Source organism: Chelon labrosus (genome assembly GCF_963514085.1).
Source record: "Chelon labrosus genome assembly, chromosome: 19".
NCBI classification, from domain to species: domain Eukaryota; kingdom Metazoa; phylum Chordata; class Actinopteri; order Mugiliformes; family Mugilidae; genus Chelon; species Chelon labrosus.
The window spans coordinates 6,007,126-6,078,022 of record NC_140352.1 but is presented as its reverse complement, the minus strand read 5'-3'; the positions used below and the strand labels follow the sequence as shown (position 1 = coordinate 6,078,022).

The 70,897-nt window shown below is 43.8% G+C and overlaps 5 protein-coding genes and 1 pseudogene across 8 annotated transcripts; 4 read left to right on the top strand and 2 right to left on the bottom strand.

Annotated features, from left to right (window-relative positions):
* Nucleotides 1–25,555: 25,555 nt before the first annotated feature.
* Nucleotides 25,556–26,967, top strand: crygmxl2 (crystallin, gamma MX, like 2; the record flags this gene model as incomplete). The annotated part of the gene is made up of 3 exons (XM_084567284.1): nucleotides 25,556–25,564; nucleotides 26,018–26,260; nucleotides 26,692–26,967. 3 exons carry the CDS (start codon nucleotides 25,556–25,558, stop codon nucleotides 26,965–26,967), a joined length of 528 nt encoding a protein of 175 aa, XP_084423410.1.
* Nucleotides 26,968–27,477: 510 nt separating this feature from the next.
* crygmx (crystallin, gamma MX) lies at nucleotides 27,478–28,811 on the top strand (the record flags this gene model as incomplete). The annotated part of the gene is made up of 3 exons (XM_084567283.1): nucleotides 27,478–27,486; nucleotides 28,114–28,356; nucleotides 28,536–28,811. The coding sequence occupies 3 exons, from the start codon at nucleotides 27,478–27,480 to the stop codon at nucleotides 28,809–28,811; spliced, it is 528 nt and encodes a 175-aa protein (XP_084423409.1).
* A 3,074-nt stretch (nucleotides 28,812–31,885) lies between these two features.
* aldh18a1 (aldehyde dehydrogenase 18 family, member A1) lies at nucleotides 31,886–41,531 on the bottom strand. 3 transcript variants are annotated; one of them, XM_084568239.1, is made up of 18 exons: nucleotides 41,459–41,531; nucleotides 41,221–41,330; nucleotides 39,870–40,021; nucleotides 39,299–39,448; nucleotides 38,898–39,002; nucleotides 38,620–38,778; nucleotides 37,889–37,979; nucleotides 37,416–37,540; nucleotides 36,860–37,004; nucleotides 36,672–36,745; nucleotides 36,439–36,538; nucleotides 35,435–35,655; nucleotides 35,215–35,352; nucleotides 34,879–35,074; nucleotides 34,607–34,728; nucleotides 34,243–34,429; nucleotides 33,103–33,198; nucleotides 31,886–32,990 (listed from the first exon to the last, which is right to left on the bottom strand). In XM_084568239.1, the coding sequence occupies exons 2-18, from the start codon at nucleotides 41,309–41,311 to the stop codon at nucleotides 32,794–32,796; spliced, it is 2,349 nt and encodes a 782-aa protein (XP_084424365.1). In that variant the 5' UTR covers nucleotides 41,312–41,330; nucleotides 41,459–41,531; the 3' UTR covers nucleotides 31,886–32,793. The 3 variants fall into 3 exon arrangements, with proteins under 3 accessions (XP_084424365.1, XP_084424364.1, XP_084424366.1); XM_084568238.1 differs by having other exon boundaries at nucleotides 41,454–41,525; XM_084568240.1 differs by having other exon boundaries at nucleotides 38,626–38,778; nucleotides 41,454–41,525.
* Nucleotides 41,532–47,822: 6,291 nt separating this feature from the next.
* pnmt (phenylethanolamine N-methyltransferase) lies at nucleotides 47,823–49,988 on the top strand (the record flags this gene model as incomplete). Its single annotated transcript, XM_084566919.1, is given in 4 exon segments — nucleotides 47,823–47,867; nucleotides 47,871–48,063; nucleotides 48,407–48,617; nucleotides 49,550–49,988. Coding segments are annotated over 4 exon segments (888 nt in total).
* Nucleotides 49,989–51,855: 1,867 nt separating this feature from the next.
* Nucleotides 51,856–62,329, bottom strand: LOC311504857 (protein phosphatase 1 regulatory subunit 1B-like). The gene is made up of 5 exons (XM_084568190.1): nucleotides 62,073–62,329; nucleotides 54,918–55,001; nucleotides 54,001–54,076; nucleotides 52,236–52,349; nucleotides 51,856–52,155 (listed from the first exon to the last, which is right to left on the bottom strand). The coding sequence occupies exons 1-5, from the start codon at nucleotides 62,202–62,204 to the stop codon at nucleotides 52,034–52,036; spliced, it is 528 nt and encodes a 175-aa protein (XP_084424316.1). The 5' UTR covers nucleotides 62,205–62,329; the 3' UTR covers nucleotides 51,856–52,033.
* Nucleotides 62,330–67,298: 4,969 nt separating this feature from the next.
* On the top strand, nucleotides 67,299–70,377 carry LOC311504073 (neurogenic differentiation factor 2-like; annotated as a pseudogene). Its single transcript has 2 exons — nucleotides 67,299–67,596; nucleotides 69,279–70,377. The product of its transcript is annotated as a neurogenic differentiation factor 2-like (transcript).
* The last annotated feature ends 520 nt before the right edge of the window (nucleotides 70,378–70,897 follow it).

Below are 70,897 nucleotides of genomic sequence, written 5' to 3'. Positions count from 1 at the left end.
TGTTTTATGAGGAGGGGGGGGGCTCCTTGTTTTGTTGTGTTGCTACTTGTGTGATGCAAATCAGGGTTTGCAGGTATGGTGTCACAGTTCTCGGCTAAGAATATCACATGTGCTATTTGTCCACGGGCCTGATCAGGATTTTGGTTTGGGGGCCACACACAGCCCAGAGAACACTAACGTCAGGTATATTTCACCCGATAAAAAATACTTCTCATCAAAATATATTGAAAAGCAACAATACATAGTAAATTGAAGTACTTTTCTTTTACTTTAAACTGTAAAACGTCTCATAAAACAACAAAAGCTATCACACAGGGCCCGTATTACAAGTCTCTAAAATTTGCGAAAAATTATTGAATTTTTAACGAACAGCTCCTTAAAAAACAATAAATAAATAATGGAGCTACGAACTTGAGATTCGGTCCACCCGTCCCTGGGACATGTACGACTTCCAGTCCAGTGGAGGCACAGTGTTCCTGCATCGCTGACAACCGTGGGAGAGAAAATGTCACTTTCTGAGTGGGTTAAAAAATGACGAGCTGACTATGAAAATGTTTTTGTCCAAATGAATTCCATTGGAAGTCACCACTACGTGATATTTATTCATAAGCATTACAGGATATAAGAATTACATGCAAATTCTAGGATCGCTTAGCTAGCTCCAGTATCAAAGAATAAATATGCGTAGCTAGCTATTGCTAAAGTGAAACTAGCTTTAGTTATGTTTTAGTCCAAGCCTGTGACAGGATGATAGCTGGAGACGACGGTATGTTGCCATAAAACTTGTCTGATTTAATACAGAAACACTGAAAAATCACCCAAACACGTGTCTGCAGAAAAAAAACTGGGATTGGAGCGGTACCCAAGGACTCACTCAAACCAGACAGCAGCAACACAACGAAAATCACCCAACGTCAGTGTTCTAGAGTTGAGCGGGCCGGACCAGTAAGATAAGTTTTTTTTCCATTTGTGTTAGTGCAAAGGAGAACAAGTAAATTAGGACAATGTTCACATTTAATAAGTGCAATTTGGGCACAGTGCCGTCTGCTGTTTAGTCCTGGGTCTCAGTGTTGTGTTCTGTGGATTACAAATTAGGCATAACAGTTGTTTTCAATGAAAAGTTGCAGTCTTCTATGTAATTTTCGCACCTTGCAAATTGTGGGCCAGATTAGACCCTCTGGTGGGCCGCTTTTGGCCCTCAGGCCGTATGTTTGACACCTGTGGGCTAGATAAAGACCAAACAGAGACTAGTAGTTTTCAGCTAAGGCGTTCTAATAATCCCTGTACTTACGCTGACATGGACCCGAGCGGAACAATGAGGACAGTTTTCAAGGATCCTACCCAGAATCCTCTGCAGTAATATTCTTCTTACAGTAGGACGCAGCCTCGATCCCTGACTGCTTGAGAACAAATGTCTAGAACAGGTGAACTGTCGCGATTGTTGATATTCGATGGCCGCAGTTCCCTTGAGCAGACCGGAAAAAAAAAAAAAAAACACTCGGATGATGCAATGAAACTGGAACAATCAAGCCAATGACAGCGGCAGATTTATTTTTTCCTACTTTGAGGACACAACTTTGGTCTTTGGAGTCCTAACTGAAACGGCGCGGAGAGAGACTTTGATGTGACAATCATTCCCAAGTTAATTTGTCTTCAGTCACAAGTGCTCAGGGCATCAGTCAGTAGACGGACAAAAGGAGCACAGAATAAAAAGAAAAAGAATGTTTTCTGAGTAATGTTCACACTTTGATACGCTGCTTGATCGGTGCCTTTGCTAAAGGCTTGACTGCAAATTCAGATCCATAAAGATGATGCATCCACCAGAGACTCTTATTATTATTATTATTATGCAATATGTGCACAATCATCTCATTCAACACTTATTCCTGGATGCACACAGATAAATGATTTAAGTTGCATCCTAAAAGGAACAGACAACATTTTGTCTTAAAAAGCCTTAAAGATGTGTCAGTGTCATCTCATTTGTCTTTCATGCAGCATGTGCACATCTTTTTATTTCTTTTCATTAATCATGGAGATCATTAAGATTCGTGTCGGTTCATTTTTGGCCTTAGGTGTGCATGTGAGTGTGAATGGTTGTCAGACTTTCGACCTGTCCAGGGTGGACCCCACTTCTCGCCCGATGAAAGCTGGAATAGGCTCCAGCCCACCCTTCACAGGACAAGCAGTTACAGAAGATGAAGATACCTATTGGAAAATTGAAGCTACACCCAAAGAAATGTAGCTCTAGTTTTAAAAGAAAAACTACAATCTAATGTCTTATGTTCAGGAATTTGTAAAATACAATTACTGCTGAGCTCTATATAAACAAAAATAAATCAAAATGCAGTTACCGGTTAAAAAGTCTCTTTAAAAAACAAAAGGCATATTCACTTTCATCCGTTCCTACATCTGCGAGCCAGTATTTGCGTCCACATGGTGTCGTTATGCTTTTCACCTTAACGCCCTCAATTATCCAGACGTGCTTAAGCTTCATATCTGGATGAGATTGAGTCTTGTAAATAAAGTGTTTCATCATCCCGAGGCCCTCGGCACTTTCACTTGACTCGTCCGCCTCACATTCGAGTTCACTGTTGCAACTCAACGTTCCCCTTTTCGCACAAAAGGCCGCCTTTAATATGAATAAAGGGCTTGTCTGTTAATGCCCTTTGCATGTGCACGGCTGCAGCCATGTGATCATAAACCCTATCTGCAACGTTCAGTGTAACTTTAACAATCATTTCCAGGGCTGCTGGGGTAGTTTTTTTTTTGCAGGAAGAATAGCCTCTCTCTGTCTCTGTGCCGTCTCTGGTGAGTAAAAGCTGAGCCGATTTCAAAGAGCGCCGTGTTCCTTGTGCTCTTCTGCCACCCGGTGGCAGCTGGGGAGAAGTGAGACTGATCTCCTAAGAGTTTTCTTTCTTTTCTTTTTTTTTTTCTTTTTTTTATGCCTGGAGAGGTTGATCATCCTGAATCAAAACATCATGATTGCATCTTAGGAGATTCTTTGCCATCAGCCTGGAAGGCAAAAATAAACCCCTCTCAACTATCTTTTCTTCACATCCCTCTGTCTTCCCTCCCTCTTTATGTCTTTGTCAGTGGCGTGACAGCTGATACCTCTTTAATGACTAACACAATTAACTTTCCTGCGGGTGCAAAATAAGCAGTAAGAGGTTTACTGTGGGGGTGGGGGGGTGGGATGAGGCTCTTAAAGACAGAAAAGGAAGCTATGTCTGTTTACCCACGTCATCATTAAAGTGACGACCAACACTAGCCCAACGGGCTCATCTGCATAATTGAATAGAGTTAAGAGCCGCACCAAAGCCCATGATTTCAGTTCAGTGTGGGGACTCTGGAGACTCAGTTTCTTCCTCTCGGTACAAACGTCATCATTAGACCTCCTTAGCCCAGTGCATAACAAAGAGTTAGCTCATTACTGACAAAAATATCTTTGCTAATGTCCCCCTCGCTTGGCCCGAATCTCTTCTAATCTGTCTTGGCACGAACGGCTTCAATTTCATGATGATAACATAGAGGAAAAAGAGAAAAAAAGAGAGAGAGAGAGAAGAAAAGAAACGTGCACAGAGGAACCGGGAGAGAAAAAGACTCGGTGACATGGCCACACTGTGTACAGAGATAGGCATGCCAAAATACAGAGAGAATAAAAAGAAATGAAAGAGCTTTCTTCCTGGCAATATTCCTGCCAACATCTGTCACAGGCGATGCTTTGCCGCGCGAAGGTGTGCTATACAGTATGTGCCATCCATCCATGCGTGCATGTGTGCGTGCGGCTGTGCGCTCGCCTCCCTAATGTGAAGGAATACATATTCATGCCGTGCGAGGAGCGTGTGCATCCGTGTACAAATCCAGCAAATGTGTGTTTACGTGAATCCACTTGAATGTCTTGCATTCACACGTGCGAGTACTTGTGTTTTTTTTTTTTTTTATGTGTACATCCAAAGCCTCCTCTCCTCATTTCCTGCGTATTTTGTGCGTGTGCGAGAGAGGATGCAGTTTCATGCAAGCGTGTGCCAACCCATACATCCAAAGCTTCCTCATCTACCCCATATTTGTAGGTGTGTGTAGGTTTTTGTGCATGTGCATGTGTGCATGCGTGCAAGTGTGCGAGCTCCAGCGGGCCATTAAGACGAGCAATGACAGCTGTAGCCTCTTCACCCTGCAGCCCTCCTTTCTGCTTCTGGAAATGCGCCTCCTGCCTGCTCATGGAGGATCTTGGCCTCTCGCTAGCACCTCACATCAGACCGGTGAACGGAGGTGGAAGGAGCGCAGAAATGTTTTACTCGAGTACAATCGCTGCAACTTCAGTGAGTGCCCCCTTTTTGAGCGGTGTCGCGAGGCTGCCGACTTCAGTGAGGGCTGAATGAAACGGTGGGAAAACACTTTGGAAATGACACGAGTGATGGGTACGTGAAGGTTGTCAGGGAAAGAAATAAAAATGCTGCGGAATGTCTTAACAACATGAGATTAAGAACTAGTTAATATATTTTGTTGAATGTTTCTACCAGACACTGGAAAGAAGAGGGGAAGGCTGTCCCTGCAGAGTATGTGCCCGTAAAGAAAGTCTGTAAAAGAAAAGCAGTGACAGATCTGAGGAAAGACAAAACGTAAAAAGATATAGTGTGTTTGTGTCTTGTCAGTTTGCAGCACGTGCACCTGAAAAGAGATTTAGAGGTCAATTAAAAGAGGCGTGCAAAGGCCATTTACTCCAAAATGAGTAAATAACGAACAAATTCCTGCAGTCAGGACAGGGAGGAATTGGGATAAGGAGTAATGCTGTAAATTTTAAGGGAAGCGAATTCCAAGGTTCAATCTGTGTTTTTTCTATCAGTGATACGAGCAGTGCCTCGAAAAGCATCAGAACAGAAGTCAACCAGAGTGACAACATGCTGCCTTATGAGCTCTGAACTGACTCTGAATGAATGCACGTTATCGCCGATACTGGTCACTCGAGTGTCGACGGTTGAGATTCATTCTAACGATTTGACGCGGCTATGATTGCATGTGAGTATTTTGCCTATTTTTGCGTGAGGGATCGATATTAAATGATGCTGACCTGCAGCTCTTATTGATTATCGGGTCAATTTTCAGAAACAATCAACAGAAAAAGTATAAAAAAATGATAATTTGGTCGACTGTTTAAAAACCCGAGCTCCATCTTTTCCCTCGATGAAAGCAGTTTTTTAATTTTTTTTATTTTGACCCCTTTCCATGACCTACACCGGCGTCACCCGACCCAGAGCCCTACAGCTCCAGCCGACGTCTCCGTCCTCTCAGCCTCCTCTAGTAGACGGCTGAGATCCAGCTCCTCTTCTAAAAGTCCGTCTAAAAAGAGGAGCGGACGTGGTGGCGCTCTGGTCTCCTCTCTCCACACATCTCCTCTGTTCCGGTGAAGCTCCGTGCTTCTGCTGGGCTGATTGGCCCGGGCTCAGTGCAAGGACCAGATAGGATCTTTCTATTTGCCCAGCGGCGGGGCTGCCTCTCTATCAGCGCTACCTCTGGAGGGGTTTATCTGGCCTGCTGATAACAATGTTTTCCCCTGCCTTCCTCTCCTCCCTGACAGTTTGGTACACTAGTAAATGGGAGTCAAGGCTGGGGCTGAGCTGCAGCAGCAGCAGTCTGCAGTCCTACGCTACTCCTTGTAAACAAGATTGGCTCAGTTTGCTTTTACGACTCAGCGGTGTGTGCGTGACACAGAGAAGTTGAAAAGAGAAACTGGGGGAAAAAGAGCTTTTACACAATCACTTCTTCAACACCAGCGCAGATTAGTCAAAACTGTGTGTTTATGAACATACTTATAATGCATTCAGCTTCAATTTATTTATTTATTTTTGCTCTCCTCTGCAGTCCAGTTTTTACTGTGCTGCTGCCAGTACATCTGTCACTGGAGAGTCGCCAGCTTGACAAATCTGCGCAGAACAATGTGCACTGGAGTCCATGGAAGCAGCACTAAATAGCGTCTGTGTCAGACGAAACCTTGGCCGGCGCGGCGCTCGGCGAAGTGCACCCGAGTATAAGTTGTAGATCACTTTCCGGGCTTGGCTGGGGCGAAAACCTTCAACATGCTTTTTCATTCATGCCGTGGTGGGAAATGACTCGCGTTCTCTGCATGGCCGAAACATCTGTAAGCTGTTGCAGAAACAGAGCCCAGAGGAAAACATTTACCTAACAGAATACTAATTCTTTCAGGCCCCGGTGTCAACACTTCGTAAATAAGCTTGCACATATGGTATTGTTTTTTTAAAGGTGGGTCTGGGAGAACCATTCAGGCTGTTGTAATCTGCCACATCAGCCCATGGGTTTTTTTTTTTTTCGAATGTTGCAAGGATTTTAACTTCTGCACAGGCTTGTTCTTCCCTCACTGCCAACACCTGCCTGTTCCTTTCCTCCATCCTTCGCAATTTCTTCATGGATTCATCTTGCTAAGACACATGTGTGCACGTGTACCTGTATGAAATAACGAAATCCTTCAGTCTATACCCCTAACCTAATGCTGCAAGTTCCTGACACTACGAATTTGCGCGTCCAGATGTTTGACTTTTATTAAAAAAAAGGCTTTTAGTGCAAAAAAAAAAACATTTTTCAAACATGTGCGGCGCAGAAGAACCCTTCACACGCTACAAGAATGGCATCCAGCTAATGGCCTACCATCTCCATCTCCCTTGTAGCACAGTTAAAAACTCCTCTTTTCATGTCCCTGCAATGAGCATGTGCATTCCTCTTTGGGATGACTGTCCTAGATTTAAAGGCTTGTCAGACACCACTAGCCCTTTATTTTTCCATAAACTCGTGCTTTTTCTTTTTTTTCTCTCTCTCTTTCTTTTTCTTTTTCTAATCTTTTGCATTTTACACTGGGGAATTCTTGCTGCAGGAATGGTGTTGCAACGGATTATACGAAAAATGTCCACAACTGGGAGTTGAAATAGAAGCCTCCTTCATCTTTGCCTTGCAGCGTTTTTTTGTTGTTGTTGTTGTTGTGATTCGCGCGTGTTGCAGCACTGGAGCGCAAAAGTATTAAAATACACAAGAATTATAGACTTGCAGGTTTTAATTTTCAGGTACTGTGATGTGATTAATTGCTTTATTGAAGGGATGCGCGTGCAAGCTGATAGCACCAGCAGTTAATAACCTCTCAGTTAATGTCATTCTAATTGGCATTAGCCGAACATCTGCAAGCCTTTGCAGCCAATCAGTGCTCCGCGGTTTCCAACGAAGTCACTGTTTGAGACAGGAAATGGAGATATTCAGCGCTGACAAGTAATTCTGTGATTGTGTCAGCCGCTAAGATACATAATTCAGTGCTTTTAAACTGGACCTGTCTGGTGAAGCGAGTGGTGCTTGTGTTGTTTCTTTAGTACATCTGTCTCCTCGTCACTTCTGGAGTCTGACATCTCTCTCAGCGCCGTGGCACAACGGAGGAAAGAGCACTTCCATGGCACAGGTAAACCCGCCAAGAGATAGAAGGCCCCCCTCATGAATAAATGATCGTGACACGCAGCAATAATTTGCATCCGTGTAAAAGTGACGCATCAGCGCTTTTGTCTGCCAAAGAAGTCTAGAGGTGTGTTTTTATTTTATTATTTAATGGAAAATGGCTTTCATTAACAGCGGCAAACCAAAAGGTGTTGACAGCGATGCACCGACTTGTCAAGCCGATCACAGCCTGTTTTTCAAGCCGATCACAGCCTCTGCCTTTTTTTCTCTAATTAGGCATATGCTGGAGGCATCATAACAAACGCTGAAACAGGTTTGTCCTTGCCTAATCCGGGGGAACTAATTTTTAAGGTTATTATGCAAATCGATACTGTTTACAAACATGAAAGCCGGCGTCCCATTTTTGATCTGCCACATCGGTTTTCGATAGCTTAAAGCCCGGCTCGGCAGGTGTCATGTCAATAACAAGCAGCGATCGATCAGTGCCAGTCTGAGGGGGATTGGGACAGCGGGGCCTTGAGGTGCAGGGGGTTGGGAGGGGGGGTTTCATCAGCTAAAGACCAAGGAACAGTCACAAATCCTTTCTGCATGGACACATACAGTAGACGGCAGCGAGGCCATTGTTATACTGAATCAGGACAGATGTTTGAGGCCTTCCAGGGACTTTCTCATCTCAGATGATTGAGACCTAAACAGCAACACGCATTTTATTTTAAGATCACACAGCTGTGCGCGAGCGTGCCATCAATATCATCCTAAAGCCCCCTCCATATTGCTCACATGTACAATAAGAAGATCTAGTTCCAAGTCTCAGGAGGATTTCGAGTTGCACGGGTTCCTGTGCAACAAAATATAAATAAAATAAAATCACGCTCACAAAGATAATAGAAGACTTTGCATTTAAAACGGCAAATATGGATATAGATACACTTGTGCTCAGGTAGATGCAAGGTATGTCGTTCCAAACATCTTGGAGAATGTCACATCTTATTCATGTCAGTGCTTTTCCACCCATATTACTGCACCTTATCATTTATCACTATATGTATGTAGTGTATATTTATTTCAATTTGTATTTCTTGTAGATTTGTACATACTTTTAATTTAATTTAATTTAATTTACATTATTTTATTTTATTTATTATTTTTATTTAACTATTTTATACCTATTCTTCTTTTTACTAGTGGTTTTCAAGAGTGTTTTTTTTATTATTATTATTATTTTTAGTTTTTTTTATGTGCTACTGTGACCAGGTAATGTCCCTTGTGGATCAATAGAGTCTATCTAAATCTAATCTAAGTCTAATTAGCCACAGTTTTGGATTTAGTCTCTCTCTCTCAGTTGTTTCATGACTCTTCGTGTCGTCACAGACTGACACAAAGGACATAAGCCACTATGCAGAAAATTAAGACTGGTTAAAAATTGCGTGCCAATACGTGGAAATCCCACATCTTGGCTACTGCAGCACATCTTGTGGTTCAACTTGCCATGGAAGCTGTATAACGGAAACAAAAACCTAGGATCAAGACGACTGTACAATGATCAGTAAAAAAAATAGTTTATATTTCCTTTGCTGTATCTTTGTTTGAGTGTCTCATCCAGTAAATGTGCAGACATGCATGCTCGAAAAGCGAAAGAAATCCCTGGAATGATAGTCTTATTTATACTACAAGAACATTTAATAAATAAAAAAACCTACATCCTGGGCTTTATTTTTAGATCTGAATGTATCACAGAGGAAGAAGGGCAGGATTGAGATGCAGGTTTTAAACTTCGCACTCGCTGACCCAACAAGCAGCAAAATAAATAAAAAGACATTTAAAGACAGTGAATGTCTGTGAATCATATAAAATAAGATACAGCACTTTTGAAATTACTCCCCGTATGGTAATTGTTGGGCCAGGAGAGCAGAGCACCTGGCAGTTTGCCACTAACGTTCGCTCCATTCACAAACATTATTCTTGGCATTTAGATCAGGGACGGGGCTCAAGCTGTGCAGAATTTACACAAGAACGTAAGAACGAGCTTGGTATGTGCTCGAATTCTCGGACTTTACTCGGACGCGCCGCCGACCGTCACTCGTGGACGGCAAACCGCGCCCGTGGACATTTCCAGAAGAAGAACAGCTCTTTTGATTTTTTGGCGCACCTGCCTGTCGCGTGGACGGATCAAAAACACAAACCCATGATCAACACACGCGGCAAGCTGTGTCGGCCAAAGCTCAGCCTCCACTTCTGTGCATCATGCTGCACGTAGCAACCTTTAGCTTTCAGAACTTCAAAGCCCCGGAGGCTAAAGAGAACTGGGTTTCTTACTACTTTCCCCGGCTCTGATATGTCTCAGTAGGCCTCCCGTAACTGAGGTCAGATATTCTGCAGGTGCTGTAGATCTTCATGACAGTTTTTATCGTTTATAAAGCTCGATTTGGAAAGACAAAAGCGCCGAAAATGACTGATTGCTCTTTAAAATATTTAATTTGGTGCAATGAGCATGCTATGGGCTTGAACTGTAAGTAATATTAAGAGATGTGATACTTGACTTACACCTTGCACCATGTATTTTATGAGTTACAGGTTATAATGCTGCAGTTTTGCTTCTTTGCGACGGAATTTAATTTGCCGTTGATCACAGTTTTTGGATTTTGGGCCTTTTCTGCACAGCTACACGTTCGACTTTATTCTCAGCCTCGTGATTTCAGCTGAGTTTTTCTTATTAATCAATCAAAACTGCTGCTTTTCTTTCTGATAAGAAATTCAAATCGTGAGTTCTCCAAACCGAAACGAGGGCGCAAGTTCCAGTTTTTCTTTTTTTTCTCCTCCTCCTCCTCGAGTTCAAATCTCCGGTTTCCCTCCTGTGATTTCCGTTCATTTATCGAGTAATTTATTCACACGTTTGTTTGAAGCATCGCTCGATAGATTCTGACCCCGGCGCCCCATCATCCGAGTCTCCCTTCCCGAGACGGTCCCTCAAGAGCGATGGGGAACGCGGGTCAGAGGCAGAGTTGACTCGGGGAGGGGGCGTGGGGACACTTTTTTTTGTTAAGAGGGTAATCATAATGTGATAGCCCTCTAGCTGCCGGGGTCACGTTTGCTTACGAATGTTAAGGAGGGCTGTTTTGGAAGGTCTTCAAAATTACCCCGGATATCAAACGCTGACCTTTTGCAGAGTCTACAACGAGCTATGATTAGAATTACAATGTGTGTAAGATTTGACATCAAGAAATGCTAACCCCTTTACGCCGTCCTCTGCAAAAGTTCAGGTTAAAAAAATAAAGATAAACCATGAAGTAAATATAGAGTAAAAGCATATATATATAAATATATTTGAAACAATAGGAGGTAACAAATTAAGTTGACTTCTTGTGCTAATATTTTGAAATATATCCATTATAAAAACGCCTTCAGACCCAGATATTCACTGTCAACATGGGTGTTTACCAGAAGTCACTAAATCATCACTCATTTGACACGGAGAGTCAGCGCCGTAGTGAGGTTACCAATTAAACCCCGTGTTCCTTTCAAGTCTACGCCGCAGATCAAGATCTCATGTTCCTACGTCGCACTTTAAATTAAAATACAAAAAGGTTTACAGATCTATTTATAATGTTCGGCATCAGCTAGTTCCCTTTCTACCTTCACAGTAATCCAGCCTTCAAATGATACGAAACTGGGGCTTGGAAAGACTTTGTCACCAATGAAAACTTTCGGTTAACTCGACGAAGCACACATCCAAGGAGTTCAGCTCTTATCAGAGAGCGGGATAATTGTTGAAACAGGTGTAACTGTCGAGGTGTCAGCGCGCCTCTCTCTGTGTTCTGGTCCCCGAACCAACCCCTCCGCCTATGACTCCATCTCATAAGTCTTTCAGACAACCTTGGTGTGATTTCTTGACAAAAGCGCGCGTCGCTCTCGAGTGCACCTTGAGAGCGACGCGGAAAAGGGGGGACAAAGACAGAGCCTGAGAGAAGACAGGAAGAAGAAATGGATCTCTTCTCTAATTATGCAAGGAGAGGAGACTTTGTGAAGATAAAGTTGGGTGACACAAGGGCACACTGAGGGACACGCTCACTTTAGGAAGATTTTTCAAAGTGGGAGGCACAAATGGATGTTTGTGCTATGAGCTATTGCTGCTAATTGGTACAAACTTAATGAATGCAGGGCGCTGAGCGGAGACAGATGCTTTGTGCAATGTGGCAGATTTCAGTGGCTGCGCGTCTCTCACCATCGCTGGAACATCAAGAAGAGGAGAACATTTGGCAGGTCACAAAATTATGCGAGGAAAAGGGGAAGCCCGAGAAGAGGAGGGGGGGAAAAAAAATGTAAACAGTTGTTTGTTTATTTTTAATTTATGGGCGACTGTGTGTGTGTGTGTTGAGTGTGAGAGTTAGCAGCTCTCGAGCGTTTGTCTGTTTGTTTGAGCCTTTTGTTTTGGCTTTCTTTCCTCGCCAGCTCTGTGGCTCTCAATTAGCGTGCAAGCCTCAGGGACCTAATTAACCAGTTCAATTAATAAATAATTTTCTTAAAAATCCCATACAAGCCATTCTGACATTTGTCAGCCACTCGTGAGCTGTTGTGTGTGTGTGCGAAAGAGAGAGAAAGAAAGAGAAAAGGGAGAGAATGATTAGCTTGTTTGCAGGCTCTGCTTATCCCCCAGGTGGCTGATGCAGGGGACAGTGCTGTGTGTGTGTGTGTGTTCTTGTGTGTGTGTGTGTGGTTGGATGGAGAGGGGCTTACCGACGGTGCTGGACCCCACAGCAGAGGAGGGCCCCCATGACCTTTTATCGAGTGTCCAATCAATAATGTGCGAGCGTCCATCTCTTTGAGTTGCAGCCTGAGCCCGGGCTTCTGAAGGCCCGTGGCCAGCAGCAAAGCAGGATGGGAACGGGCTACACAGTGGGCAAAAGAGTCCTTGGGGGGCCAGGAGTGGAACAGAACCAACCGCCTCATGTCATTTACTCATAATGATGTCTTCCTTTAGTTGAAAAAAAAAGAGGGGGGGGGGGGTGCAAGAAGGGATGAGGAGGGGGCAGTGTCCCCCCCATCCAGCCTCTCTCTCCCTTTGTCTGAACGGTGGAAGCATCCTCTTTGGTCTGTCACCAGGCTCTGAGATTAAACAGCGGAAACAGACCCACATTACAATCCCATTTAATGTTTCTTATCAGAGCCATCTATCTGGTCACATGTTGGGACCGAGCCGCGCTTCGGTGTGTGTTTTTTTTTTCCGCGAATCGTAACGTATATTCCCTCGTGGGCACGACGGGACAGATGCGCTGGTTTAATTTGTAGCATTATCTCAAAACATCGACTTTACAGGATCTGGTTGTCACCGCCAAAGAGGCAGCGCTGATGGATCTGACTGTGTACTAGTGTTCATTAAACACACTCCAAACAGTCTTCAAACCGACTCTATTAGCGGCTGCCTCCAGAACAAGAGGCGCCTGAATGCAATTTTTGACCATGAAATGCTCTTTAAGCAGATGAACGAGACTTGAAAGATGAGCGGGACTTGAAGCTTCCTCTTCTTCTTCTTCTTCTTTTTTTTTTGCTTGAAAATGCCAGTGAGGAGTCAATCACCGGATATCAAAGCGGCAGGGACGCACGAGAGAAAATCCAGTGATAATACATAGGCTTCCCACGCCCGCTGAAGACTGTTAAGATGGCCATCACGAGTATCGGCGCCGACACAAAGAGCAGGCGTCGGCCTTTTCAGCGAGCAGCTAGCTGTCGCTCTGTATTAGCTGCGGGCGTGCGACGACAGTTTGCATTGAACCGAGATCCCGTTTGCCATGTAGCTCTGCAGAAAGAGACCGGAGACTCGCTCAAGACACTTGGCTGACCCGCACCGCCTGCAGCAGGCAACATATGGCTTCCTGGCCTGGCATTGTCTTGTTCATTGTGTATGTAAGCTGCAAGTTGTTGTTTTTTTGCAGCAGCAGCAGCGCCGTTCTACTGAGAATACCCACACAAAATGAAGCTGCCTGACTAAGTAAGAAAATATATTCTGGCAGCGAGATAAGATAAAAAGCGAGTTAAATATACCAGCAGACAAATAACTATTAAAGTCTGCATGTTCATATTAAGCCTCATCTGTGGTAGTGTTTCCTCATCACAACTGGGCTGGAGAGATTTCTGCGTATCGATCGGGAAAAGTAAGTGTGCGGAAAAGAGTATGAGTCAAAAGGGGGATCTGAAGGTGGGCTGCCAGATCCAAGCCACATGGAGGACCTAAAGATGGAGAGATCACTTTTGTTCTCTGTCTGGTTTTGACCGAGGCCTCCCCTGCTCAGAGGTGACTGTTGCACTCTCAGGTGCCCTCTACCACCCCCCCTGAGATCACTCCACTCAACTCCACTGCATCCACTTTGATGCAAAAAGGTTTTTTTTTTTCTTTTTGTGTAAATATTGCGCTTGAGCATTTGAGCATCTTAATCTTCCATAAGGTGATCTTTGGAGTGGAGCAACGCGGGGTGCTGATGTTCAGAAGAGCTCCCAGTTGTAGAAAGAAAGAGGGAGCGAAAGAGACAGAGAAGGGAGGCAGAGGAAAAAGAAGAAGGTCTGTGTACTTGCTAGAGTGCTGGGAGCTAGAGTTCACTACGGGGGCGTAAGTGTGTCAAGAAGAGCGCTTTTCCCCCATCCGCAAGCCCCGGGCCCTCTCCACAACATTAAAAAGCATAAACAGTCAATACTGAATGTAACTCAGAGAAAGAGCAAGAGAGGGAGCGTGGAAAAAAAAGAAACAAGTACGAGAACGCAAGGGTGTTTCAAGCGTTACACAACATAGCGAGATCAGAGAAATGGAGGCTGGGCTGTAGTGTATAGTTGCAAAGCTTTCTGATGGAGGAAGGGAGCCTCTCCAAGTGAATCATTCATTGCGGGCGGCAGGGGTGTAAATATGAAGGGGAGGGTTGAAGGAGAGCGGGATCAAGGAAATGCACACCTGGTGCAAGACAGGGGTCAGATTGGCCCTGCACAAAAGGAAACGAAAGGGAAGAAGGGAATGTGTTGTTTGGCATACCTCCGTTTAGACAGCAGCGGAGCTTCTATCGGCGGAGCGGGACAGAATGGAGTAGGTAGAAGGTGCATATGGTGGTAGGTGTCTGTCTGTGCCGGTACACATGCTGGAAACACATGCCGGTGAGAGGGAGGCTCGTCAGCGCACACACACACACACACAGAAAACCTTTCAAACATTTTAGACTTCCAGTTTGGAGATGTGAGGGCTTGTTTATCTGTGGCACATTGTTCTTGCTCATATAATCGCTCAAGAGTCTCAATCAGTCGCTCTCCGTCGTCTCTCACAAGTTTTTCAAACGATGTCTCCCCAACACTCGACACCTGGCTGGCTGACTTCAGAGCCGAAATCAGCGGAGGAGTCTCCGCGTCTCAGTCGTTTTTTAATCATCCATTCAGTCACTCCTCACATGTTCAAGCCTATATGCATTCTGGGAGATCTTCCTCTATAGACAGATTATAAAGATGTGGCAGATGTGGGCAGACTGGCACAGCACGGCACGGCGTCGAGGACATGTGGATTGTTTGCATGTACGCGATTAAACACATCGACCACTGTCTGATGGCCGTTTAATTACGGCGTTAAAGGAAAGTTGAACTCTGCTGAGCCGAGCGTCGAGAGACGTTTATTTACTGCACAGTGTCTATCCTTGAAAATGACAACAAAGAGAAACATAAAGGATAATTACATTCAGACATAAATAAGCATATGGCTGTGCCTTTATTTTCAAGGTTCTCCAGGTTATTCAGAAGCCACAAGCCAGTGTTTTCCTCCAGTAAACTATTCCATCTTAAACCAAGGACATTCAGACCACATACTGTTTTTCCTCCTCCTCCTTGGGAAAGTGTTCTCCTGGTTTATGGCCAAACAAAAGTTACTTCCGTGCAAAGTACTGTTTGAGCCACTTCCCTGCAAGAGCACGGCTCCACATTTCAAACATTCGGAGGAGGGAACAATATCTATGAAAAGTGTGAAATTTGATTTCTACCCCACGGAATAGGGCCGTTTCCTTCTGTTGTCAAACAGAATGACTAAACACGCTCATTCACATGCTCCCATGGTAGGACGTTATTAATTTATCACTTCAGAGTTATCGGTGCTCTTGCACACACACACACATAGGCACGCTCGCACACACACACATTTGCTTCCCGATGATTGACAATGTGATAAATTTTATTTGAATATGGCTGACATGAATTATGTAACCATAGAGACTGGTGGCTTTGTTGCTTCTCTCGGGCTCTTCGCTTTTCCTCCAAGATAACATACAGTTGGTAATTTACAGTGGAACACATTCTGAAACTATAAAGTGAGATATCGCGACAATGCCCCACAGAGAACAAAACAGAGCGCCGCGGCGCAACCAGCCCGAGCCGATTCCCGGGAACTGCGGAGGAGAGGAGGGGAGAAGGTTCACGGTGTGGCGGCGCTGCAGCGAGGTTAGGTGGTTGACACTTTTGACACTGGAAAGTGTTTTTTTTTTTTTCTTGAGTTCAGCTCTGATGGTAGCGATGAGGTCTCAGTAGACTGGGTTAGGCCAAAGAAATAAATAAAAAAAGAGAGTCGGAGAGAGAGAGAGAGAGAGACAGAAATAAACACAAATGAAAGGAAAAAGAAACAAGCACAGCACCCACGGTATCAGATGTTGATAGCCGTGGCGAAAGACTGCCTTTGAAAGGATTGAGGAAAGTGACAATGCTGTATGTCTTTTTTTTCTTGTTGCTGCTCCTCCAGACGGCTAACATAAAAAATAAAAAAAACCCTACTCTGATTGGTCTGAAAAGACTGTCAAATGTCAAGCAGTTATCAAACAGCAGACATGTTTTCTTTTAAAAAGATACCGGCACAAGGAAAAGCCTAACCTTTCAGCGAGTGAGTGGAAGTCACTCATCCCATCATGTGCGGTACTCATACACGAGCAAAAAAAAAAAACCCTTGCTCTTTGCAGGGCTTATACTTTCCCCTCCGATTCAGATCTGCAGTTGTTGACACAAGCTGCACAGACGGCTGAAATAAATGGAAGCGTAAAATACTTAACTCTGGGGAATTATTTGCTCCGTGGGCTGCAGCAGGGAGCGAAGAAACCGACATTCACACGTAAAATAAAGAAGTTTAATTCCACAAGAAGATGCTGAAATTAAATCAGTTCTCTGTAAAAAAAATAAAAACCTTAAACCTCCATCTTACAATTCATGTGGTCTTTTAGCAGCACCCCTTCCTCTTTTCGTCTAATGTTTACGTTTCAATATGGCCGCTACAGATCGCCTGGCACAACCAACCACCAAGACAGACAGGAACAGCTCGCTCAACACTGGATGTACAGTTGTATTCTGGTGTTCCACTTCCTGTGGTTCATGTTCAACTCCCTTCACACTGAGCCACACTCGTATGAAAAGAGAGATGGGACGTCGGTGTCCTTGATTTTTTAAAGTGGCGAGACTTGAACGCCCTCGCTTCTATGCACGCCACCGTGCAAAGAAGTTTGAACGGTGCCGCAGCTGCTCCTCTGCACCGTTCAAACAAACTTCAGCACAACTTTCGCATCAACCTACATTTCAGTTCTCATTACTTTTGATTTTTTTTTCCCGGTGCCAGCTGCACAGGGAGGTCAGAGATCAGGCTGGAGCTGGCAGAGATTCAGTGTCTTGCTCAAAGACACTTAAGCAGACTGGGTGCTTGCTACCGCAGGGCCCCCGAGCCCAGCGATGCTGACCTGCAACCCCAACGCTGACAGTTGACATCAGTCTCAAAGACTGTGTTTCACTGAATATTTTTATCTCGCTGTTTTTGGATTGTCTAAAGAAGCAAAAGAAAAGTAATCAGAAAACCTGTGGGAAAAGCTCAGTCCAGCTGTACAACAACTCACCTTTCTGTTATTCATGTTAATGCTCATCCATCCATGTTTTTACACCTTATCATTCAGCCTTCGTATGTATATAGTGTATATTTACTTCTATTTTAATTTCATGTAGATTTGTACATATGCAAATCTTATTTTTTATTTTTATTTTTTTTAATCTAAAAATTTATTTTTATTTATTTTATTGTGTTTTTAATTAAAGTTTTTTTTTATTGTTTTTAATTTAAAATGTTATATTTTATTTATTTTATTGTGTTTTTAATTTAATTTTTTATTTTTTGTTTTTATTTTTATTGTGTTTTTAATTTAAATTTTAATGTTTATTTAGTTTTTTTATTTATTCTTTTTATGTGTAACTGAGCTACTCTGACCAAGCAATAAAGTCAAAGTCTAAGTCTAAACTGACTGAGAGAATTAAATAGCTATATACAGTCTCTACCGTAGCTGGAAGAAGCTAATTGCTTAAGAGATTCAATAATAGCACTGAGTCAAATATGTTGCCGATGGAAACAGAGGAGAGGAAGAGGATGGATGTTGTCACTCTCTCCGTCTACAAGATGCTGAATTGCACCACGGGGGGCTTGTAAAGGGAAGTTTTGTCCAGATCGCTCTGATTCTGGCATTGCTGAGTCCTGGGTTGAGTCATGCATACAGCCCAAGTCCAGTATCCTAATCCTAAAATTTAAAATGCTGAAAACTTGATCCAACATTGAAAAAAGCAAAGTGCATTTTTCCACCAGATCCTCCAGTTTTTACTTACAAATAAAAAAAATAAAAAAATAAAAAGCAGCTGACAAGGCCACAGACGTCGCATCTGCACTTTTCAAACACAGGTGAGTACAGGACAAACTCTGTACTTTGGAATTTCTCCTCGGTGAACGGAGGTGATAATGAACATTAATATGTACAGCTGGCTCTTTAAACAACTCTTGCTGTGCAGCCTTTGGTGTCCTGTTGAGAGGGTGTCGAAGCTGTGCGCCATCAATGGCAGGGAACAAAGCCAGAGAAAATATCAAGTCTGCCTGCCTAGCCTTGCTCTGCCTTAAGATTAATCTAATTTGGTCTTTATTGAGAAATGGGTAAGAGCAGTTTTGTTTTATTTATGTATGTTTTTTCCTCCTCTGCTCCTTCCCTTTGTTGCTTCTCCTCGGCTGCCTCTGACAAAAGACAGCCAGCCTGCCAAGCCCGGTGTTGCTCTGGGACGGACCTGTCAATCACTCCTGACGGCACCCTGACAACATGTACGTTAAAATTTCAAACGGGACTCAAAGGCGGCGCGTGACAGCCGAGCCTTTGAAAGTGGCTGTAGCGCTCGGCGACAGCCAGAGGAGTACGGATGGAAAACAAACTAGAAAACAACAGTGCGGAGGGAAAAGAGAAAGAGTCAGAGACAGAGAGGGAAAGGGGAAGGAAAAAAACAAAAGTTAAAAGCAAAACAGTGAAGAATGTGGGACTTGATGATGGGAACTGGCATTAGTTTCTCCCTTAGTGTGTCACTGTTTTTTAATTTGGATGAAACTCCCCTGAGTGGAGCTTTCGGTCGTCCGGGGGACTCTGCTGAGGGCCCGTTCTGTGCGTAGTCCAGGGACAGCAGCGCCTCTCTCCTGCTCCTCTGAGGCCTCCCTCAGATCAAGTCAAGCCTCTTATGCATCTCACTCCTCCATCCTACAGCACAAAACAACTGTGCACGAATGTTAATGACATTCTTGATTCCATCTCACATACCTGCGCTTCATGGTTGTGCAATTAATTCCCAGTAGGAATGGAAACCAGCGCTTGGCGGGCGAGATAAGCCTTTTCTGCAGAATTCATAAATGCAAGATGTGCAGCCTTCCAATACCGAACAAGAAAAACGGACAGCTCAATTTAGATTCTCACTCTGCCGTTCCAAACCGGACAAAATCCTTTTAAAACACTTCATCCGCAAAACCTTTGCCTGACGAGCAAACGGGCGCCATATGGAGCGCAATGTGCACATGCGGGCTTGAGGACGTGCTTTCAAAAGATCAGCCGTCACAACACACGCGGCCACAGAGCACCACCAGCTCTCCCAACGTGGCTAAATGAACAGAACAGTGTAAATGGGGTACGACACAAAGGCCCGGGCTGTGCCAGACCCTATGGGAGAACTGCCATCTCTGCAGTCCTGCAGTTTGTGCACTGATCCTTCAGTCAGCATCCACATCTGCAGTTCAAAAACACACACTGGCTTGAAACTGCTACAAAGCTAAGCGTTCATTGTCTGTCTGAGACTTTGTTTGGCCGTGCTGCGTGCGCTCGGTCTAAGTTTGTTTGAAACTAGAAAATAGCGCCACAGAATGTGTTGCTTTTGCTTCTACAAACCAGCGGACAAGCAGCGTGCGTGCCGGGACACAGGTCATGTCAACCTGTTTTTTTTTTTTTTTTTTTTAAACTTCTCCCTCGGTGAAGCTATGTCGGACCACAGATAGGCGCCGGTACAGACGGGGAGCCGTGGCACCAGCACACACGGAGCCGTACCACATGAATCTGTGCCACTGCGTAGCTCGCGTCTGTGCACATATGTGCCCAGGCTTGCTTACAAATGTATACACACAAGCAAACAAACATAGGGCCGCTCAGAGATATGGCTGCTGTGTAAAGAAGTTAGGACGGCATCCTGCAGATAGACAATGCTTTGGCTTCTAGTGCCCTCTAGTGCTTGGAACCGAATGCCAAAACTCAGTGGAGTATCTGCTTAAAAACTGGCCAACTGTGAGGACAAACTGAGCTGAATTGTTCTAGTTTGACAGAAAGAACAGTTGTACACAGAGTTCAGGAATATGGTTTAAACTGATAAATTATTATTTTTTTGTTTAAAGGCACAGAATTTAAAAAGGCAGGCAGTAGTTTCGTTTAAAGAAATGTCATTGCACGATACAATGCAACACCTTTAAATGCTCATTTCATGTTACACAATATCATACAATAAAATATGATTATAAAACAGTAGAAATTCTGCAAGTGAGATTCTATAAAACGGGAACACAGCTGTCATTTCATGGTTTTCAGTATGCATCTATAAACTATCCTAGACATTTGTCAGTGTATAAAAGTGTCGTCAGTATTAAAGGCATTTATAAAAGACTGATAGATTAATTTTTAATGGTTAAAATAAAATAAAAAAAATGGATTTACGTAACATATATATGTATATATGTATATTACCAGCCTTCACAGTGTGCTTTACAGTCAAATTTAAGTAATTTATATTAATGCACAGTTTTTATTTTATATTCAAGTGTTCAAAAAGGCTCTGCTGCTGTTAGAGTTAAAGTCTAGATCCTTGCAAAGTTTCCTGGAAAATGTAATCAAACTGTGCTTTCCCTTTCTTTTTATTGTTAATCAGCTAAACTGTAATCTCTGACATAAAGTTACGCAAATATAAAAGTAACTACAGTACCTTGTTTTAACAGAGCCTTGCGGGGAAGGTGTTTTAAGACTTTACACTCTTCTATCTTGTGCGTATTCGTGCTCTCAGGCAAACGGGTCGGAGTCGGGACAAAAAAAAAAAGTATGTCCCGTTATTATGCGCTCTGCTGTGTATTATTAATGAGGTGCACACAAAAGCCTGTGACAAATCAAGGTGTCTGACACCGCACGCTGAATACTGAGCCAAAAAAAAACGAATGAAATCTAATTTGTTAATTCATGAAACTTGGCACCGTTTGTCTTCCACGTGTTTGTCACTTAAACTGATTCAGTTCCTTAAATCCGGCTTTAAAACAGTTTGAGTTTTTTATGGTCATGTCATGACACATTTCCTCCTGCGAGTGCACACATTGTTAAGCTTAAACTGTTTTATATTTCACATAAAACGCTTTCTTTTTTGAATTAAATACAATTCACTCCAGTAAATCTCGACATATTTAGCAGCAGCTAAGGTCAAGGCCTTTGAGCTGCAGCTGGATCCTCCATGTAAGGACATTAATGCAGTCCTATCTGCCACTTAATTGACTACAATAACGAAGGGTTTTTGTAAATCATATGCGTGTATTTCTTTTTTTTTTTTTTGCGTATGCATGATAGCGCCAGCAGAGGTGGGATTTGAGAGGCACCTCAAAGCTATGATTATCCTGAGTGTCTCTGCCCAATAATGTTACCTGCTGGGACAGAAGCACTGCTCCTCTAAATAAATTGCAAGTGGCCTTGGGCAATAAGAGGAACCCTGCTTTGATCTGCCTGACTGCCAACGAGGAAAATGTGCAGGCAGTCAATCAAGCTCTTAAGGCTTTGCAACAATGGAGCCGACCCTGGTTTATTATTTATTTTTTAAATTGATGTATTTCATTATCACAAGGTGTCTACTTGGCGGGGTGGCGCGGGAGGGGAGGAGGGCTGGGGGGGAAGGAGGGAGGTAGGGGTGCAACATGATCAATAATTGATACGCGGCGTGAAAGAGCTGATTTGCCGCCTCTCCTCTGGTGCACTTGTCACTAGCTGTTGTCAGAACACATTTGCTTTGATGACAAATTTGAAGAAGTGAACAACAGCATCACATCTTATTACAAATTTAGTGAGCGGTGAAAGGCAGGGGCCCCTTCCTCGCTGAGGCTGTTTGTTCAGGGCGCTCTGGAGGAATGACTACCAGGCTCCGAGGTGAGTTACAGTCTTGTAAGCAGAGATGAGAGGGGGGTTGAACTTTTTTTGTCATGTGTCAGTAAACAGCGTGACTTGTTTGAAAGGCACCTGGATTACAGGGTGAAAAGTTGCTCTTTAAACCTCTTTAAAGCTTTGGGGTGCGGGAGACGCGCCACGTCAAAACAGAGCCGGGTGATGAGGAGTGAGAGCAGCTAAAAGCCCGCGCTCCCCGAGGTGCGTCTGCCGAGAGACGAAGGAGCTGTCCTGCTTTTCACAGGGTTTGGGTCATGCTGCGTGGTGGAGCATCTCAAATTGATTCAGTCAAATGAAGGGAGACGCGCTCGGATGACTCAAACGGTGCGGGTTTGTTGAAAGACAAGGCGCACTGATGTGAATCTGGTTGCAAAAAAACACCTCTAAGCTCAAATTTAATTTCCGAACACAAGAAGAAAATGAGGATGTTTTAGAGAAACACAATTTGGTGTAACTTTGTTGTGAAGTGAGGCGGTCCTTGAGTGGATATGACAAATCAACCATGGTAAATGAAGAGGAAGAAACTTTAAAAATAAATAAAAAGTGTAATCTTAAATGTACAGTAGTTGTGTAAGTATTTGGAAACTTCTTTCTTTCACAGCTGCACCTGCGGGTCAAGAGGAAATCTTTATGGTGATTTCATTGCTGAGAGTACTTCTTAATTAGCCTAAATGTTTTTATTTATTTTTTTAATTACATGTACAGAGTGGAGATTTACCACAAACTTTATAACTAAACCCAGATGGGGAACAGTTCAACACACAATCTCCGAGAAGAGGGGAAACAAACATATCAACAATTCAACATAATTGACAGCTGCATCCATTTGCTCGGTCCAAGCCTTCCTTCTACCCCCTTTCCCCTCCTTCCCTCCCCGCTTTTTCCACTCTGTTCTTCCAACACCATTTCCTCTTTTAATTATCCCCCAGCAAAAAAAAAAAAAAAAAGATGGAGCACATCAGACGCATCGCGGTAAATCCTGGCCCTGGCACGGGCTCACAGTGGCTCCTGCGTCTGGCAGTCCCGATAGAGCCCGGGCGCTGGCAGTGACAAGAGAGGGAGGATGCCTGGAGATTTTCTGACGGAAAGAATGGAGAGGATGATCTCTCAGCAAAAGAGAGGTCCTCATTCTACTCCCGGCGTGGGAGGCTTTTTTGGCGAGCACTTCCCCATCATACCACATTTTCACCACCAGATTAGCCAGTTCTCAGGAGCACATAGAAGCCTTGTTTACGCCTCAGTACCGTAGTGTTTTTGTAATGACTGTTGAGTAAAAACGGCACATTGGAGGCTCTGAAAGGCCCCGGCTGCTCTCCTATCTCTGCCTACAACATTTACGGGGTGAGACTTACTGTATATAGCCGGGTCAGGGGAACCGTAGTTTGGATTAAGAGAATATGATTTGTTTTATATTGAAAGAAGTCTCCTCTGACCTGAAATATGTTTTACCGAGCGAGTCGCACATTCCCATTCTAATTAGGTATCAGCCACATGAATGGGTTTTTCTTCTGGAAGCCGGGTAGATGAAACAGGTGCAAGTTAACTAGTGCTGGGTTTGCTATGTGTCAGAGTTTCTCCTCGCTCTCCGTGGGGTGCGCATCAATCACCAGAGGTCCCCAGCTGACTGTCATTCTGCGGGCTAATAGTGTCGTCATCTCCCACGCGATTACACAGATTGCACAATGAGATCCTCGGACACAATGGAGCTGCAAATCTAGCCCCCCCACTCCGCGCTCCTTCTCCTTTCCTTTTCTTCCATCATTCTGAGATGAAGAGGGGAGCGCTCCACAGTGGGTAGCTTTCTTCTCCTCCGGGGGGAACCGCGAAAGCAAGCGAGGGCCCGTGTGATGTTAGTTTCCCTTCAGGGTGGGGAGGAGATGTCTTGTGGCACAGCTAAAGATGATCATTTGAGATCCTGTGAAACGAGGTTCCCCTCTGGAAGCCGCAGAGACGCGACGAGAGCCAAGGTCCCGGCTAATGAGTTTGGGTTAGCTGATGTTCCTCAATGATGAAAACGAGAACATCGATGTTAGCGGTGATCAGTTTCTTTCTCGGTACAGTTCGGTCATTACAGGTGTCAGAGGTCAGGCTGAGCAGCAGCCTTGGAGTCCGGCTCAAAAGTCAGCTCAAAACTCCTGTATCACACGAAACGAGAGCGCGACAGAGCACAAATATCCGTAAAGACTTTACATTTAATAAGCACGATGAAAGGAAATCATTAATCTGCGAACATATGAGGAAAAATCTGAACATTTGTTCCTCATACGTTCCGATAAAACCTTTCCCTCTCCGAGTAAATATTTGCTCCAGAAACTCGCGAAACAAAACAACATCCCGTCTGATAATCGGCTACAATTACGCTCCACGGAGTGATGAAAGGATATCAATGATCTACTTATGTCATGGAAAAAGAGTGGCGCTTCAAACATGAAACCTATTGAAGCCTATGAGAGTTTCAAGTCGATGCATTGATCAAAGGAGCTTATCAACACAGTTTCTTAACACAGAAACGGTGTCATATGGCGTTGGATATACTACCAGGGCAGCCGTGTTTTTGCCCAGGAACATAATGGCTATTGTGTTTTCTGAAAACATTAGCCCTTTTTCTTTTTTTTTTTTTTGCAGAGTTGAAGCTGCAAAAAAAAAAAGCACACAAAGTGGAGATGGGGCACAGGCTCTTTATCCTGATGAAAGGCTAAAGGATGGGACTGACCTTTCTGGCATCAGCTGGGCTTTTGGAGCACAATGCATGGCGGCAACTCTTTCTGGCCTTTTCCCCTTCGGCTCTGGGCTACGCTTACAAGCCAAATCCTCAAGTCCAAACATCTATCATTTTATACAAAGACTCGAACACACAGATGCCCCCGAACCCCTCCTTTTATAACACACACGCACACACTGAACAATTCTGTCTGTACATGTGCAAACAGACCAGTCCCGTCTGGCATCACAGTACAACTGCAGGCTATGGAAGCAAAAAGAGACAACGGATCACTGTAGATTATATCAACACAAAAGCTTAACTCGGTCCACAGTATCAACACCTTTTTTCTTTAACAGGAAAACCCACAACAAATAAACTGTCCCCTGCACCACTTAAGGAACGCTAAAGTCACTCAAACCGGAGCCCAATCAAAAGTTTACAGTTTTCTGTCCGAGCAAGACATGAAATGAAAATCATGACCTGGTTAAGTACTAGTTTAGTGAGTGCCCCCCTCAAAAAAAAATGAACTAAGCCACTGTACACTTTAAACGCTTTGTTGCTGGGGGGCCACATACCCAAAAGGGCCTTTGTGTGATATTTCAAAAGGCTGCATCACAAGGTCACGGCGGAACAAGGGTCACGCAAACACAGAATAGCACTTGTGTGGTGTTCATTTTTTTTCTGAGGGAGGGGGGTGGGGGTGGTCAATTCTATAGGTAAACTCTAGTAGACAGGAGATAAGTTACCCGTGGCACGCCGGACAAAGGGAATGTCCGAAAAGGTGAAGAGTAGTAGTTCCTGACGTGTTAGAGGCCTCATCGGCGGTGGGAGAGTATAAAAGGACGCGTAAGTGCGTCCGTGGCTACGGTGCGCAAACATCCACAGCCCTGCAACCATGGGAAAGGTATGAGCACACATGCGTTAAGGCATCAGCTTTAATGATGAGGGGAAAAAGGCGCGATTTGGGAACATGTGTCGTAGACGTACGACATGGAAAAGATAAGGCAGCAGAGAAGAGTTTCAGCTAATTTGAGCAACCGCAAAAAAAGTAGACTGATGTTTCTGAGTTTTGAAATTGGAGGAGTTGAGTTAGATTGGACAAGAACTAAAAAAAGTAAAAAATAAAAATCAGCCATGAGATTAGTTTTGATTGCCTTGAATTTCAGCTGTCAAACACTGAATATAACATACAACCCTACAGCACTAGAGAGGTTTGTAAACTCAACGGGGCTCATAAGGAGTAATTAAGTTTGTACAAGGGAGAGCAGTGTCCCCTACAGTCTGTCCCTAAGCATCGCAGCTGCAAAACCCACATGCAAACTTTTTTGGTGATCCACGCTCTTCTGTCCGTTTCCAGATTATCTTCTACGAAGGCCGCAACTTCCAGGGCCGCCACTGGGAGTGCAGCAGCGACTGCATGGACACCTTCAGGCACTTCAACTGCTGCAACTCCATCCGTGTCAGCGGCGGACACTGGGTGACCTACGAGAAGCCCCACTACATGGGCTATCAGTACGTCATGGGCCCCGGCGAGTACCCCGACTACCACTCCTGGATGGGATTCAACAACTGCGTCCGCTCCTGCCAGATGTTCAATCCCGTAAGTCAATCAAACAGACAGATAGGACCGGTGGTGCCCGTTCACCCCCCCGCCACCGCCCGCCGCTCACCTTGCACATCAAATGGCGCTTTAGAAATGGATGTCAGTCACCAGCGTTTGATGTCATTCACAGATACTCACGCAGGTCATAGCTTAAAAGTCTCTGGTGCAAGGCCCACAAGGAAACCCAGTCAGCCTTTAAAAGAAATATGACAACCCCCCCACCCCCCATAAGACCTGGTGCCTTCACTTTAATTTCGTGCATCACGTTGAGTATTTCTGGCAGCGTAGGGAGTCATGCTCTAAAAGAGTTGTTGCTCATTCTTGCTTGTAGCTGCTTAAAGAAGTGGCACATTCAAAAATGTCTCTCTAGGGTTCACACCCACCAAAACAGCATATTAATTACGCCGTGGTTTCTTTTTCCCATACAGTACAGAGGATCCTACAGGATGAGAATCTACAACAGGCCTGACATGATGGGACACACTATGGAGTTCATGGACGACTGCCCCAACGTGTACGACCGCTTCCGCTTCCGCGACATTTACTCCTGCAACATCATGGAGGGCTTCTGGATCTTCTACGAGCACCCCAACTACAGGGGACGCCAGTACTTCCTGCGTCCTGGAGAGTACAGGGCCTGTGGAGACTGGGGCTGCAACAACCCCATGGTGGGCTCCTTCAGGAGAATGAGGACTGCCATGTAAACTCCACCTTTGCGCAACTGTAACGAACATTAAAGATCTGAGATTTTCCAAATAATAATGTCTCTTGTGAGTTTCTTTTGAACGAATACATGCAACATACAAGCACGTGTGAAGCACACTAACGCTCTTTGGCAAGGCAGCACATTTGCTAGCGCTTTTTTAATGACCTGTGTCACTGACATCTTTTCTATTTGCTAGCCTGCCTAGCATCACTGTCTCCACGCACCGCTCCGGCATTCATGCCAATAAAGGCAGATGTTGCAACTCTTTTTGTGGGCCTTTGGAAAATACTGTACAACTGCATTTTCTCACAGACAGACAGAGCTTTGACAGAGACAAAGCGGCCGGTGCAGCTCACCCGTGCCATAGTGCTGTGGAGTCTATAGAGCGTGCAGTGCTGACACGACAAAGCTTTGTTTCACGTTTGCAAAGCCCGTGATCCCGGAGGGGTCTATAAAGAGGTCCGGTGCAGCCCAGTATCTGGTATAGTCTAAACGTAACTCAGTTACAATGAGCAAGGTAAGCACGGAATTTAAAAATCTATGAAGCAAGAGCGAGACAAAACTGTTGATTTGCTGTGTAGAGATATGTGTGATAAAGTTATAAGATGATAAACTTTCTGCTAAAAACTATTTCTGGGGTAAAGATTTATTGGTTAGTTGTTCTAAAGAATGTTTTCCTAACATGCAATAAACGACAGAAATCATGTGGAAGGATTTTACCAAATACTCTAAACCAAAATGAAAAAATTTGAAGTCTCAAAGCAAGAAATACCTAAGCTTTTATCCTTTGCAATGATTTGACTGAGCTTTTAGGGGTATTACCTGTGCAAACAGAGCAGTAACTTTTGACAAAGTCTTGCACAAAGACTTCAGCTTTTCATTAAAATATACCACATGCTAAACTGTATTTTATTCAGCTTTGCTTCTGGTACTTCATTTGGGACATTTTTTCATGCTCCCTCTAGATTACCTGCTCTAAACTACAAATATTCTATCCAAAAACTTTGCTCGATAAAACTAACTTACAACCCTGGTTCAGAATACTTAATGTTGGGTTTAAGTGCCTGAACAGCCCATACCATGTCTTCGTTTGTCTTTGTAAATATCTCTGTGGTGATACCTTTTAACATCCACCCGTCTGCAGATTATCTTTTACGAAGACAGGAACTTCCAGGGTCGCCACTATGAGTGCAGCAGTGACTGCCCAGAGATGCAGAGCTTCTTCAGCCGCTGCAACTCGATAAAGGTTGACAGCGGCTGCTGGGTGGCTTACGAGAAGCCCAATTACGGCGGCTACCAGTACATGCTGCACAAAGGAGAGTACCCCGACTACCAGCGCTGGGCAGGCTTCAACGACTGCATCCGCTCCTGCCGCATGGTGCCACCTGTGAGTTTTTACCTCGTGTCCGACCGCATTTGCGGCAATGTTCCCACTAAAAGTCCTAGTCCTACTGAATTCACCACTCAAGCGTCATTTATCTCTTTACTCCTTAAACTATAGACTGACTCATTGGAGAATGGTCAATTTATTCCACTGTCCAACTTTCTTCTCCCATTTCCCCTTAGTACACTGGGAACTACAGGATGAAGATCTTTGCGCGGTCCGACTTTGCCGGCCAGAATCTGGAGCTAATGGACGACTGCCCGGATCTGAACGAGCGTTTCCACACCCGTGACATCTCCTCTGCCAATGTCATGGAGGGCTACTGGATCCTGCACGAACACCCCAACTACAGGGGACGCCAGTACTTCCTGCGCCCTGGAGAGTACAGGAGGCACCACGAGTGGGGAAGCACCAGCCCCACCTTCGGGTCTCTGAGACGTGTCACTGAGCTAAACTGATTACTATTATTATTATTTTTTTTTACCCCTATTGTTAAGATTTCCAACCTTTGTGTGGTCTCAACACTGTGGTGTCCATACCTGCAATCCCACACTCTAATAACAGGGGTTTAAATGCATCGTTGTGATGTCAGGTTCTAATTTCGTTGGGTTGCTTTGCACTGTTGGGTAAAGTTCCTCCCCAACTTAGTGTAAAAAAAGCAACGCTCCCAGTGAATAGTGATGATATATTTTCTTTTTTTTTTTTTGCTTTGGTTGCTCCACGGCAAAATGGTTTGCCTTGCCGGTCCCCAACCTCCTGTCCTACTGGAATCACAATAAATGAAAACTTGATGAAAGTCAACTAAAGGGAGCCCTTTGTTAATTTTCCATCGACTTCTACAGCTGTCACTATCAAAAGATCAGGGGGATATGGCTTGTCATAAATCTGAGGGATACTTTCCTCTTTAATGTAGGGATTGAACTTCAGTTTCATCAGGCCACAGAGTTAGCTATTGTAGCGTTAACCACTGAGGTCCTAGCAAGACCAAGAGTTTGTTCAGTTTTTCGTGATACCGTCGTCCCACATACACAAAGAAAAATTATCAAGGAAACAGAAGCTTATTCTTTGAAGTTCGCTATTAAAGACTAACAAAAGGGTATCTGAGGATGGGCATGTTGGAGTCTTTATGAGATCACATGGTACAGAGTAAGCGCTTTGGGTCCATGAAAGATGCCCATATTAGATCCACATCACAGGGCCAGTGCCAACTCAAAGAGTTGGAGTCAAAGTGGCCTGGTATTAGCCCCGAGCATCAAGCTCTCTCAGAACAAAAAACAAAACCCAGTCCACATCCCTGCTCATGCATTTTTCATCAGCCCAAGATACTGAGCCCTTTCAGAAATAAATATCAATTATTGAAATTGTTAATTAGACGATACGTAATTGGCGAAGATACACATGAATAAATAACTTTGACCATTAATTATTGATTCAAAAAAATTTGAAGCCCAGTAGGGAGTGCATTTGAGAGTCTCTTAAGATCAAGCACACCAAGAAATATGAGTTTTGGCCTTGAGTAATGTCCAATTAAAGGATTGTCAGCTTTGCTGTACAAGACCAGTGATTTGCCCTCGTCGTCTTTTTTATATCTGTGGACAACAATGCCCAGTAGACAACACAACATCAACGGCGTGCAACATGGGATCACAGCTGGGTTCTGAGGGCAACGGCTGATAAGAGATGAGAGGGACTTTACAGGCTGCCGGGCCCGAGACAGAACTAGAAGTTAATCTAAGGTCACGAGGGGCAGTGGCTTCAGATACTCACCAGAACGACAGCATTTCACACTTGCTAGAACTATAAAAACAAGTCTGTGGGTTTATGGTTATACAAGATTTACATAAAAACTACAGTAAAAGTATTTGCGTGAATGTTCAGTTTGACTTCGTTTTCCACCAAGACTCTCCTTGTTCAGAAATGTTTAGGGTGCCTTAAAGTTGGTGCATGACTGAAAGGTTGGAAAAACATAGACCAATCAGCCACAACATTATGACCTTTATATTATGACATTATGATGTTTAGTTGTTAATACTGGAATGCTAATATGCTCTGTGCACTATATGCAATATTTGCACATTCAGAATTTCCTACCACCGTGAGAGTCTTGCACAATTAATTGCACCTCACGCCGATCATGCATAACATTATGACCACCTTCTCAAATACTGTGTAGGTCTCCCTTGTGTCTCCAAAACAGTTGTGACTCATCAGAGAATGGACATGGGCCTTCTGAGGGTGTCCTGTGGTGTCTGGCAACACAATGTTGTCAGTTGGGGGGCCTTTGAGGGGAGGGGCCTCTGTGGATCATCCCACAGATACTTGATCAGTTTGGGATCTATTGAATTTGGAGGCCAGGTCAACACCTTGTGCTGTTCTTCATGGTTTTTTGAGTTGTTCCTAAACCGTTTTTGTGTGTGTCTCTCCATCAATGAGTGTCATTGCTATGGGGCAGGTGGGTGTGCCTGGTCTGGTCTAGGTGGGTGCTACATGTCTAAGTAACATGCACATCAATAAATACCAGGTCCAAAAGTTTCCCAGCAGAACACTGAATTGTCACAAGATGGTCAATGTTACTCACTTGTCCTGTCGGTGGTTTTAATGTTGTGGCTGATCGGTGTACTTTCCACATTTAAATAGCTCGTCATTCTATACATTTTAGTGTTGTTTCAGTTGAAGTATTTATGTAATCTGAGGATGAAGATATGATAATTTAGGTGCAAAATCAGCATTGACTTTATATTTATAATTACACTCCTAACCTGACAGTAGAAGTCGTCCATTTTCAACATAACACATCTCCTATTAAGTGGAAAACTTGTGTCAGTGCAGTAACTAGGTGCACACACTTCCACCTCATTAGCTACCGCAGCAAATAAGTCTAATACATATGGTAAAATACATTTCTATAAAACACTCCGCATCAAAGAGGCACTACTCCGTGTCCCTAGATTGTTCCTTCTCTACCTCAAGTCATTTAGATGAAATTTTCAATCGCTTCACACATGAAAAGGACAAAAGAGTGAGATTCGAGTTTTGTCTCCCTCTTCATCTCTGAACCCTTTGGACTTATGATGGGGAGCTGATTGAAGGGTAAGTAGTTCGTTTTGGAGAATGAATTCTTTAGATGATAGAAAAGAGAAAGGAGAAAAAAAAAAAAAAAAAAGAAACACAGAAACCCAGAACATAAGCCTGTGATTCCATTATTAGTCTCAGTTCTCCTTTTCTCTCTTTTCATTTCTGATGGCTGGATAATTAAACCTCTATAGTATTGTCTTCCATCTTCCTTGCCCCACTTCCAGCAATGCGAATTCCCCTATGGGCAACTTTAAAAAGGCCCTTTTTAGACATCTGTTTTTTTTTTTTTTTAAGATCAGTATGACTTTCTTCCCCCCCTCCTATTAATTCGTGTTCTTTGTGAAAGCAGAAAGACTAGAGCCAGGACAGAAATGAATATACACGCAAAAATCCTCAATGTTTCAAGTGATAAAAATGAAAGAAAGTAAGAAAAATATCCAAATATTCTTTTCCCACCGTTTTTATTTATTTATTTATTATTATTCTACATTACTCCTATTAAATAACCCAAACCAATCCTTAAGTGTGCATCGCTAGACATCAGATAGCAGCTCAGAGGCTGGAACGTTACAGAGCTTAATTTAAAAGCAGCTGCATTCTCCCCTCCAGCTCGAAAGGAGGCGGCTTGTCAATTACTACTCCTGCTCTGACAGAGGCTCTGGGCACCGCAAGCAGGAAAAGCAACAAAGCATGGGAAAAAAACGAGCACAACTCGTAACAACAGTCAAATAAATAAATAAATAGGGAATCAAATGGATGCACACGAGGTGGAGTGTATTTAACTTACATTACTACATAACAATTCTCACAATTTTATTTCTGATTTCCATCCCGGCGTTAAGCTTTTAACAAAAGAAAATTAAAAAGTGTTAAAGACCAGCTAATACTATGTAAAATGTGTGCTATAAAATACAACTATGTACTGGTTACTACAAAGGTTACTTCATGTCAGAAATTACTTCCAGCGCCTCCTCTCTGGAGAGAATCATGCTTGAATAAAAAAAAAAACAACAACTTGCATTTCGTTTTTTGACAATTAAAAATATTTTGATATTCTTAACAAAATTAAGAAGCCAGTTTTAAAATTATGTCCTGAGATTACATTATATTTAAAAAAAAAAATCATGCATGGTACAATTATGTACTGAAGTAATTTTAGCAAACTCTTCCTCAAAGTTCCCCTAATTAATATTGATCAGGTCCTAACTCATGAGGTAGAATTTAAAACATCTGTAAACTATATACAGTATAATCTAAACAGGAACATCTCTGCGGCTGTGCTCATAAAATGAGCCACTGGTGCGTAGTAGCGACTCTGGGGAGTTTTTTGGAGTGGCACGTGAATATTGTCAAAGTCTCTCTGGCCTAGTTGTGGTCCCTCTGCCCAGCTAAAGTCTGCCCCACGGGCAGGTTTTCGTGGAGGTACTTCATCTCGCCGTTCTCCGAGAAATCGGCTGCCGTGTGCCCGTCCCCTCTCAGGACCCACTTGGTGGTGAGCAGCCCCTCCAGACCTACGGGGCCCCGGGCGTGGATACGGGCCGTGCTGATACCAACCTCTGCTCCTGGAGACAGAGAAAACATATCATGTGTGGAGAGAAAGAGTGCAATTATCTCAGTGGAATATGAGCAAGAATATGCATTATTATTTTATTTTCAAAGGGGAAAGACTCATACCCAGTCCAAACCGGTAGCCATCGGCAAAACGTGAGCTGGCGTTCCAGAAAACGCAGGCGCTGTCCAGCTGCTGGAGAAACTGCTCTGCTGTGTCCTCTGTAAGACAAAGACAGCTTATTCAGTCTTCTGATTGCTACCTCTGAAAACCCTTTCAGGGATTACACTGAACATAAAAGCATAAAAACTAAACTAAATGCATTAATGCACTATGAATACGAAGCTCTGCAGTTGTGAGGATTTTATAACATAATTTGCAACAGCTACCACCGCCATTGTAAATACCTCTGACCTTTTAATACACACCTGGTGCATTAAGCACTTCAAATTTAAACAGCTTGACATAAATATAAAGCAAACAGCATATAAGGTAGAAATGTTTGCAGCCAAACTGTGCAGACCTACTGATCTTCGTGCATCTACTCTATACTCTATCTAACCTTCTATCCCTCGCTAGCTTGATATCCTTATATCTGTGGCGTGCCTATCATCAATCTCTCTCTCTCTCTCTCTACTGACATTAGCTTACACGAGTATAATTTAATTCACTGAGGTACCTTCTGTGGTCACTAGATGGCAGCAGTACATCCTCCACTGCAGGTGAGAATAATCCTCAGTGTAGAAAAGTGAACATCACTCTTTCTCCTGTATTTTCCCCAAAGCTGCTCAATGTTAATTATAATCTCCAAAAGGAAACGTGCACGCGAGTATTTGCGATTTAGATTTAGTCTCCTTGCATTTATATTATGTACGTACATTTCTGCAGAAGAAAACTGTGTGTCATAAAACTTGCAATGTGTTGCTAAACAATATGACACTGCAACACTGCAATGCCAAGTGATGGTTCCCTTCAAAGACAGAAATGTGTTTAAGAACGATTTTTAAAACTGTTAATCACCTGCTCAACATTTTAAATGGGCCACTATATTGAGTCACAAAGGGACCGTGTGCACTCATCCTGACGACAAACCGTCTCTGCTCGTTACAGAAACTAAGATCGCAGGGGAAATAAATTCAATAAGAGTAAGAAGGACACTGATGTGAAGAGGCATGGAGCAAGAAAAGATTACCAAAATGATGGGACATGCATTGCGCCTTTTTAGAAAATGCAACTCCACAGAAAACAAGAGAAACTCCACCTACCATTTTCTGTGACGATAACATCCGTGTGGGAGCTGCCGTAGTTGTGTATATGGTCCACAGCGTCCTCCATGCTGTCCACCACTTCCACACAGCACTCCAGGTCACCGTACTCCGTCCGCAGGGACTTGGCCTCCGAGGGGCTGAACGTCAGATAGGAGGCAAACCTGGGGCCGGCGTGAATCTTCACCTGGTGACAGCAGAGAAAAACATCAACAATTAATGAGTATACTGAAACGAAACAAACAAAACAAACATCTTTCAGATTTGTTGCCTGACTTTAATGAATTTAATGATGTCTGCAAAGCCTTGACTACACTGCACTAGTGTGAAGTCGGACTAATGTGTGTGCCATTTAGGTGTTTACCCGTTCAGTGCGCAGCATGTCAATTATCTGGTCAAACAGCGGGGTCCTAAGGAGGTCCCGGTGTATCAGCAGAGTTTCCATGGCATTACACGCAGCCGGGTAGTCACACTTGGAGTCTCTCACTAAAAAGGGGAAAAGATCAGTCGGTTGTGTTCAGTCTTTGGTGTGATATAAAACACGTCCAGCAGAACAGCACTCAGATTTCCACCTCCATGTTTAGACGAATAACATATATTATTACGGACTTAGTGTGAGAGGATGTATTAACTGACCAATTTTTAAGACTTTGTCAACGCTCGCGTCTGCATCAACGTAGACGTGGCAGATCCCTTCGCTGTGGCCCATCACTGGGATGCCCTTGGCCGCCCGCTGGATGTCTCGGACCAGCTGGGACGAACCTCGGGGAATAATCAAGTCAATCATCTTGTCCAGTCGGCACAGGTCCTCCACCTCCTCACGGGTGCTCACCTGGTTAAAAAAACAAAAAAACACAGCACAACAAATCAGTCTCAGGTGAGGCATTTTCATCAGTACTTGTTAGCGCCCCATGTCTATGAAATGTAAAGACTAAATAAGGTTTGTATCAACTTTTAATAAACCAGTTTTACCAGCTGCACTGCCTCTTTGACTCCATGCATGGAAAGGGCTTCCTGAGTGAGCTGGTGGAGGACACGGTTGGTGTTGGCCGCCTCTTTGCCTCCCTTCAACAAGAGGGCGTTGCCGCTGGCTATGGACAGGGCTGACACCTAGAAAAGAGGTGCAGGTAAGAGTTGCAAAAAAGAAAAAAACGTTTGCACAGGTCAGATTGTTCTCAGCCTGCAGAGATACCTGCGGCAAGCAGTCGGGTCGGGCCTCGAAGATGACCAGAAGAACTCCGATGGGTACAGTGATCTGCTCCAGCTCCAGGTTGTTAGCCACCCTGGTCCTCCGCAGCACTCGGCCCACGCTGTCCTGGGCTGCCACAGCTATCTGCCGCAGACCTATGGCCAAGCTGTTCAGCTTGGCCGGTGTGAGGCTCAGACGCTTCAGCATGGCAGGAGGCAAAAGGCCTGTCGAAAGGATAAAGATTTGAGTTACACTTTGCCGTTAGTTGATATGGAACAAAACTCTGATGAGAACATCTTTATAAAGAGGAAAGTGATTGCTGCCCTCTGGTGGCAAAATATGGATTAAACTGTCCACTTGGAATTCTATTTTGAGTTCATGTTTTGTATAAATGCGGAAGAGAGACTTTATTATTTATTTAGAGAACAATATGTTTGTTATGTTGTTACTAACATAATGAAATTTATTTGAAAAATCAGGAAGGGGAAAACCTCAAACACTCTGCAAACTTGCGGGCGCTTAACCGGTCTGTTGTGGCAAAGACAGAGCTAAGTCGAAAGCTGAAGCTCTCATATTAACGAGATCGCGAATACAACTGGCCCAAATGAGTTTCTTTCGCAGGGTGGCCTGGCTCAGCCTCAGAGATGGGGTTAGGAGCTCGGACACACGGGAGGAACTCAGAGTAGAACCGCTGCTCCTCCACGTCGAGAGGAGTCCGATGAGGTGGCTAGGGCATCTGGTAAAGATGCCTCCTGGATGCCTCATACAGCATGTCCCACCGGAAGGAGGCCCCAGGGCTGACCCAGGACACGATGGAGGGATTATATCTGGGAACGCCCAGGGATTCCTCCAGAGGAGGTGGTGGAAGTGGCTGGGGAGAGGGCTGTCTGGACGTCCCAGCTGAGGCTGTGGCCCCCGCGACCCGGATAAGAAGGAGCAGATGTACGGACAAATGGTTCCTACACTGCTTCATCCTGACAGACTGACTTGACGTGGCGTCCTCTTACCTGCACTGACAGCCAGGTCCATGTCCATCTTGTTGGCTTTAAGAATGTCTTCTTTCCTTTCAGTCAAAAGGTCTGCTAGATGGCAGATGATCTCACTCCTCTGTGTGACAACACAGCCAACAAAATACAGACAGGCTCAGCAAGCAGCACATTATCCACAAGTGTTTCTCTAGAACAGAACTCTAAGTATGGGATAAGAGTTTTAAATCAAATAACCTAAAACAAAGAGTTACCTGGTCTGGGTGCAGAGAAGCCAAGCTTCTCCCATAGTTACGTGCCATTTCCGTCTGCTCCTCCACAGTTGGACCTGAAGAGGATTCAGAGACAGAACAAACAATAAAAAGAAAGCTGCAGCTTCAGAATGACAGCAGCAATTATACTGATGTCAGACCAAAGACAAAAAAAAAACAGGAAAACTCACCAGCAGGTTTGATTTCAGAGAAGAAGGTCCCCACTTTCTTGCCCTCAACGATGTCAGTGATGACGTGCCCCGTTACTTTGGGGTGGGTGCCGTTCGCAATGACCACTGAGGTGCCACCTTGCAGCGCCCAGAGAGCTGCCTTGACCTGCAGGAAAACAGGGAAACAGAGGCCGACATGTGAATGACTGAATCATTAAGTAAAACAGACAGGACATTAGTTTGCGAGCCAACTTGTTTAGTCAGAGGTCACAGCTACATGAATACGACTTCATACACCGATCAGGCATAACATTATGACCACTTTCCTAATATTCTGTAGGTCTCCCTTGCGCCTCCAAAACAGTTGTGACTCATCATTATTTAGGTTGTACAAACTCATGGTCTTCTATGTTTCCAGGAATATTCTGCTTTTCTGCAGAGTCCTGAAGTTTTTAAAAAAATCCATAACACAAGAACCTTTGCACTTTGCCCGGATGATGAGTGTCTGCTATGATAAGGTCTTTGACTTGTAAATAAACATCTCTTCAAAAGAACGACTGGAGGACTTTTAACATACCTTGGCCTCCATGCCTCCAATCCCAACTCTAGACTTTGTACCATAGGTGATTGACTGCTGGTCTCCAGGATAAAAGATGTCAATGATCTTGGCATCGTCTGTCCCGGGCGGTCGGTTGTACAGGCCTGAGAAATGAACAATTCTTATATGAATTATGTTCACATATAAAGGACAGAAAATAATCTAACATGCATTTTATTGCAGGACAGTACTGAGGTAAACAGGTATTTAATAATAAAAGAAAAAAAGATGACTTAAACCCCTTCAGTTGGTGTCGATTGGCCCTACATGTGACACTCATGTGCACATGGGTGCCCTGTGTCAACCCCATCAGCTTAAATTTCAAACAAAAAAGGCAGAAGGTTTGTGTTTGTCTTTCTCAGACGACTCTCAGTCGACCCTAAGAAAGATGTCTTCATCCTGCGAGCGCAGCAGATGGTGTTGTTACCCAACAGCTGACCCAGAACTCATACCTTCCACGTCAGACAGGGCGATGAGCAGGTCAGCCTTCATCTCCACAGCTAGCCGGGCGGCCAGGCTGTCGTTGTCCTTAATGCTGATCACCTACACAACCAGAAATGCGCCGATGTTAGCTCCTAAAAGTGGAAGAAAGCCGCAGCAGAAAACGCAACATCTGCCAATAACTAATCACAGCTTATTTCTCAAAGGCTAGGGCCGAGGAGATAGATAAAACCAAATGTCTAAACACTTACGTATTGGGAAACCGAATGATCAGGTTACCAAGAGGCCGGCTTTTTTTTTTTTTTTGTAGATGGCAAAGTAAAGAAGCGTGCGCCAAATCAAATCCATTGGCACTTTCAAAATAATGTATTTCATGAAAGACTAATGACAGCATTCGGGGTGTCACAGAAATAAAAACCAGAAGAGAGTGAGGTTTAATTATCCGGGATAAAATTGTTAGTTATTTCTGGAGGAGTTAGAAGTTAGCCCCTGTCCACTCAGACTGCACCGCCGTGCATCCCCTCCCTGCATGCACATGCCCTAATGGCTGAGTGCAGAGCTGATGAGGTGAGGTAAGCTGGCAGAGGTGTGTCAGCGTGTGTGCGTGGATGATAGAAAATACTTTAGTTAATGAACGGCGCCTGTACATACTAAACACCGTCTCTGCCAGCCCCTTCAGCACCCCTGCTGCCACCGCCACCATCACCACCACCGGCGTCGCCCCCATGCTGTCTGTACCCACATTTACCCCCTGCAGGTCGCTGTTGGGCTCCGGAGGGGGCACCACGGCGTCGTTGGTGTTGATGATGGGCACGATGTTCATGCGCAGCAGCTCCTGCAGCGTGCTGTTCAGGTTCTGCCTCTTCTGGTCATCGTGGAAATCCAGATTGGTCACCAAAACCTGCGGGCACAGAGGGGGGGCAGAGCACGAAGGAAAAGATGTGAGGCGGGAGAGAGGAAACAGACGGACTTCTGAAGCATTTCCAAGTGATTATTTTTTGCTGTGAAGTACACAAGTACCTGTGCAGTGCAAGTGCTGTATTGGGTAAACATGGCCTCATACAGGGCCATCAGGCCACTCTGTCCAGCTGCAGCACAGGCTCGGGCTTCCAGCACTGGCAAAGACTGCAACATAAATATCATAAACATATGGTTTTATTTATCATTTCTTGAGCTTTTAAGGAAACATGCTTGGATTCATTCATTGGTGTGGATGTTACTTAGACATGTAGCACACACCTAGACCAGACCATGGAGGCATATAATATATCATAATGTCCCCATGTGTATTAATGATAGCACACTTACATTTAGTCTCTATAATTAACAGAGAACTAAAATGCAGAGAGGATTGCAGCCATCATTAAGACACACGTGATACACCTGAACGTACGCTGTGGAGACGACGCTAGACTCCTTACCATGTCTTTGAGCTGATTCTGTCCGGAGTGCAGCGCCTGTCGGACACTTTGGGACAGCAGGATCTCATGTCTTAGTCTTTGCTTGCCGAAGGCCACAGCCCCACTGGTGACAATCATCATCTCCCTGCCTTGATTCTGCAGCATAGCCACCTGGACAACAACACAACCGATTAATAGTAATGAATCGTAGCTGAGCAGACTGTTTTTGTCACATACTTTGTTACTTTTCCCAAGTGGCAACTAATATTTGTACTATTAGTGAAGGTTTGGAGAGAACAGATTTAAGCCTGTGGTGCTCAAAGCAAAGAAAACTACATTCAAATATTCATGTATTTGTTCAGTGAGAACAAACGTTCATTTATCTATTGTTACCACATAACCTGGGAAGGTTGGAGCACCCCACTTTATCTCCCAGCTGGACAGAAGTAGAAGATGGAAGGGAAATTTATTTCAAATATACAGAAACTGAAAAAATAAGGAAACAGATGGTGTTGGTGCTTGTGTTTCTCGCCGATTTTCTTCCGTTTTAAGAGTTTTCATTACTTTCTGCTTCGTTTTTTTGGCCTCTCACCTGCTCAACAATTGAGGCGAGCCTCCCCAGAGCCAAGCCGCACTCATCGCCACGTGTGACCACAGCGCTGCCGAGCTTGACCACGATCCTCTTGGCCTGACGCAGCTCACCGCGGTGTGCAAAGGAGCTGCTATGAGCTCGTCCCTGTGGATCTGCATAGAGGGGGGAGACATTATGTTTACCACACTTATGCACTGACAACAGTTATTGCTGATCATTAGGTATTCAATTATTCCTTAAGACTTGTTGAAGATTACTAAGAATCACATTAATGTCTTTCACAATTGTCACTTAGATGTAAGATCTGTTTTAAAGTTTTAAAGAAGGCTACAGCTGATGTATCAATGCTTCGGTAAAAACCTCGGCTTCATGTAACTGTGCAAACAAGCATGTTTTGCTGGGTTTTCGTTTCATTGATTACATGAATGGGGCAAACAAGAATGAAGCCCTCCCCTCCCCTACATCCATCTGTAACCTGGGAAACAGATAATCACAGCCTTCAAACTGCCACATCAGCAGGGCTAGCAGAGAAGAGAAAAAAAAAGCCTGTGCTGACATTACACATCTCTCTGAAGCAATGAGGCGCATGAGAGAGAGAGAGAGAGAGAGAGAGAGAGAGAGAGAGAGAGAGAGAGAGAGAGAGAGAGAGAGAGAGAGAGAGAGAGAGAGAGAGAGAGAGAGAAAGAGAGAAGCCCATGACATCTTGTGCAGACGAGAGCGGGTCAGAAACCTGCTGCCGGGCAGAAAATCTGAAAGTTTTCACAGCGTGTTCCCGGTTTATCAGGTGCAGGTCCGGAAATCCGCATATGTGCCTGCGTGTACATTCATCGACATGCAGTGATTATCAACTCGTATCTAGTTTCACGAGAAATGTTTTCCAGTTTACAGAGAAAAGCCTTCACAAACAGTTTATGATCGGTAAATCAAACAACGCTGTTAATGTGACATCAGAACACTTCACATTTAGATAGCACATTTGCACAAAAGAGCATTGCGTGACTGCTTTATTTATTGTTTTTTGGCAACAAACCATTAATTTACTTATTGATCTTTTTATTTTATTTTTTTATTTTCAATTAATGGGTCTTTAAAACATTAAAAAGTACTGACAAATAGCCAACACAATGTGCAAAAGGCTCTGGTAATGTCAAAAACGGGAATGTTTATCAAATGTGCTTGAAAGATTACTTTTAAATGACTGACGATACATTAAATTGAAAGTTTAATAAAGTAATTACACTACAACAGTGTAACCATCCTGATCTAAAGATGTGTTTGTTTTATTTCTCTCGGATCACGGCTGCAGGATGAGTGTGATCGGACTATGAGACGGTGTGAAGCCGTGGCTTGCCTTGTGTCAGTGGTGTGGAGAGCAGCCGGCATACGTGTCTCTGTGGATCCACAGGGATCCTTGAGCACAGGGTCAGCCTCTGCAGCAGCATGGTCAGGGTTTTTTAGAGCCTTTACAGAGAAACACAAGAAAGAGACAAATGTAAAACAACAACAAAAACAACATGAAATCCACTGTATCCACGTTTAGAGGCAAAATATAAACTCCCTTGACAGAAAGGTGTTTATTCTTACTTAACCTCCTGAAGTCCTGCAGTATGTCTTTTCCTGTGTTTGTGTGTGCACCAGCCCTTTGTAACGTCTCCTACAAAGTCTTCTTCATCATCTTCAACCAGTTACTCCTTCATTCACCCAAAGTTTGGACAGAGGTGGTCCCAGCCTGTGGACCGACTCCTCCCCTATCAGAAAGAGCCGCTGATGAAACAGTGGCAGCAGTTTGCAGCAAAGTGTAAACGGAGCGTCTCGTTAAACGTTTCCGTTTATAAATTAGTTCCTTCAACTAACGGCGAGGGGCAAGTGTCAATAACTGGCTCTTATTTGCCCAGACTTTTGTTTTTTTATTAAGTAACGCGAAGAGGAGGAAAGCCGCGTAAATGGTTGATGAAGTGGCAGGATGTGACGTCAGGCCGGCCGGCGAAATCCGGAAGAAGAGCGGAAGTGCTGATTAAATGCTTGCATATCAAAATAAGAACTCGACGTAATTTTATTTATTTATTTATTTATTTATTTATTAAAAACACCAGCTAACACCTCTACGCTAAGTAAATAAATAAATAAGGTTTTTATTTTTTTTTATTCAGATACACCGAATCTGCCACAACATTAAAACCAGTGACAGGAGAAGTAAACAACATTGACCATCTTGTGACAATTCAGTGTTCTACTGGGAAACTTTTGGACCTGGCATTCATTCATGTGGATGTTACCTAGTTGTGTAGCACCCACCTAGACGAGACCACACACCCCCACCCCATAGCAATGACAACTCAGAAACATGAAGAACTGCACAAGGTGTTGACCTGGCCTCCAAATTCACTAGATCCCAAACTGATCAAGTATCTGTGGGATGATCCACAGAGGCCCCTCCACTCAAAGGCCCCACCACTAACAACATCCTGTTGCCAGACACCACAGGACACCCTCAGAAGGTGACATGACAACAAACAGACCACCAGTCAGTCCTCAGCAGCAGGACAAACACACACTCACAACATCTCATAGACTGGACTTGCACTAAGCTGCACTTTATTTACATTTCTTCTTCTTTCTAAGGGTGTTTAATATTTATAAGTGTGTTATTTAAATGTTGTGTTATTTATATGTGTGCCTCTAAAGCCTGGAGTCTGCAAAATTTCGTTATGTGGATTCTTGAGAAGGCCCATGTCCATTCTCTGATGAGTCACAACTGTTTTGGAGGCACAAGCGAGACCTACACAATATTAGGAACGCGGTCATAATGTTATGCCCTGATCGATGTAAATTTCTGTTTTTCTGAGAACAAGAAAATTCAGCTTCGTTGATATATTTTTAATTTTAATTTATAGTTTAATTTTACACCGTGCAACTACCAAGTGTGCTCACAAGAATGTCCGTACATATGGTGTGTACACAGCAGTTAAAGTTAATTCGATTTTAATAAAAAAATAAGTAGTTTATGAAACCAGGTTGTACATTATATGTCCGTTTGGCACAAGCTCAGTCAAACATATTTTGCAAAATTTAGAATAGTTCAAGGGAGAGCATTTGATGCAAAACATGACATTTGAAAGTGTCATCAAACACCCTTATTGTATTTATTATAACACTCTTGAGGGCGTGTATCTTAGATGCTGTAAGGTGCAACGTATGAGAACATGGCTTGCAGCTTACGTAAGCAATTAGTTGAGTCAAGTACAACTTACATTAATTGGCACATTTATGTCATGTTTAATTGATGCACTGAATTCCTGTTTTATCTATTAATAAGTATTTATACGTCTAACACATTTTACATTGTTGTTTTCTGCACAGATGTTCTCAGTTTCTCTGTATGATAGGATAGCCAATGGTGGAAAACCTTTTCTCATTATTTCTTCATTAACTTGTTGCCTTGCATTTGCTCCACGCGTTGCAGCCCTACGGTAGTGATGAAAGATTTCCGTACCTGCACCATCCTGCTGTGGCAAAATGTGACCCAAAGCAGAATTGACTGACACTGTCGAAACCCCCACTGCCTCCAGGAGCACAGATAACAGAATTGGCTCCTGTAGCTCTGGCTAAATGAGTATTATTCCATTACATCTGTCCTGTTCTTCTCTCTGTTGCCTGCTTTTGTCCTTTATCTGTCTCTTCTGTGTTCCTCCACCTCTTTGCTCTTTTATCTGCCTATCTGACTCAGGGGAAGGAACTGACCTTACCTCTGCCTCCACTAATCCACTAACTATCTGTGTTTGTGCGGGAGTGGGTGGGAGCGCGTGCAACCATCTGCACAACCTTTCAACTTAGTGCAGGTCCGTTCATTTGATTTCTTTGAGCTGGTAACTTTAGGTGCCCCTCTGACTTTTCCCTCCTATGCTCTTATGATACATGTAGTTACAACAATTGGATGGATTATTATGGTATCTGATAGAGACAGGATGATAATGGTGGCCAGACATTGTTTTCAATACTCAAAGCAAAAGACATTCCTTCTAGCTTCTGCTGATTATAACTGATTAGAAAGGATAGCATGCTGAAACTATTACATCTGATTAACGTTAGCATGTTTTCATTGTGACTGTAGGCAAGTAGGAAGCAGACATTTGTCTGAGCCACTGGCAGTCGACCCCTCAGTTCTGTTGCCATCCTCAGTATGTTTCTGTTCTCTATTGGTGCACATCATGAAGACAAAACCTTCAGCGAGTTACAACGATAATGTCAATGAGATTAGAGTTCTCCAGACGGCCAAACAATGGGACATCAAAAGAGATCTTCAATCTTGAACCGTGTGACCTTTGACCCGATGGGAGATGCAAAACATTTAGAGTTTTGAGGTTTCTGTGGAAGGCTCAGTACAGTAAATGGGTTGCACCGTGCACATGTGCTTCGTTGTCCCTCAACCAAGCGGCAGCATGTGGATTGTTCCTAATATCAGCATTTCCACGCGGGAGCGAAGTCACTCCAGCGGAGACACACAACCACACAACGCCCACGTGCTCAAACAACATGCAGTCAGGGTTTTTATCTTAAAGGAAAGTGGCAAAGATCAGAGGAGCTGAAGACGAAAGTTCATGTGTGGAAAAGTAATCAAAGGGGAATAAACTGGAAAGCGGTGACAGAAAGAGTGCATGGAAAGATTTTATTAAAGAAAGGGATGAGCAGGAAAAAAAAGAGTTGCAACCACTGTTTTTAAAATGGTTTAAACTAAATTAGTACATGACTTCTCAAACATTATGATTTAACTATATATGAATTAGGCTAAAAGTAAGACAATCGACACTATCCAGACAATATTCCAAATCATATCAGTGTATTTATAGAGGCATCAGTGCTAATTCATTCACTTATGTTTAATATGAGGGTGGCCCAGTAGTGTGGTGGTTAGCACTGATGGTTCTGGGTTTGAATCCATGGGCCGTCTGGTTCCTTTCTGTGTGGAGTTTGCATGTTCTCCCTGTGTCTGCGTGGGTTCTCTGCAGGTACTCCAGCTTCCTCCCACCGTCCAAAGACATGCTGGTTAGGTTAATTGGTGGAAGAACACCAATCACAGCTGCTGTTTTAATGTCTTTTGCCTGGGCAGCAGAGCCCGTTTCTATTCTTTAATATCTCACAGGTGTGGGTTTTAATATGCTACACAGTCAGAATGTTAATTCTTTTTCAAATACTTTATGTTTTGTCACATCCATGAGCAACACGCTCATTTTAATCCAAAGAAAATGTATATTTTCACTGAAAGCTTTTAATCCATCCTTTGTTCGCTCAAAACACTCATTGCTCAAAGTTACAACTTCTATCTGGGCCTCATAACCTCAGCCTTCCTGCTCGCTAAAAGCTCAGTAGAAACATTACCTTCAAGTAAAATGGTTGACAGAGGCAAATCTGTTGTCTTTAAAAAGGACCTGTTTATATCTATCAAACGGGGGGTTGCCTCAGACAATCCTGCTCTGCTGGTTGAACGTAAAAGGCCCTTTTGAATGATTGTGTAGATATGAAGGCCCTGTGAGAGGTGGGCGCCTGGAGGCGAAAAGCAAATGCAGCATGGTCCTAAAAACAGGATCGCTATCTCTGCCCATGAAACTTAAGAGTTGCCCAAAGCACAGACACACACATGACAGCGCAGAGACATCCACACAAGATGGACAATGTGTCTTCCCTTCCTCCCACAAAAGTGAAACCCAAATTTCCTAGATAAGGACCCTGCCATCTTACGCTTTCAACATCATTTTGAGCTGGACGTCTTTTTGAAAGGTGAAGAAGCCCATTTCCTTTTTGTGTCCAAAGTACTTATTAGCATCAGAAAAGTAATTACACATTGCCTCCTGGAGTTCAAACACAGTTACTGCAGAAACAAGAATGCATTTCTTATTTAAAAGTTACATACGCTACATGGACATTATAGAAAATCATGAAAGCAGTTGTGCATAAACAGTACATTATTATAAAGTCTTCTTTATTACTGTCAAGTTGATTTTTTTTCCTTAGTAATGCATAGAAGGGGCGGCACAGTGGTGTGGTGGTTAGCACTGATGCCTCATAGCATCATAGCACTGGGGCCTGTCTGTGTGTAGTTTGCATGTTCTCCCTGTGTCTGCGTGGGTTCTCTCCAGGTACTCCAGCTTCCTCCCACCGCCCAAAGACATGCTGGTTAGGTTCACTGGTGATTCTAAATTGGGCGTAGGTATGAATGTCTCTCTGTGTTAGCCCTGTGATAGACTGGAGACCTGTCCAGGGTGGACCCCCCATCTCGCCCAATGACAGCTGGGATAGGCTCCAGCCCCCCACGACCCTTCACAGGATAAGCAGTTACATTTACAAGATGAATGAAAGAAGCGCTGTTACGCTCCTCTGCTCCTCCACTGGATGTGCAAGTGTTTGGCTTGTGCTTAATCACCTTAACCAGCAACACCTGAGAAGACCGAATAAAGGGCCTTGTTGAAGAAGCCTGGGAGGATCACTTTTCAGCTGCAGAGGCTCACCATGTTTGACCTGTTGTCTTTTTGTTTTTTTTGTTTTTTTAATTAAATAAACCCTTATTTTTCTAACTCCGTCACTTGTCTCCACTTTATGTTGCACCTCTCGAGCCTAAATGCATGTTTTCTCAACGCAAAGCTGATATATGAAAATTTTAATCTGAATGAAGAAGAATCATCCATGATCCTCTATCATTTCAGATTAATCTTAACATCGGTGTAATATTGCAACATTTTCAAAGGTTTCATTAAAACTGATTTGATTTCAGTTATGTATCCGTGAACGTCAATGTGTAATTAGAGGCAGTGAACACTGGGTGTCATCACTTGGTCATTTTAAGTTGCTCCTGTATCATCATCCCCACAAATCCATATTGTTTTATGATGGTAATTTAATTTATGACTGCAGCGAGACAAAGAGAAACTAATAGCCAAAATACTAAAAGACAACATTAATATTTTTTCTGCAAACTTACCAAGTATTAGTCTTTTTAAACAGCTTTATTTGAGTTCTGAGAATCCTTTGGTTTATCTGGGAATATCATTCATTCATTCATTCATTCATCTTCTGTAACCTCTTGTCCTGGGAAGGGTCACGGGGGGGCTGGAGCCAGCTGTCATCAGGCGAGAGGCGGGGTACACCCTGGACAGGTCTCCAGTCTATCACAGGGCTAACACAGAGAGACAGACAACCATTCACACTCACACCTACGGCCAATTTAGAATCACCAATGAACTTAACCAGCATGTCTTTGGACGGTGGGAGGAAGCTGGAGTACCTGGAGAGAACAGAAAGGCCCCAGTTGGCCTGGATTTGAACCCAGAACCTTCTTGCTGTGAGGCATCAGGGCTAACAACAACACCACTGAGTCGTTTGTTAATCTGAAAAGCAGCTTAAAAACTTCATATACAGAATATATTATTGTTCACCATTTCCTCCTTGAACATCTACTATATGGAAATGTTTCTCCAAACAAAACAAAACCTTCTTTCTGTTCCTTATAACTTCCTTTGTTTACCTTCCTTACAATTCCTGATCTCCACAACTCAATAGAAACTGTAACATCAAGTAAAATGGCTATGAAACAGACAAATCTGTTTGTCTTTAAGAGAGACCTGTTTATATCTTCCGAGGGTTTTCCTGAGACAAACCTGGCCTGAGTGTAAAAGGCCCTTTAGAATGATTGTGCAGATACGAAGGGCCTTAGAGAGGTGGAAGAAGGACCTGAAAGCCCTATGAGGAGTCCATTAGTGGGTCTAGTGTTGGAGGAAGCCCCCAGATCTAATTGTATCATCGCCTCAAGGCCTTGAGCAAATGCTATCAGGCGGACACGGCCCTCAAACAGGATTGCTATCTCCAATATGGATATGAAACTCAGAGTAGCCCAAAGCAAAGACACACACGATAGCACAGATACACACACGCTCAGGTATATAAGTCGGCTCAGGGGAGGGGATGCAGTGCACCCGAAGGCCGATCACTGGAGAGAGAAAAGCTAGTTAGAGCCACAAAGAAAACAGGCCGATGGAAGGAAAGGGAATAGAGAATGGAGTGGCAGCCATGGCAGCGTGCTACCAGAAATTTGACCCTGCGGCGTATCTACAGTACAACTACACTCCACCGAGGGCTGATTTTGCAAGAAAGGACAGTATTGTGCCGTGGAAACTGGCCTGTCTGCACAGAGCTTTCACTGAAGGTGAGGAGACTGGATCACAGAGCACAGAAACTGCTATGTGGTGTATTTTTTCTTCATCTCCTGCTGCTACTGCTTCAATCTAAACACCTTTATTCTTCTTAAAATCAAAGTTATAAATGCATCTTTAAATATTTTCAGTTGTCATACGGGACGCAGCATAGAAGCAGAAACTTCAAATGCATTTCTGTGTCTGGATATTTTTAAAAAATAGTCTAAAATTGCACCAGATAAAATGGGTACGTTACTATTTTATCAAAAATGATGCTACCCGTAAATGCGTCAAGATATTTGATGGGGCCATGTATTATCAGAAGTCTAACTCCTCCTCTCCTACATTTCCCAGGTGATGTGAGCGGTGAGCTCCTGGTGGACATAGGTTCGGGTCCCACCCTCTATCAGGTGCTGAGTGGCTGCGAGGTTTTCAGTAAAGTGATCCTGACTGACTTCCTGGAGGTGAATCGGCGGGAGCTGAGGCGCTGGCTCCACGACGAAGGAGGATGCAGCCTGGACTGGACGCCGTATCTACAGCATGTCTGCAAGCTGGAGGGACGACGGTATGGAAAAGATCCCTTCTTAGATGTTATAATCATTTGACTATTATCATCAAATTACACAAACTTAATGTACAGTATGTCCTACGGGAAATTATCCCCTTTGTTTGCATTGATACATAAAGTTTCTGACAGGAGAAGTGAATAAGACGGACTATCTTGTGACAATTCAGTGTTCTAATGGGAAACTTTTGGACCTGGCATTCATTCATGTGGATGTTACTTAGACATGTAGCACCCACCTAGACCAGACCAGACACCCCCACCCCATAGCAATGACACTCCTTGATGGCAGCAGCCATCCCCAGCAGGACACACACAAAAACACTTTAGGAACAACTAAAAAAAAACCATGAAGAACAGGACAAGGTGTTGACATGGCCTCCAAATTCACTAGATCCCAAACTGATTGAAGTATCTGTGGGATGATCCACAGAGGCCCCTCCCCTCAAAGACCCCCCCACTAACAACATCCTGTTGCCAGACACCACAGGACACCCTCAGAAGGCCCATGTCCATTCTCTGATGAGTCACCACAAGGGAGACCTACACAATATTAGGGAAGGTGGTCATAATGTTATGCCTGATCGGTGTAAGGTACAATTAGTTGTGCAATACTGTCTCAGTGGTGCGGAATTTGAAATGTGCAAATGTTGCATTTAGTGCATAGAGCAGATTAGCATTCCAGTATTTAGCACAAATGTTCAGACTAAAGGGAATGTCATTAATCATCAACCAAAGTAAATCGGGGATCAGCTGGATGATTAGAAGTAATCTTGAGGCAGACATGAATGTGTGTTCCAAATTTAAGGGAATCCATCCCATACTTGATAAGACTTTTCATTTAAAACAACAGACAGAAAACATATTGCATTGTAGATGTACAACAGCTGTTTTAAACTGAGTTCATCATTTGTTGACATTGTCTCTGCCAGACCCTCAGAGTGGACGGAGAAAGCAGCCAAGCTACGCCGCGTCGTCACAGAGATCCTCCCCATTGATGTGCACTGCTCTCAGCCGCTGGCCCCCGACGCCCTTCCCTCAGCGGGGGCCGACTGCCTGTTGTCCTGCTTCTGCTTGGAGAGCGTCAGCCCCGACCTGGCCACCTTCACCAGAGCCCTGGGCCACATCAGGAAGCTCCTGAGGCCCGGCGGCCACCTCCTGCTCATTGGAGCCTTGGGGGAGAGCTATTACTTCGGAGGGCCCGGGGTCAGGATCCCGGTGGTGCCCCTGAACGAGGCCCAGGTCTGCGCCAGTCTGAAGGAGAGCGGCTACACCCTGATCCGGCTGGAAGTTTACACACTGCCTCAGGATATGAGGGTGGGGGTTGATGATGTGACCGGAGTGTTTTTTGTAAAGGCAAGGAAGGATTAATAAGTAAAAAGAAAAGGCAAAGAGGGCAAATAACAATAAGAAATTAAAGAAGTGACTACCCAGATACATTAAATTAAGATAAATGTGCAGTTTAGCAACTAAAATAAAATTGATGATTTCAAAAAAGCTGAATCCCAAGGAAGAAAATAGCAACACGACATATTTCACTTTATTCCATTTTATTTTACTCTAAATGCATTTTTCAAAGTTGAAATAATACTTTTTGTTTCCAGAGTCCTTATTATTTTTAGAAATGTCATCACACATTGTCTCCTCCAGTTCAATCACAGCCCCTACAGCAACAAGAATGTATTTCTTATATTTTATTAACTTATATTGTGTACCATATACAAAGAAACTAACTCTAACAGCAGTTATCTAGTTGTGTGTAGACAGGGTGTTTTGATAGATTCTTCTCTTCGACCTGTGCTGAGCTGATTTCTGTGTCCAGTTTGTGTCTGTGAATAAAAACACAGCTCTCGTTTTTATTTTGTTTTCTTGTCTTAGCGTCAAGCTGGTATATGAAAGAAAAAACTATCTGAAAAACAAAATAAAAATAATAAATCATTGATTTCCATGTTCCGTAGCCTCACAGTCCCATAAATTAATATGAAAGCACGTTACTTAAAGTTTAGGTGATTATTTTAAAGTCTAAGAATTTCACAGTGTAGTTAGAGGCATTGGCCACTAGATGTCAGTATTTGGTCATTTTAGGTTTTCCTTAAATATTAGCCAAGAGCCCAAAACTTTGTATTAAATTGTGTTATTCCTTCTTTCATTTCCTGTAACTGGAGCCTATCCCAGCTGTCATCGGACAAGAGGCGGGGTACACCCTGGACAGGTCTCCAGTCTATCACAGGGCTAACACAGAGAGACAGACAACCATTCACACTCACACCTACGGCCAATTTAGAATCACCAATGAACCTAACCAGCATGTCTTTGGACGGTGGGAGGAAGCTGGAGAACCTGGAGAGAACCCACGCAGACACAGGGAGAACATGCAAACTACACACAGAAAGGCCACAATTGTGTTAATTGATGGATAAATAGAAACTAATAACCAAAAGCAAAGAACGTGTTCTTAAGTATTTCCTGCAAACTAACAGTTTTTTTGTTTTTTTTTTAAACTCAGTTCTATTATTTGCTCCATAAACTACACACTGCCAAATTATATGCTGACTTCATGTGTGTGCAACACCAAATCAAGTCTGTCTGGACCCCAATGACACAAACACCAGCAGCCTATCATCAATTTTGTTTATTAGCAACCAGCACAAAACATCATTTACACACAGGGTCATGAATGAATCGTGTACATCTACGCTGTTGAAAAAAAAGTCGGTTCTTCTTTCCGCTCCAGCCCTACGTGTGCCGCGCCGTCCGAAAACAGATCATGTTTCCTAATCCCCCGTGTTACAAAAAGCCTGTTTATAATATCGAACCAGAATAAAACTGTGCTGCATTATCATGATTAGTTGGATTAGTCTGATATGATATAATCGGGTCTACAGTGGCGGTGGCTGCTCAGATCGTCTGTAATCCATCCTCCTCTTTGATTTCCTTGACCTTGCACGCAAGCGTCTGGAAACCAAACTGGCACCCAAAGCTCTAAAGTTATACATAAGTTCAGAAACTGGAGATTCAACAAAAAAAAAACAAAAAAAAACATTTATTTATGAAAATACCACAGTTCTTAACAGTTCCCACATTCATTTCTCGTCCTCTGCTGATTGGGATTTGGCCGCGGCTTCTTTGGCTGAACCGAGACGTGATTTCCTTCACAGGTCTCAGGTTTAAACTTTCCCTCATTGATATTCTGACCCTCCTCCTCCTCCTCCTCCTCCTCCTCCTCCTCAACCGTCTCTTTCCACATTCAGCTCACTTGTTCCATGCAGGCACACACAGTGACCCAAAACCACACACATACACACTCACATACATACATACATACATGCATGCACACACACGATGCATACGTGTGCCATGCATGCTGATTCCTCGCTGACTCTCTTGTCCTCTCTTCTTTTTCCTCATCCTCTCTTTCATTCCCCTCTTCCTTTGGCCTCCTCTTTATCTTCACCACGTTGGCTGAGGTCACCACTTACTGCTGAACTGTCCGTCAGGCCACACCGATCTCTGAGCGACCCGCTTTCTTCTCTTAAATCTGATATAGAGGAATTTGTTGTAAGTCCGAGATGAGAGGAAAATCAAAAAAAAAATGAAAGACTGTCCTTTCCCACTCACCTGTAACCGAGGGCGTCCGCTGGCTCTCCTCTTCTTCGTCAGAGGAGGAATCCTCTCTGTCCACAGACCTCATGTCGAGGGAGGACAAGTGGGCTTGGGCCATCCTCTGCACAGCTGAAAAACATAAAGCAAGTGTTAAGCCCTTAAAAAGGGAAGGACATCTGCAAATAGAGAGACATGGAGCATTGCTATACCTGCAAGTAAAGGTTAGGATCAGCCTCTAAAGGTTAAAGGGGAACTACTGTTTTTTTACAACCTGGACCTTATTTCTGGCATAATATACAATCGTTTACTCACCCATAATACTTTGGTGTCATTTGGAGTTGATAGTTAGATCAAGTGGAGCGCCATGTATATATAGCTATATAGTGGGAGTGACTGGGGCACCGAAACGTAGCCACTGAATAACGCGTTATCTGCCGTGAAACTCGTTCATTTCACCAATATTTTGTTATGATACACTAGTGCTATTCCCCACTGAGTCCAGAGTTACCTGTTATCATCATCTGGGGTCTGTAGATTGACCTACTAACTTCTGACCTGGATGATGTCATCTCTGAGCACCATGTGCACCCGCGACGGTCGGCTTGTTTACCTTTAATTTGCTACTGCTAGTTTTTTGCAACATGGCTGTATATTTTTCCGATTCTGAGGTTGTGGACGATGACTTTGTTTATGATGGACGTCCTTACCGTTTTGAGCCAGAGTATACGGATGAGGAGCTCGTTGAAAGGAGGATGCAGAGGTAGAGAGAGGAACAGCTGACCAAAGAACAACAAACCGCTGAACGTCCGCAAATAGATAACAGGTATCTCCAGACTCAACGGGGAAGAGCACTAGCATATCATAACAGAATATTGATGAAACGAACGAGTTTCGTGGCAGATAATGTGTTATTTAGAGGCTGCGTTTTGGTGCCCCAGTCACTCCCGCTATATGGATATACGCGGCGCTCCACTGGATCTAAATATCTACAGAAGGACTAAAAATGACACTAAAGTTATATGGGTGAGTAACTGATCGTATTTTATGCCAGAAATAAGGTCCAGGTTGTAAAAAATTGTAATGTAATTCCCCATTAATGAGTCATGTGCAAAGACAGAATATAAGAATACATATACAGTTCATACTGTTTATGTTTAATCACAGTTTTATTAAAGGATAAATGTCAAGAATCTGGTAGATTACTTTGTATTCAAATTTCAACTCTTTTCTTTTTTCATTAAGACTTGGAAAAAATATCAAAATGTATGAATTTATGGTGAAAATGTGTCATTATATATGACATACACACAAATAAATCTAGTAGAACACCCAGATTACAGGGGTCAAAGGCACAATTTTCACAAAACACATGAAAAATAAAAATTACAATACGCACATATATATATATTTATTTATACCAATACAGTGTGTTTTTAGATATTTCACTGTGTGATTGTGTGTGAGTGTGCGCTTGTGTGACCATGTTGCAGCTGTGCACCCATCCTATAATCCAGGATGATCCAGAACAGACTCACAGCTGCCTCCGCTCCTAATCTCACACAACTCACACATGTATTCACACACACATTCACACACACACACACACGGAGGCACACAACTGTTTTTTTGCATTTTTTTGGGATATTCACGTAGTCCAGACAGATATAGACCACATGTCCGTTGCCACAACAGAATTAGGTCTCCCAATTTTTTTTTCATTGTGTTACGTAAGTTAAAAACACACACACGCAAAATAATTTAAAGAGAGCGCATTCTTTACCTTTGAGTGAGGGCGGCTGGTAGGTGGACATGTGAACCAGTTTGGCTTTCAAGGCTCCATTTTCTCCCAGAACCCACTGCAGAATAAAACATGCAAATTGTGTTTTACAGCTCACTGATATCCGCTGTATGTTAGTCACGCCATAACATTTTTTTTAGATAGACCAATCAGGCATAACATTATGCCCACTGACAGGTAACACTGACCATCTTGTGACAGTTCAATGTTCTGCTGGGAAACTTCTGGACCTGGCATTCATTCCTGTGGATGTTACTTAGACATGTAGCACCCACCTAGACCAGACCAGGCACCCCCACCCCATAACAATGACCCTCCTTGAGCAGGATGAAGCCTGACACAGGCACACACACAAAAACACTTTAGGAACAACTAAAAAAAACATGAAGAACAGCACAAGGTGTTGACCTGGCCTCCACATTCACTAGATCAAAAACTGATCAAGTATCTGTGAGATGATCCACAGAGGCCCCTACTCTCAAAGGCCCCTCCCCCACTAGACACCACAGGACACCTTCAGAAGGCCCATGTCCATTCTCTGAAGAGTCAAAACTGTTTTGGATGCACAAGGAAGACCTACACAATATTAGGACATAATGTTATGCCTGATCGGTGCTTGCAGACAAATGGAAAAGAATAAGAAACCAGGAGGAAGAGAAAGAGAGAGGAAATGAGAGAAATCCATTTACCTAGTGTATTGTTATGTGGCAACTGCCAAGTGCTATCCTCCCACGCCTCCCTGCTGAATCCTCTAGTTGCCACACAATGTAAACTCGTCTATATCTACCACTGAGAACAAGCCTCTGAGTGCTGCGGTTATCGTATGTACATACAGGGCTTAGTAGAAACAACCAAGAAAATATACAACTAAATAAGACCAGTGCGTTGTACTAATGTACCTGGTGTGGGCCGCTGTCTTCCTCTGGTGACGGTGGGTCTGTCAGTCTGAAGAGCGTGGCAGGTGTCGGCCTCCGACGTCGAATCTTTGCAGTGAGCAGGAAAAGAAAACATTACACCGTTAGAAAAAAAAGGGAAACCCCGTAAAATGAAAGACATTGTCAGTAAACCAACGATCCATCCTGATAATTTAATGTTTGGCTATTTGTTTATATACAGGAAGGCTGATAATGACCTACCTTCACCACTGCAGGTGTAAATGTGCATTTATCCTTAATCTTGTCTGTGAATTTGCGCATATTTGCATATGTGTGTGAGTGCCATGCAAAACTCGGACAAAAGCAGCCCTATCCTCAAAACCAAAAACAAGGTGTGACTGATTCGGCAGTCAGCGGCCGTTTATTCAGGCGTGCTGCACTCGGCGTCTGTAGAGGATTTGTTCGGTGACGACCAAAGAGGAAATGCACATCATGACGTAACAATAAGCTAAAGATGCAGATTGTTCCTGAGTGAGGATTACATCTTGTCACAGACGGATTATTTAAATTGACTAGGTGTTCTTCACATCACTTGGTTGCAATCATTCAGGTTTTTTTTTAATCCCATTTGTCAGTGTTTATCTAACAATCACGTACATGGAAGCTACTACTTCATCATCTGTTTGTCTTCTACGTGCCAGTAACCGTCAGTTATGCAATAATGAAATTTCTATATCTCTCACATGTTTTGGTTCTGACTGCACTAATGCATATTTGATTATAGGTATGGCATGTGTTTTGCAGAAAATAAATTCACTGTATTAGGTACATATCAGGCATAACATTATGACCACCTTCCTAATATTGTGTAGGTCTTCCTTGTGCCTCCAAAACAGTTGTGGTTCATCAGAGAATGGACATGGGCCTTCTGAGGGTGTCCTGTGGTGTCTGGCTACAGAATGTTGTTAGTGGGGGGGCCTTTGAGGGGAGGGGCCTCTGTGGATCATCCCACAGATACTTGATCAGTTTGGGATCTAGTGAATTTGGAGGCCAGGTCAACACCTTGTGCTGTTCTTCATTTTTTTTTTTTTTTAGTTGTTCCTAAAGCGTTTTTGTGTGTGTCTGTGTCAGGCTGCATCCTGCTGGGGATGGCTGCTGCCATCAAGGAGTGTCATTGCTATGGGGTGGAGGGGTGTCTGGTCTGGTCTAGGTGGGTGCTCCATGTCTAAGTAACATCCACACCAATGAATGCCAGGTCTTAAAGTTTCCCAGCAGAACATTGAACTGTCACAAGATGGTCAATGTTATTTACTTCTCCGGTCATAATGTTTTGGCTGATTGGTGCATACGTACAGTTTTGCCCTTGTTGTACTTGAGAACCTTTAATTTTCATGTATTTTTTCATGCTCTGAGGCCAGACTTGATAACATTTCATGATAAAGCCACTACATTTATCATAGAGATGTAGAGTAAATTAAGATTTTAGGTACATAACAGAGTGCATTGTTGCACTTGAGGCTACTCATACAAAATTAAATAGCATAAATTATCCCCACCTCAGTCAACCAAAACATTGAAGTGTTCCTTATACACTAATGCATCAAAAATAGTGATGTATAATATAAAAATACAGCACTGTCAGAGTCCTAATCAGACACATTAATTGTAATTTAACTTTTAATGCATCTTCTCTGCTTTTACTTTTGAATTCAAGGCTTAACAGCATCTTTTCATAGCGTGTTATTTAAAGTAACATGTGCAACACATTCATCACTCTCTCCATTTTATAATGTCTCATGGCGGTACGATTGTTACGCGATACGAAGCGTTTGCCAGGAGTGTAGGCATGCAGTGTGTGGGAAGCCTTCACTCTGGACTAACTCTCACTGCTTCTGCTTCCTCCCCGCTTTGTGAGCTGGATTCATACATATTCATCGCTAACGCGCCACAATGAAACCTGCTGCCACTGTCGGGGGAACACATTTAAATATGAATCGCCAGGCGTCCAATTAGAAGTTAAACAAACGTGTAAACATGAGCATTTTAATGTGTCAGTGTAATAAATGTGAGCACACACATAAACAGCTCTCAAGCATGTGTAGGACCAAAAGAACAAACCACAGTTTGAGCACCTGTCTGAGAGCCTATTCAGACGTGGTGGTGGCCTTTTCTGGGTGTTTTGTTGTTGCCGGAAGGTCAAGCACCTGCAGGGAGCACATTCATCGGGTGCTTGTTGTGCAGGTCGGAAATGCCTGTAAATACCAGCGGTGTCTGCGCTGTACGACTGATTTGATTGGTAATCGGATTGTTTCATATTTCTCCTCACATGCTGATAGTTGTCTGTGGATTAAACTTTGATATTAAACATGATATTATTTGTCTCCTTATGTGTTGTTTACCACCATCTCTATTAGTGCTACGTATATATTGACTGATTTGTTAGACAAATGTCTTTCATTCATTCATTCATTCATTCATTTTCTGTAACCGCTTGTCCTGTGAAAGGTTGCGAGGGGGCTGGAGCCTATCCCAGCTTGGGCGAGAGACGGGATACACCCTGGACATGTCTCCAGTCTATTACAAAGAGACAGACAACCATTTACACTCACACTTACGGCCAATTTAGAATCACCAATGAACCTAATGAGCATGTCTTTGGGCGGAGGGAGGAAGCCGGAGTACCCGGAGAGAACAGAAAGGCCCCAGTCGGCCTGCATTCAAACCACTGAACCTTCTTGCTGTGAGGCATCAGTGCTAATTTCACTTGCCAAATAATGTTCTGATAAATCTATTTAGTTTAGTATAACAAAGACGTTCAAGCTACAAGTTAAGATAGTCCCCTAAAGTGCCAGAGATCTGTTCTACATCTATTGCCAAATGGGGTGACCCGGTCGTGACTGAGCCTACAACCCATTGGTGAAATCATATTAGTCCGCATAGGAGTCCTGCATAAAAGAAAGAACTGTTACAGAGAGTGGTCTGAGTGCCAACCTTCTACTGCAGATAAGGACAAACAAACTCTCCATGACATCAACCCTGTAGGTTTCCTGAAGAGCAGTTTTTGAAGCTTGGCGTAGGTGGCACTGGCCGTCGCCATCTTGGCAGCGCGTCCTAACTCTTGGCTAATTCAAAACTGTACAAAGAGGTGTCGCATGAAGGGAGCCGAAGCGGGTGTCTGGCTTGGGCAGAGAGCGAGGAATCAGTGTGGGCCCCGACCTGTTGCTCAAAGCAAGCTTATCTGTGCATAACTTATAAAGTTATTCACTAAAAGTGTTTTAGCAATTCTGCGCTGGCTTTATTTTTTTTGTCTGACTGACGACATCTCACTGTTTCTGGTAAGGGGGGGTTCCAAAAATACATGTAATGTAATAAGAACTTTTGACCAAAAGATTGACTACTGGCCTCTACTAAAACGTGTTCTGTCCCACTCCGTTGGCAGTGTGGTGAGTTTTTAAACCAATTTGAACTAGGGGTTGCACAGACTAGTCAACTAGTTGGTTTGTCAACTTTACTGCTGTGTCATGACGCTTTAAGCATCATGTCGACTAGTCACTGATCACGTGACAATAACAACATGGACGCCTCCTACATGACAGGTGAGGAGTCCAGTGGGTCGTTGCAGCAAACTAGCAGCGGTTCATCAAGTGTGTGGAAATACTGGAAATACTACCGTGACGTCAGTCCTGAAATACAACTAAAGTACTACTGAAATGCATCTGAAAAGGCTAATGCTAACGCTAGCAGAGGAACGGTCCAAATCCTCTGGACAGTTAATAACTTCATCAAATGTCCTGTGGTAACAGAGAGAAGGAAGCTGCACATCAACTATTTGATAAAGTTATTAGAACTTTAGCTATTGATGGTGCTGAGTTGCTGCCTGTTTTTATACAGACTATACATATCTGCAGCACACAGCTGTCTGTTCTCAGCACATGTATTCAGGTCAAGAATATAGATTTAATTTTTGCAAAGCATTACTTTCTACTGTGTTTTTATCAGCGACGTTATATTTGAACCCCTAAAAGCACAGCATTTTTGCAGAAGCCCATTTCTACCTCCTAAAACCAGACCTGGTGCATTGCCCTGTTAGATAACGCACACTCTGTCTGTCTATCTGTACAGATAATATCTAGAAAATACAAAATCATGAGAAAGCGTATAATGTATCCTGTTATAGTTCAACCATTAAAACAATACTGCTGAGAATGTGGACAGCTGGAGCAAACACTCATGTCTGATGTGTTCAGGCATTTTTCTGCAGTTTCTGTTTATGACCTAACCAGTTTATGGTCTACAACTGAAGCATGGAAGCTGCATAGTAAATCATTAATCCTCCGCCTCATTTCTTAGTACTGGGACAATGACCGAGAGAGGCCTTTTATACAAAATGAACCTATCCACTTAACAATTAAGACCACACAGCGGACGAGTAAATCCCCGGTTTGTGCTTTCATTTCATTCACTAAAATAATCCCTTGACCACAACATGTTCAAGAAAACATACATGAAAATCATATTGCCATTTAGCCCGGTTTCTGAAGAGCCATTTCTAAATTTCTAAACCGTGCAACTTTATTTTCATCCCTATTCATCTGGTAAATTAGTTGGAGATGGATGGATATGTAGACGGATGCACTTCAAACTCCCCACTCGCAAGCTTGCACACGCTGAGGAAGTTACTGCGTCCTCTTCCTCGGCGAATAATCAAACCCAAATCTTTACTTTTTAAACAGGAATAAAGAGGAACAGAGCGGAGTATAGTGGGTTTGTTCAGTAAGACCCTGTTAAGAGTCCAGAGCTCTTGGATGTGCTGCGGTAAAATTTGGCTCTTGGCATTAGCCGTCCTTGCCCTTGATTCCGACCTCAGCAAATCTCTTTTGGTTTTAATCAGTCATCTCCTCGGCTGGTGACTTCCCTCCCTTTGCCTGTCCTGCTTGCCTTCTGTCGGGCGTCTTTTTCTTTTTCCCTCCCCCGTGTGCAGTTTGTTTTAATTCACACTGTCGCGCTCTTATCTCTTCACCTGCCTCCGCTTCCGTGTTATTGCTTTGCGGGTTGACCCATGCAAATGCGCAGTCTACAAGCTTCGGGCCGGTGAATAAGTGTAAAATGACAGCAAGGTCGGCCTTCGCAACTTCCAAAGTACCCTTGACTGGACTCCACTGGCTCTCTGACAAGGCTATTGATGTGACAATGCCCTTCCAGGCAATTAATGATCTGGCCTTAATGCTGCAGTAAATTATTCATTAATCAAATTCTCAGAAATTGCGTTGGCGGTAGATTACAGGTACATCTGTGAAAGTTAAACCTCTGGTGTCGCTGGTCCGCTGCCGTCAAGGTCTTCCGAACTAGAGACATTTTCCCAGAAGCGACTGCAATGCTGACTTCAATTAGAGAGCCGTGGCTTGCAGCACTAAGACACATGCCAAGTACAGTTGAGTCTTATTCCACATGACATGACCATTAGGCATCCAGTCATTATGGTGGCAGGCTGCATTTACTGAAAAACAATGCATAAAAGCAAGAGCGCTTCCCACGCAGGACGCCTGAATGATGGATTATAAAACCATTACGCGGCTGAATAACCGTTTATCCCCGCAGCTGGATTCCCAGTATCCTAAAAATTGCACAAAACATTTGAGCTTCCAGCTGATTTCCATCCTATCTGCAACAGGTGACGCTCGTCAATTTATTTATTGGCTGTAAAAAGGTTGAACAAGATTTATCGTGTAGCATGAACCCTGTAACCTTTCACATGCTTTAACTACAGAATGCTGCTGTTGTTGTTGTTAGATCCAGGGTCGAAGATTCGCGGTAATCTTTCTAGATCCTGGGAAGAAACAAATTGCCAGAGCGTTTTATAGGAAACACTTATCTCGTGTTGCTGTCAGTGAGCGTTTGGGGAAAATTCACGTGGGAAAGAGTTTTAATAGCCGAAGACTGAAGATGTAATGAGGAGAAATATTAATATGAAAGATCCCCGGGGGGTTAAGTAAAGAAAAGTAGCTAATTAATTCAAGAATGCAACAAACCAGCCAGAGTCGATGAGATAATACTTGTAGTTTGTTGGGAAAAAAAGCAAATGAAGGAGTAAAGACAGTAGAGTAAAGTAAAGTTGGCTGTAAACAACAGATGCTAAATATCTGAGAGTTATTAGTTTCATTCTTCAGTCCAGCCAGAGAGAAGCTTTTCTAAACAGATGTCCTGTAAAAATTTTCCAAATCCACTACTGGTGAGAATTTAAGATCTGTGACGCTACGCGCGCTCTCCCATGAGATTCCCCTTCCAGGAGCAGCCTGGGATTCAAACGTTTGTGTTAAAAGCAGAGGAAGTGGACGAACCTCAGCGTGACTTACTGCAGCGCCGCGTCCAAACGCATTCTCTGTCTGTCACCTCCGTGACCTTTATGGGCCGGACAGCATCGACACCGCGCTCAGTGCGCCTCTGCATCTATTTTGCAACATCATTTCTGTTCACACTGCACTATTACACTACAATAGTTTGTGCAGGACCGTGTCAGCATATTTCGTCTGCTCTTGCTTTGGGATGATTCAGCATAAGCTGCTACGTTTGATTTATTTTAGAAAAACACCTCCTTCCAAAAATATGTGACCTTCAGCATTTCGTTTCATATATATGGCTTTGTAGCTCAGGCGATTTTAATATTACAAAGAGTGCTTTAGCCCTCACTTCTCCTCCTCCTCCTCCTCCTCCTCCTCCTCCTCCTCTCTCTCCTCCTGTGCTCTGTTTGAAGGGCAGAGATGTCTCATCAGTTTTAAAGGCTCCAAAAAACTAAGGCTGCACGGCTCAGCTTAATCCCAGTGCTGCCCATACCCTGCTGCCCACAGAGTGCTAATATGCAACATCAAAATACAGACTTCTGCAAAGTCTTGCTAGACCACTTATGTAACCGTCTGTCAGCCTCGGTGTCAAGGACTGATGCTTCAGATCACTTCTGGTAAAAGTTGGGAGGCAAGCAGATGTGTGCCATTGGCTTAAAAACTCATAGATAGAATAAAGACTTGCAGGATTTGGGCTGCACACAGAAATAACATTAATCAGGGTTTGTTGCCTATATGAACCAGATCTGACCCCTCTCCTCCTCCTCCTCCCTCCACACAAACACTACTATCTGTTCCGTGCGCGCATTTACGCTCCCCATCACCTCCCTCTGCTCCTCACCATCTCCACCTGTCGCGGGTCCAGCTGGGTGGGCACGGAGGAAGGCACGGAGAACTGAATCTTTCTCTTCGCATCCTTGTCCTCCTCCTCTCGCTCCATCGCGTCCGTGTCTGCGGGCAGCGGCGGATCCATGTCCCCCAGCCTGGCACCTCCAAGGCCGAGCGCGCACACGTCTAACCAAAAGAATCCGACGTAGTGATCTGCGAGACCCTCCCCTCCGGATGCCAAAACTGCAATAAGTATGTGTAGTTCTTAAAAACAAACAAATAAAAATAATAAATGCAGCGTCAGTAAGAGGCCAGCTCCATCCCTCTGTCCCACCAGTCCTCTGGTCTATGGAGTTCTGTTTAACGGCTTTGCATGCTTCCCCCCCTCTCTCCCTCCCTCACGCTCCCCCTCTCTCCCTCCCTCCCTCTCTCCCTCACTAAACACGCACAGTCAGTTTCTGTCTCTCGCTCCCTCTGCTTCCACTGACCTGCGACGTGAGGAAGAGGAAGAGTGAAGCGTGCCTGAGCTTTCGCGGTGCATTCAGTGGCAGTCGGAAACTCTCTGAGAATGTGATTAAAAAAAGAAAAGTGCCCCAGAAAAAGCAATTTCCCTCGAGACGGGGCTGATTCTAAAAGCGGAGAGCTGCAGTCGAGGTCACACGAGTTCAGGCAGTTTGTCACTCACTAGGTTGCAGCCTACTTTTGAAGTGTCTTGAAAAGCGTAAGAAGCAACTGAATCAGACTGAATCAGCAGGTAATAAACCAAGCAGCCTATTTCACTACTTTATTAACTGACTGAGTTAATAGGGAGTTTATTTCCATTTAAAAACAGCAGATCATGCCCAAAGTGCTGCACGGACTAGTCAGATAGATTAAAACTACTAGATTAAAACACAATAATAATAATAAAAAAAGAGCAGCTCTCAGAGTTTTTAGAAAGGATTTTAAAAACAGGCAGTGTCTGGGTCAGCCTAATGTGCAGAGGTAAACTGTTCCAGAGTTTGGGGGCTGCTGCTGAGAAAGAAAGAACGACCTCCCCTGAGCTTCATCCTTGTTCTTGGGACAACCAGGAGACAGCGGTCTGCAGAACCTGAGCGACCGTAATAGGTCACAGAGGTATGTCTGAGCCAGCCAATTCAGGGATTCATAGGCAAATACTAACGTTTTAAAAGATAAAATATATAGAGAGAGGGATTTATGCTATCAGTTTTACGGTTGGGGCTTTAAAACTGAATAAGGTACTGCAGCAAGCAAATTAGGAAGATAGCATCAGTGGTTCACAGTACTTTGCACCTGCAAGGAAATATACCTGCATATGCATTGTGTGCATTTGTACTGTCTCTCATTGCTCTGGTTGAATTTAACCTTTAAGTAAAAAGCCCCCACCACCACCACCACAGTTTTATTTTCCCCAGTGCTCACCTATGCCTATATCATATGGCATGTGCAGCAAATGTACAAGAGGGAGGCAGCTGGGGAAACGCGTTGCCATGGCGACCGTTTTCCTGCACAGTGCTGAGTGTTGGCAGTGCAGAAAGCGTATGGCTGTAGTGTGTATGCATCCGTGTGTGTGTGTGTGTGTGTGTGTGTGTGTGTGTGTGTGTGTGTGTGTGAATGCTTCAGCCTAAGTTGGAGGCGAGGTGAGGGACTGGTGGGGTAAGAGGGGACACATGCATTTGCAAAAATAAATAAAAGAGGGGCGGCACAGGTGGAGGTGGTGCTTAGCACTGATGCCTCACAGCAAGAAGGTTCCGGGTTCTAATCCATCATGGCCGATTGGGGCCTTTCTGTTTGCATGTTCCCCCTGTGGGTTAGACTCCAGACCCTTCCACGACCCTTCACAGGACAAGCAGTTACAGAAGATGAATGAATGAAAAAATAAAAGAAAGAGGCTTATCAAGGCAATATGATGGAGGTTTTGAGTTATATTTACATGCAAATACTTCTACAGTGTGATAAGTGTTTTGTACATTTGAAGAGAAGAGCAGAAATAGAGGGAAAGAGGAAGTGACAAGAACAGATTGAAGGTAGAGAGAGTATAACTCTCCTCGCCAGACTAACCGCGCATTTTCCTCGTGGCTCGATTAAAGGCAGATCCCAGGTCCCACGGGCCCTCAGGCTCACCCTGCACCTGCTGAAGCGAACTTGAGAAAGTTCCTCTGGATCTCCGCCAGCTCCAGGCACAGTTTGCCACTGACAGCAGACTCGGGCCTGCCCGAGAGGTCTCCCCGTATATAAAAGGTAAAACTTCAACCTTAGAAATTCAAAACAGCCCATCTGTGGCTCAGTTCAGTTCACGTTGAGCTGCTCACCTTGAAAAGTGAACATATGTTTGGGAACACTGCGTTACACCTGAGAAGGCTCTGATGAGGAGGTGGCACCATCTAATGTCTGAAATAGTTCCACTGGGAACAAAGAAGGTTTGGTATAGATACAGTATAGGCGCAGTACGCAGTATCCTATACTCAAATCAATCACTCAGATAAAATTAAAATGGACAAAGATGAAAAATAATCTAGAGGATTATGTAGCAAACTGTACAAAATAATCCATATTTATATGTTTCTGTAAATAATAATGGAAGTGCTGCCTTCCACTGTGAAGTTTTTAAAACCACCACAAGGAGGCGCCAAAACTAATTATTTAATGATGAAAACAAATATTTGACAATCCTATTTTAAGGCCTCACATTATAGACTGTCTGTTAATGTCCTGGGAACATGGATGAAGTCCACATGGAACATTTATTATGAGCATTATGAGCAAAAAAAATACACTACACAATATACATTGATCAGGCATAACATTATGACCACCTTCCTAATACTGTGTAGGACTTCAAAACGGTTGTGACTCATCAGAGAATGGACATGGGCCTTCTGCAGCGTCACAGGAGCTCAGTTGCACATAGAAAACACTCCTGAGAACCACAAGTAAAAGTAAAATAAAACAGAATAAAAAAAAAATAACAAAGTAACAGCAAAAACATTACAAAATTTGCATATGAACAAATGTACAAGAAATAGAGACAGAAGTAAATGTGTGTTATATACATAGGAAGGATTAATAAGGTGTAATAATGTGCATTAACACTGATAACATGGAGCTATCTGTTACAGAAAGGTGAGTTGTTGTACAGCTGGATAGAGTTTGGTATGAATGACGTCCTGTAGCGTTCACTGTGGGAGTCGAGCTGGATCAGCCTGTTGGAGAATGAGCTCCGCTGCCACTCTATAGTCCGGTGATGTGGGTGTGACGGAGAGCGGTTTGTCCAATGTCCTCATGTCTCTATCACATGAGGGGAGATGTTGATGGGAGGGGCCTCTGTGGATCACCCCACAGATACTTGATCAGTTTGGGATCTAGTGAATTTGGAGGCCAGGTCAACACCTTGTGCTGTTCTTCATGTTTTTGTTTTTTTTAGTTGTTCCTAAAGTGTTTTTGTGTGTGTGTCTGTGTCAGGCTGCATCCTGCTGGGGATGGCTGCTGCCATCAAGGAGTGTCATTGCTATGGGGTGGGGGTGCCTGGTCTGGTCTAGGTGGGTGCTACATGTCTAAGTAACATCCACACCAATGAATGCCAGGTCCAAAAGTTTCCCAGCAGAACATTGAATTGTCACAAGATGGTTTAAATGTTATTCACCTCTCCTGTCAGTGGTTTTAATGATGTGGCTGATCGGTGTATGATGAAAACATCACTAAACTGAGTGAGGTCCTTCTTACAGAGACCATCCTGTACTAGCTTCTTACTACCAGCAGATGTCACCCACATGTAAGTGGACAACATAAGACTCTCTGCTCCTGTGTGAACTCAACCATGCACATTATTTATATAAGAGTACTTATAAAACCTCACACTTTTCACCTCAACACTCTCTCTCTCTCTGCGTGTATATATTGTACTAAAAGCTAGTCTGAATAATACAATAAAATAAATCACTGTCTAGTAGTTTTTAATAACTGAAGCTCTTTATCATTCACAGCCGGGATTGTGTTATTAGATTTGAACAAAGCAGTGACTTCTATCAAAAATAAAATCATCTTATCTTATGTTAGGAACCAACTGTCCTTCACTATTAAATGATTCATTTTATGTGATAACTGGATGTTTGTATAAACTGTGGTGAAATAAATAAACATGACTGTTTAAATGCCTTAAGAATTAACTACAGGCCTGAAAATGACGTCATCTGAAAAAGATAATGAACTGTTTGTCTTAAAAACCACATTACTGCAGAAAAAATGGGCCAAAGCTACGCCGACCATCATTTACACTTGTGGTAGCATGTTGGGAAGATAGCCCTGCCATTGTAGGTTACAGTCAGAGGACGGAAAAGGGCAGCGGCTGAAATGAGTAACAAGATCTCATCTTTGAATCATTTAGGTTGTTTCACTGAAAATGGAGAAACCGCGCGGTGGTCAGTAAACTGTGCCTCGGTGGCCTGGTGCTGATGAAAAGCCCGCTCCCTCTCTATTCCTTTGCCTTGCCCCATCTTCTGGCCCCTCTCTCTGCAATCTGTGCCTGTGCCACCTTTGGCACCAGTCCGCCCACCGGCACCTGTGCCAGGCCTGGCAGCCCAAACCAAGACGCTCTGCTTAGCTCAGTTCAATTGACTCGTTTAGGCAATTGCACCCTGACTCTCATCTTAATGGCGGGTCTCTTATTTATCCCGGGCCTTTGTGTTGTTTTCACTCGGCTTGATTTCCCGTTGTTGGAAGTTTGAGAAATGAATTGTGTTTGTTTAGTGTTTTAGGGCCTATTTGGGGTATTGTTGTCTTATTCTATTGCTGAAATAGTTCATTAGTTTTCCCATTGGGCTTATGTGGATTATTTCTATCATCAGGTTTTGCTTATCCTACACATCATTAGCCCACAGTAAGCCTAATACCATCACTATCCAACCGTTTCTCGTTTCCTGTACCTCTATATGAATGATCTCATTCAAGAGATATTATTACAGGCTTACTATAATTATTTCTCATAAGGGGATTGTTTTCCTAAACCTTCCATATGAGATTAACCCCATTTTTTTTTCTTCTAAAAGATGGAGGCTAACAGAAGCAGTTTGAATCCAGTGCGTTTTTTTTTGTGCCATCCACTCCTTATTCCATTTTCTCTTTCAGCTCAGTGACAGATGGCGAGTCCCTCTCCCCCAGGGGAAGCCAGTCTCTGTGAATGCGGCCGCATGTCAATCACCGGCTCTCATGTGATGGCTCTTGCCAATGACGTGCCAGCCATATGGGCCTGGCATCAGAGCTGGTATGTAACCCACCCAGTCCTGCCTCTGAGGTGCCACACGGATCCCTCCACGCGTTCGGGCTGGGGATAGCATCAGCAGCAGCAGCAGCATCAGCAGCAGCATCAGCATCAGCAGCACACAGAGCAGGGTGGCGGGAGAGGAGAGAAAGGTGTGAGAGCAGAACGCAGCGCCTCGCCTGCATAAGCATCCGTGCAGGGCGTGTGGATGTGATGCCCACCCGGAGAGAGATGGTGTAAACAAACCCGCTTTGCCCCGTCACTGAGCTCCACCACGGAGGTAGGTTACACGTTTCCAGTCAATGTTAGACTATCAGGTTTTGTTTTCGTCTTTGTGCCTCTTGCAGCTACAATAAATTAGGGAAATTAAGGAGTCAGATGAAGATAACTGCACGGATTAAACCTGTTTTGGAATAAGGGACTATTTCTCTTCGCTCTTTGTACATTTTTTTTTTCTCTCGCAAGCGATACTGATGAGATTGGCTCAAGGCTCTTTTACGCAAATTTGATAGTTTCTGTTTAAATACATTTACAAATCCGCGCTGATCCCCGTGAGATAGGCTACTGTGCCACTTTTAAATTCGCAATTTGCATTTTATTGCCTCAGAAAGTGCGCACTGGGAGTGCATATGTATGTATCTGTGTATATGTGTGTGTGTGTGTGTGTGTTCCTGCACGACGCGCGTCAAAGCACCGTGGGGGTAGAATTCTCCACAGAGATACACAGGCTAATTGACAAGGTATTGGTTGGCATTAATTACATTGTGCTTACAAGATTAGAAAAAAAATTGCCTACGTCCTTGGACTCCACACACAGCTGAGCTCTAAGGAGGAGATTTCACAGCTTTTACGCTGGCTTTAAATTTGATTTTAATATAGAATATGGTTTGATAGTGGTCGGTCATAACATGATTTTATTTTATTTATTTATTTTAGGAAAAGACATTTTTTCAAGCTTTTAATAAAAATGATTTCACAAAAACCTGTCCTTGTGGTGTTTAGAGTTGAAACGTAAAACTCTCAATTTTTAATAAAAGGAAAAAGTCATCATTTGGTCAGAAATGTAACCTAGACGGACTAAAGTTCAGCAAAGGTAAATGTCATGTAAAGGTTTTGCTGTGGCCTGCATCGTCTGGAGAAGAATCCAAAATAAGGTTCGCGTTCTGCTCAAATTAAAGGCACATTTACGTCTCGTTTTATTCGTTTCACTTTCTGAAATTCACACGGAAACAGTAAGTGTCTATTTAAAAAAAAAAAAAAAAAAAAAAAAAAACAGAAATCATTTTTGATTGGGACAAATAATAATAATTAAAACAAAATAAATATTTAGAATCTCGCCGTCCAGATTGTGCTGGAATTCCAGGTTGGTAATTTATTGGTTCTGTGGAGGGACAACCCGGACAACTAGTAAGTCCCTGGAGGATTATCTGAAGCAGGCCAGCGCCGCTCCCTGCGCCGGGGCTGCAGGTGGGGGGGGGGGGGGGGTGGGGGCAGATCCGGGCACATAACGAGGCCGAAGAGTGGCCCAGGCTGCTGCTTTAATTTTTATTTTATTAAAAATCGTTGGAAGCACTGTAAAGGATGGGGAAATATAAAAATCACAGATGAACGTTTAAGAATCTGTGCACACGTCCAGGCCCCATCTTTATTATAACCAATTCTGTTTATCCTAATAATACATCAGTGTCTCCATGCGTATTTCTGATAGGCTCCTGTCTGGATCAACCAGGCAGGAATGCTATAACATAAGGAAAAGGGAGATCTTGGCTTTCAGCGTTAAACACCACGGGGTGTTATGAGACAATTATAGGGAATTGTGATTGCAGAGATATCCACCTACAGGCTACGGCTCTGTGCGAGCTCACTGACACAGGCTCTTGTTCTTTGCAGCGCACGTACCGGTGCGTAAAAGCAAGGTGCACAACCGTCCACCTGAAGAGTATCTGTCTGTCTGTCTTGCAGGTTGCTTGCCACAATGTTGAGCCGTCTGTTCAGCGAGGTGCTGCCGGACGTCCAGAGGCTCGCGGCCGACTGGGTGGAGGACAACGAGAACGAGGGATGCAAGTCCAAGGACGACGAGCACGACCCCTGCCACCTCGAGGACGACGAGGATCTGGACGAGCCACAGGAAGGCAGCAGCCGAGCCGAGTCTGAGATGGCCGGCGACGACGACGACGACGAGGATGATGAGGGCGAGGAAGAGGAGTGCGGGGATGAGAACAGCGGAGACAAACCCAAGAAGCGCGGCCCAAAGAAACGGAAGATGACGCCTGCCCGCGCGGAACGCTCCAAGGTGCGCCGAATGAAGGCAAACGCGCGGGAGCGCACACGCATGCACGACCTGAATTCTGCGCTGGACAACCTGCGCAAAGTGGTGCCGTGCTACTCCAAAACCCAAAAACTCTCCAAGATAGAGACCCTGAGGCTGGCCAAGAATTACATATTAGCCCTTGGGGAGATTTTACGCAACGGAAAACGTCCAGATGTGATGACCTACGTGCAGATGTTGTGTAAGGGCCTGTCCCAGCCCACCACCAATCTGGTGGCAGGCTGCCTGCAGCTGAACACCAGGAACTTCCTGACTGAACCGTGTTCAGACGGAGCCCGCTTCCACATGCCGACCTCTCCTTTCTCCGTCCACCCCTACCCCTACCGGTGCTCCCGACTTTCCAGCCCTCATTACCAGCCCGGGACAGGTGCACTCAACATACGAGGCCACACATACGCCCCTGGGTACGAGGCCCCGTACCCACCAGGCGGGACGTCTCCTGACTACCACAGCCCGGACTACGAAGGCCAGCCCAGCCCGCCCGTCTGCCTGAACAACGGACTTACAGGGAGGCAGCAGCAGGAGTCCTCCGAGACGGACAGGAACTATCATTACTCTATGCATTACTCCGGACTGACCACGTCTCGACCCAGCCACAGTCTACCGTTCGGGCCCTCCGGAGCGCGCAGTGGTGGTGCGCACTCAGAAAACATTCCACCTTTCCATGACGTGCATTTGCACCACGACAGGGCGCCGCCGTATGAGGATCTCAATGCGTTTTTCCACAACTGAGCCCACACAACGACCCAATCAGTGACTTTACAGTGACAATCCTATAACGTCTATTATTGTTTGGGAAACAAGAAGAGCTCCTACGAGGATGGAAGATGGAAGAGTCTTCTGATTATCTTCTGTATTCTACTGATGTCACCCCCTATACTGTTGTACATCCTATCAAAGTGTGTCCAGTACTACCCTGTATGCAACTGAATGAGTGCAACTGACATAAACAATGTATAGGCCAACGAGAAACATGTTACGACACAAACAACAGAAATAAAAAAAGTGTTTTATATCTGTCTGAAATGATCGAACCAATCTTCTTTTGAACACCAGTGGAGCATTCACCGACGGTTTCAAGAAATAAAACTTAAATTCAACAGAGTTTCCACATGAATTAAAAACTGCAAGTCAGTGACTTTCTGTAGACTGATGTGGATGCGTTAATGTAATGATTAAATTAAACATTAAAAGAGAGAAAAAAAAAGGTTATTTTCTGCACTAGTTCTCCGGGTTGTGAAGTCTATATATT

Coding starts and splice junctions, on each gene's coding strand:
- aldh18a1 (XM_084568239.1), bottom strand. CDS start 41,311: ATGCTGCTGCAGAGGCTGACCCTGTGCTCAAGGATCCCTGTGGATCCA. Junction 35,075..35,214: donor TCAAAGAGGCAGTGCAGCTG/GTAAAACTGGTT, acceptor TTTTTTAACCAG/GTGAGCACCCGTGAGGAGGT. Junction 32,991..33,102: donor TGGCTACCGGTTTGGACTGG/GTATGAGTCTTT, acceptor CTCTGTCTCCAG/GAGCAGAGGTTGGTATCAGC.
- LOC311504857 (XM_084568190.1), bottom strand. CDS start 62,204: ATGGATCCGCCGCTGCCCGCAGACACGGACGCGATGGAGCGAGAGGAG. Junction 54,077..54,917: donor AAGACAGCGGCCCACACCAG/GTACATTAGTAC, acceptor TTTATTCTGCAG/TGGGTTCTGGGAGAAAATGG. Junction 52,350..54,000: donor CCAGCCGCCCTCACTCAAAG/GTAAAGAATGCG, acceptor TATGTTTTTCAG/CTGTGCAGAGGATGGCCCAA.